General features: G+C 41.2%; 2 protein-coding genes across 6 annotated transcripts; one reads left to right on the plus strand and one right to left on the minus strand.

The window, feature by feature from the left end:
* Positions 1 to 4346: 4346 nt before the first annotated feature.
* On the minus strand, positions 4347 to 32255 carry csnk1a1 (casein kinase 1, alpha 1). 5 transcript variants are annotated; one of them, XM_034543510.1, is made up of 11 exons: positions 31491 to 32255; positions 31076 to 31182; positions 24522 to 24648; positions 24123 to 24221; positions 16400 to 16483; positions 13213 to 13352; positions 12338 to 12416; positions 11859 to 11933; positions 11668 to 11774; positions 9624 to 9736; positions 4347 to 5104 (listed from the first exon to the last, which is right to left on the minus strand). In XM_034543510.1, exons 1-11 carry the CDS (start codon positions 31611 to 31613, stop codon positions 5097 to 5099), a joined length of 1062 nt encoding a protein of 353 aa, XP_034399401.1. In that variant the 5' UTR covers positions 31614 to 32255; the 3' UTR covers positions 4347 to 5096. The 5 variants fall into 5 exon arrangements, with proteins under 5 accessions (XP_034399401.1, XP_034399398.1, XP_034399403.1 ...); XM_034543507.1 differs by having other exon boundaries at positions 9588 to 9736; XM_034543512.1 differs by lacking the exon at positions 16400 to 16483 and having other exon boundaries at positions 31491 to 32253.
* Positions 32256 to 36803: 4548 nt separating this feature from the next.
* Positions 36804 to 45248, plus strand: si:ch211-195b11.3 (uncharacterized protein LOC100334344 homolog). The gene is made up of 4 exons (XM_034543519.1): positions 36804 to 36919; positions 39658 to 39731; positions 40346 to 40452; positions 45102 to 45248. The coding sequence occupies exons 1-4, from the start codon at positions 36871 to 36873 to the stop codon at positions 45160 to 45162; spliced, it is 291 nt and encodes a 96-aa protein (XP_034399410.1). The 5' UTR covers positions 36804 to 36870; the 3' UTR covers positions 45163 to 45248.
* The last annotated feature ends 26841 nt before the right edge of the window (positions 45249 to 72089 follow it).

Raw genomic sequence — 72089 nt, forward strand, 5'->3', positions numbered from 1 at the left:
TCATGGTTTATACAGTGGCTGTGGTTGCGGTTGCACTCGTTTCTGAAGATGAATAGAGCTGTATTAACCTTTACTGTTGTATTATTACAAGTTGGTTAGTTAGATTGATACCACAGACAGAGTTAACGGCAGCCTGGATACCTTGAAGACTTGAGGAATTGTTCCTGTTGGTAAAGTAAACCCAGAGCAGCTAAGTTAAGATGTGGTTTGTGATAATGTGTCTAATTCTCTGCAGAGCCCAGGGACAACAAAAAGAAGAACATCCTCTGCTGAGCCTTTTTGGTGATGGAGCTGATGTTCAGGTCCTGGGTTATGGAGGCCAGGAAGAGGGAAGACTCCACAGCGTTGACGGGGGAGTCACACAGGGTGATGGGGGCAGGTGGGGCTGTAATCAGGTTGATTGACTGCACCAGGTCACCAGATGGTCAGTCTCCCACCTGTAGGCGGGCTCATCCCCACCAGAGATGAGTCCAATGAGGGTGGTGTCATCCACAAAGTTCAGGAGCTTGACAGACTGGTGACTTAAGGTGCAGCTGTTGGTGTACAGGGAGAAGAACAGAGGGGAAAGAACAGAGCCTTGGGGGGAACCGGTACTGATGGTCCAAGAGGAGACATGTTTTCCCAGTTTCACATGCTGCTTCCTGTCAGACAGGAAGTCTGTGATCCACTTGAGGTGGAGTCGGGCACGTGCAGCTGGGAAAGCTTGTCCTACAGCAGAGAGGGATGATGGTATTGAAGACAGATCTGAAGTCTACCAACAGGATCCTGGCGTAGGTTCCTGATGAGTCCTGATGATGTGGAGGGCCATGTTGACTGCATCGTCTACAGACCTGTTTGTTCTGTAGGCGAACTGAAGGGGTCCAGGAGTGGGTTGGTGAGGGTTTTGAGGTGGGACAGGACAAGCTGCTCAAAAGACTTCATAACCACAGAGGTCAGGGTGACTGGCCTGTAGTTGTTAAGTCCTATGATCCTTGTTTTTTGGGGGATGGGATGATGGTGGAGGCCTTGAAGCAGGCTGGTACGTGGCATGTCTCCAGGGAGCTGTTGAAGATGTCTGTGAAAACCGGAGACAGCTGGTCAACACAATGCTTCAAGGTGGAGGGGGAGATAAAGTTTAAACTTTTAAACAGCCTGTTGACGTCTCGCTCCAGAATCGAGAGTTGTGGTGAGGGATGAGAGGGCACTGGGATGGGTGGTTGTAAGGCCCCTGCCTTACAACCACCCATCCCAGTGCCCCAGTGCCCCCCAGTGCTGAGCTGGTGGCCATGGGGATGGGGTCAGGACCGCTCCCTTGACTTTCAAAGAGACAGTAAAACTTGTGGCGGAAGTTGTTCATGGAGTAGGGGGGCTTTGGGCATGTAAGTGGTCTGTCTGAGAGTCACGTGCTGACAGATGGTGTTGCAGTTCCTCAGAGTACAGTCGTTTAGTGTCTCTCACCGCCTTGCTAAACCTGTATTCCCCACTCCTTAGCCCCTGTTTCTTTATCAACCTTAGCTGAGAGTTTCTCTGTGAAGCAGTTTGTCATTGTAACTCACCCTGGTGCATGATGGTACAGCGGTCCTCACAGAAGCCGATAGGTGACGTCACAGCCTCTGTGTGCTCATCCAGACTGTTGGTAGCAGTCCTGAAAGCATCCAGTGAGGGGCAAAAACCTACTTGTTTGATCTATTCATAGGATCCACGAGACAGCCTTCAACTAGATGATTTTAATAATAAAGGAACATGTCAGTGTGACTCACTGTTCTAAGAGTTTCTGACAATGGGATGGAGGTCGATGACACAAAGGAAGAAGGTATATTAGGCGTTGCACTTTGTTAGTATGCACATAGGATCAGTGGAACACAGTACAATCAATGTATACACTTATTATACTCATTTACAACCAATACTTGAACCAAGATGCATACATCATGTTGTGCTGTCACATAATACGTTGGACAAACACGATCTTCTAGGATTGTTAATGATTCATTGAGGGAATACATGATGAATATGTGGAGTGACACAAATGCAGACATGCATGGTTTTCTGAATCCGATAGTGATGAGAGCTTGTGATGCAGCACTGTGGTGTTGCTTACCTCGATGACCGGTTATAGTTGACACAGTACTAAACTCCACCTCACTGTGGCGGCTGTCACTCTGATTATACTTTACATCTATTGGCAACAGCTGAGCTAGCGGCAAGCAACTAAAGGTGCCAAGTGCAAGCCAACAGTGGTCATTGGCTGAAACCGCCATAGATATCTTTACATATACTGTTTGTAATGCTCAGAATGGAAAATGGAGAACATTTTACCTGTGGCTCTTCATAGACTAGCAGAGATTACAGAGACTGGATCAGTCGATTGGCATTTCAGGTACCGCACTAAGTTGGTTTAAATCCTATTTATCAGATCGATCTCAATTTGTATTTGTAAACGATGAAGCCTCAATGACCACCAACGTTAATCACGGAGTTCCACAAGGTTCTGTGCTTGGACCAATTTTATTTACCTTATATATGCTTGATTTGGGCAATATTATCAGGAAACACTGTATAAACTTTCATTGCTATGCAGACGATACTCAATTATATCTATCGATCAAACCAGAGGAGACCAACCAGCTCGCTAAAATTCAAGAATGTCTTAAAGACATAAAAACATGGATGACCTGCAACTTCCTGATGTTAAACTCAGACAAAACTGAAGTTATTTTACTGGGCCCTGAACACCTCAGAGATCAATTATCTGGTGATGTGGTTTCTGTAGATGGCATTGCCCTGGCATCCAACACCACTGTAAAGAATCTAGGCGTTATCTTTGACCGAGACTTGTCCTTTAACTCCCACGTTAAGCAAATCTCAAGGATTGCATTTTTTCATCTACGTAACATTTCAAAAATCAGGCACATCTTGTCTCAAAAAGATGCAGAAAAGCTGGTTCACGCGTTTGTTACTTCCAGACTAGATTACTGTAACTCCTTATTATCAGGCTGCTCTAATACGTATCTTAACTCCCTCCAGTTGATCCAGAATGCTGCAGCTTGTGTACTCACAAAAACTAAGAAAAGAGATCACATTACTCCTGTATTAGCTGCTCTGCACTGGCTCCCTGTAAAATCAAGAATCACATTTAAAATGCTTCTCCTCACCTACAAAGCCTTGATTGGTGATGCACCATCATATCTTAAGGAGCTTGTAGTACCATATTGCCCCACTAGAGAGCTGCTCACTAAATGCGGGGCTACTTGTGGTTCCTAGAGTCCTAAAAAGTAGGATGGGAGCCAGAGCCTTCAGTTATCAAGCTCCTCTTTTATGGAACCAGCTTCTACTTTCAGTGCGGGAGGCAGACACAGTCACCTCATTCAAGAATAGACTTAAGACTTTCCTGTTTGATAGTGCTTATAGTTAGGGCTGAATCAGGTTTGCCCTGGTCCAGCCCCTTGATATGCTGCTATAGGCTTATAGGCTGCTGGGGGATGTTTTAGGATACACTGAGCACCTATCTCATCTTCTCTCTCTCCTTATGGATGAATTTACATCTCTCCATTGCACCTTATTAACTCTGCTTCCTCCCCGGAGTCGTTGTGACTTCACGTCTCATAGGGTCCATTGGACTTGGAGGTGTCTGATGCTGGTGAGCCGGCCTCCCGCGTTGGCCCTGCTGATGCCCCGCCCCCCCTCCTCTCTACCTCCTTCTGTTTCATGGATTGGAGTTCCATTCATACATTGTCATATTCATGTAATGTGTTTATGTAACTTTGTAATGCTGTTCATTCTGTACACATGACATCTATTGCTTCTGTCCATCCGGGGAGAGGGATCCTCCTCTGTTGCTCTCCTGAAGGTTTCTTCCCTTTTTTCCCTGTCAAAGGTTATTTTTGGGGAGTTTTTCCTGATCCGATGTGAGGTCAAAGGTCAGGGATGTCGTATGTGTACAGATTGTAAAGCCCTCTGAGGATAATTTGTAATTTGTGATATTGGGCTATACAAAATAAACTGAATTGAAAATATCTTTACGTATACTGTTTGTAATGCTCAGAATGGAAAATGGAGAACATTTTACCTGTGGCTCTTCATAGACTAGCAGCATTAACAGAAGCATATGTTTGTACCGCCAATCAGAGTGCAATGGTGGCAGATTTCTGAGGATCAAACACATCAGCAGTGGAAGGAGGACGATCACAGGAGTGTACACAGTGCATCATACAAGACCCATTGTGATGTGATGGAGTTTGATTTGGTATTAACAATTCATATTGGTATGAGAAAAGATCAGCTGGTCACATTCAAACAGATCATACATGACTGGGGTCGGACAGAAAGTTATGTGCAGGTGGATGATAATAACTTGTGCTTGGAAGTCAGAGTTATGTAATGTTTTTATTGGTATTTTTTGGAGAAGACCATTTTACAACAGATTTAATAATAATTCAGAGCTCTAGAGGGAGAGAGCCAGAGTATCATTCTATCATTGACTGTTGCCATCAGCTGCTTATAGTGTCAACAGGCAAACTCCTAATCACCATAGGAAAACAAAAAGAAAAAGAAAATCCAACATTTGATTGTTTAGTAAATAACATCCAGGGTTGCATCATTCAATTATTTTAGAAACAAAAAAGGAAAAAACAGTTTTGTGTTCGACATGTTTTAACATTTGCTTGGTAAAAGGAGAGTGAAATAATTGAGTGAGGAGGGGGAGATGCTTTGAGATGTTTCCACTGGGGGAGAAAAATAGAGGGTCAGCTGACTATCTTCTTAACTTCAGTTCCCAAAGAAACCTTACAAAAAGTCAACACTGAAAGGAGAACAGAGACGGGGATGGTTGGGAGAGGTGTGTCTGGGGTGGGGGGCAGGGGGCTACAGCCTCCACATCCAAAAAAAACCTGCTTTTTCATTCTTCTTTTCTTTCGGAGTGCAGAGTTTTATTATATATACACATATGAATATATAGATAACACAGCTGACAAAGGCGTGTGTAGATCTATACATTCCCATTACATAGATAGTTATTATGGAAGGAGAGACAGACTTTCTGTTTGTCGCTTGTCCAGGAAGAGACTTGTTGGTCCTGGTCAACAACGCTTCTGCAGCTCTGCTCTGGCAGAGACCTCTCAGAAACCTACAAACAGAAACACAGGCAGCAGCGTTACCACAGGGGTCAGCGGGGTCACCGCTAAGACAGAGGCCGACTGTCACCAGGATAGTGGCCAGCAGCGAGGAGGATGGAGCAATAAGCTAAGAAAAGGAATAGACTCCTAAAAAGGTACCATACCAAAGTAGAGTTCTTTAAGTGGGCTCAGTATCCCAGTTAGAAAAGTAGAGATCCAGATCCATCCGAATGATAAGTGTTCGGTTTGCAAACAGAAGAAAAGGATAGAGGAAAATATATATATCCTACAGAAGGCTCGACACTGTTAACAGCAGTTCAGGTTACACACACACACAATTTGGTGTCTTGCCCAGGGAAACATCGACATGACTAGTGGAGCCAGAAGGACGAACCTGCCCCGGGGTGCTACTATGGGCTGCAGTTCATGGCAAACAAATAAATAAAAGGTTGCTTGCTTTTAAATTAGAATGTGTTAGAAAGAATGTAAATAGCTAGTGACTAAAACGGTGTCTGCTGGACATGGAAAACATTACAACTAAACAGATTCAACTTTACTGGAAAACACTTTTCATCCTCAAGTGCACAAAGCAGCAACTAAATATTCTACCAGAAACCACAATGTTGACTAGAGATGAAATTAGAATTGGATTAAAGGAAATCGGGAATCTCTTTAAGCCTTTTATTCAGTCAAATACAATACAAGTCTGAAATCACTTGGAAAGGGGCTACCATGCAAGGTGCCACCAGCCCAGAACTAACATTCATACAGCGCAGACACCAGAGCAAAGTGGGGTTACAAGGACACTCGGACATGGACTAGCGGAGATAATGATCCTCTGATTGAAGGACTATCCCGCTCCTCCACTGAGCCACAGTAGCCCCTGTGCTGCTAGATTTGGTCAGAGGGGATTGAAAAGCTTTGAATACCGTTGGTAGTGTGTGTGTGTGTGTGTGAGAGATTATATATATATATATATATATATATATATATATATATATTCTAATTCTATAAAGCATATAGAGTATAGCCAGCTAATGGGTCAATGTTAAATTGTGTGTTGGGTGGAATAGCTTGTTTACAGTTCTCCTTTCAGAAGAGGCTTCTCCAGCCATGACGCTGCATGAGATCCAGCCAACAGCACACTAGCAGTCTAGTGGAGATGGCTGCATGGTACGATCAGGTAAAGGTATTTGTAAAGGTACCAATGTTTTTCTGTCGGTGCAACAAAGTCAAAGACTGAGCAAAGAAGCCATTTAGGCAGGAAGTATGCTGTTACCTTTATAAGTTCAGAGTAGGTACATTCAGTTTCAACAGAGGTTAGAAGTGGGTCTGTTTTTATGTTAAAGATCACTTTTATGAACTATGAAAGGGAAAAGTTGCAGTGTTGACTGCAGTTTAGGTGGACTTGAGATCTTCCAAGCAGTTATTCTTTGCCACTGCCATCACTGACTGCTCAACTGGAAGTAAATGAGAGAAAATGAGAAAAATATATGACTTAATAAATAAAGAAAATGTAAGAGCTATTAGAAAGCACCAGCATTATATCAGGGTTTTCAGCATACAATGTTTTAAATTGCACAATACATTGTACATAACATTATTGCAGAGCTGTCTTGCTGCCTTTGATGGAACCTCTACAGCTTGAATGGGCAGGAAACTGTCAACACTTACTCCTGGTCCAGCTCTCTGTAACATTACATCTACAGTAGTAGAGGACAGTCCCTCTGTAACATTACATCTACAGTAGTAGAGGACAGTCCCTCTGTAACATCACATCTACAGTAGTAGAGGACAGTCCCTCTGTAACATCACATCTACAGTAGTAGAGGACAGTCCCTCTGTAACATCACATCTACAGTAGTAGAGGACAGTCCCTCTGTAACATCACATCTACAGTAGTAGAGGACAGTCCCTCTGTAACATCACATCTACAGTAGTAGAGGACAGTCCCTCTGTAACATTACATTTCCAGTAGTAGAGGACAGTCCCTCTGTAACATCACATCTACAGTAGTGGAGGACAGTCCCTCTGTAACATCACATCTACAGTAGTAGAGGACAGTCCCTCTGTAACATCACATCTACAGTAGTAGAGGACAGTCCCTCTGTAACATTACATCTACAGTAGTGGAGGACAGTCCCTCTGTAACATTACATCTACAGTAGTAGAGGACAGTCCCTCTGTAACATCACATCTACAGTAGTAGAGGACAGTCCCTCTGTAACATTACATCTACAGTAGTGGAGGACAGTCCCTCTGTAACATCACATCTACAGTAGTAGAGGACAGTCCCTCTGTAACATTACATCTACAGTAGTAGAGGACAGTCCCTCTGTAACATTACATCTACAGTAGTGGAGGACAGTCCCTCTGTAACATCACATCTACAGTAGTAGAGGACAGTCCCTCTGTAACATTACATCTACAGTAGTGGAGGACAGTCCCTCTGTAACATCACATCTACAGTAGTAGAGGACAGTCCCTCTGTAACATTACATCTACAGTAGTGGAGGACAGTCCCTCTGTAACATCACATCTACAGTAGTGGAGGACAGTCCCTCTGTAACATACATGCCAAAAAAAGTCTTTAATTATCTTCTTCACATGACCAGAGTTGACCTATGAGCTGCAGTGTCAGCTGGTCTCTGCTCGGTCCCATTCTCTAGTCTAGGGTGATGGGGTAACAAGTAACCACACAAAAGTCTTAAAGCAGGAGGTGAAGATATCTTGTGAAACGTGATGACTACAAACTAGCTTGTGGCAAAGCTGGGTGAAATCCTGGATGTTAAACTGGCCTGTTGTTTATCAAGGTCACCTCGATATGTGAATGAAAAAGGATTCTTTGGGTACACATGAGATTCCCCTTTAGAGACATGCCCACTTTATCCTAATCACAATCAGTTGAGCAAAAACCATGCCAGCATACTGGGCGGAGTTGTATAAATGTCTCAATTCTAGGTTGCATGGTTGTGCGTTAATGACTCGGCATCGATGCTTTGACAGAACTTAATCAGGAGTTTACTGTGTGTGCTTGTTTCACTTGTTCCTCTAGTCTGTTACACTGGGGTGGGGCCACACACACACTCTATTAATTGTTTTATGTCAACAAAATTATGCATGCAGGCCGAAATGCAATTCTGTTGGGAGATGCAGTGACTAAATCAAAATAAAGAGGAGCTACGAGTAATGAAACTGACTGAAGCTGCTAGCCACTAGGCTAATTCATAAAGTGTAAATGCCATGGGTATTAAATGTCTCGTCTTAAGAGCTGTTACTGCTAAAGGATATACGTTGGTTTTTTTAGTGAGGTTGCTCACACAGATTGATTTTTTTAAATAAATGCTGATTTTTATAGTATAGCTGGTTTTCTTGAAAAATTGCCATGTGCTACAATAAAACTAGACAGTCATGTTATATTTGCACCCTTCTTTTCTGCTGAGCCGATCCTAAACATACGCTTTGTCATCAGTTGCAGGTCCTTTCCCTTTTAAAGAGGGATACCAATATATTCTAATTCATCAAGGAGACAATAAGATATTTGGAACAGATATACATTCAGTGAAAATATCCACCACAAAACTTTGTTTAAATGTCTGAAGCATATACTTAAATAAATGCTGCAAAACACAACTTTAACATTAAGAAAGATCCATTGCTCTTTCCATGCTGCCATCTCTGCATTGCTGCAATACTCCTAAACTGCACTTTTAGAACTTGTCAAAATCAAAAATCTGAGGACAGGCGTATAAAAATATATTCCATTCCAAACCATGTGCGTAGTTACTTACAGCTTCTTAAAAACTTGTGCTTGAAATTCTTTCTAAAACAGATTGTGAAGTTCACCATTCCTTGTGTTTCTAATATGAATGCACCGTAGCAAACCTGACCTTATGTTTAACACTAATGCTGCAATCACACCAAGAGCTGAACATTCTTTCGCCAAAGTTGAAACACTTCAACTCGGGCCAATGTGTGGATCATTAATGTCTGTCAAATAGCATGGAAAGACAATGTTAATAAGTGAGGAGGGGAAACCATAAAGATTGGAGTGGGAATGTTAATGTTAAAGACAGACTGCAGAAGAGTCAGAGTGAGTTGGTCAGCATTAAGACAACAGAGAGCCTGTTGCCCAGCCCCAACAAAGGAACAGAATAGCAAGGCAGCAAAGTTAGTAGTCAAATTCCCCAAGGACGTCTTTGCTTCAGCAAGACAGACCAATTGTATCAAATTATTTTCTTTGGGATTTTCTGTTCTTTTAAAAGGTGCCTCCTGAAACTTGTAATGCTGTTTGGCTTTATCATTCCAACAGGAATTATAAGCTTTAGATTTCCAATTCGGTGTCACGTTTTTTTAAAGGGGGGTGGGGGCAATAAGGGAACTGGGGTGTGGGTAAGGGAATAAAGCAATCTTAAGAGTCCTAAATACAATCCTGAATGAATATATGAGCAATTGGTGTCTGTAAAAAACGTCGCTTGGCTGTTTGCTACTAACCTTTCATGTTAGGCTTGGGTTTGTCAGTTTGCTTGCCTGTGGGGGTTTGTGCCTGCTGGCCCTGGCCCCCGGAGGTGGCCCCCTGCTGGGCTGCTTTCTGTTTCAGCATGGTCCAGTCAAATGTGTAGTCATACTGGTGGTTCAGAGTCCTACAATACAAAGAAAGATGCATCAGTGTGATATTATCAACAATCAGCTGGAAAGACGGCAACATAGAAAAGGAATGAAGCAAGAAAACAATGAGATTGGAAGGCCAGGTGAGACGAGAAAAGATAAACATAATCCTGTATGGCGATGCCATAGAAATGCAGCATGCTTTGTTTGTATATTAATACAACCGAATGACAAAAAATAAAGACTTATTCATTAATAGGGAGGGTATCTGTAGGATCTTATCAATGCTCCTTCAGCCCTTTATTAACCCTCATTGGTTCAGTGTCATAAGTAAATGATTGAAATCTAAAATGTCAATAATAAACCATATTCCTGGGGCAGCTTTGTCCCATCCAGCAGACAGGTTTACCAGAATTTGCCAAAATAAAAGATGTCCAACTAAGCTTAACAGTTAAACGACATACAAACGTGCCTTTTGAGTTTTGCTGCCGTGCTCGTGTAAAACATAGGCAGTGGATGAGAGACTGAGCAGATTAATATTGCTTCGCTACATGTTTATGGTTTGCTGACTGCCCACCATACAGAGGAGGTGTGATATTAACTTACACCAGATTGTTGAAATGTAAGGATAAAACCACTGGTTACATCGGAGCTCATCTACCACAGCTATGCTGACGACACCCAACTGATCCTCTCGTTTCCCCAATCTGAAACACGGGTAGCAGCACGAATCTCTGCCTGTCTGACCGACATCTCTCAGTGGATGTCCGCTCACCACCTGAAAATTAACCCGGACAAGACTGAACTTCTTCTCCTTCCAGGAAAAGGCTCTCCCACCCACGACCTAACTATTAACTTCAACAACTCAGTGCTGGTTCCGACTCTGACTGCCAGGAACCTCGGAGTGACGCTCGACAGTCAACTCTCCCTGACTGCCAACATTGCCGCAACAACACGCTCCTGTAGGTACATGCTGTACAACATCAGGAGAATACGACCCCTTCTCACTCAGAAGGCGGCACAGGTTCTGGTCCAGGCTCTGGTCATCTCACGGCTAGACTATTGCAACTCCCTCTTGGCAGGTCTACCTGCTAATGCCATTCGACCTCTACAGCTCATCCAATGCAGCTGCTCGACTGGTCTTCAACCGACCGAAATTTACCCACACTACTCCGCGACCTTCACTGGTTACCGGTGGCCGCCCGCATCCGCTTCAAAACATTGGTACTTGTGTACCGTGCTGCGAACAGATCGGGTCCGGTCTACATCCAGGACATGGTCAAACCGTACACCCCAGCCCGTTCACTTCGCTCGGCTTCTGCCAATCGGCTTGTAGCTCCATCACTTCGAGCTAAATCACGACTGTTTGCTGTGCTGGCTCCTCATTGGTGGAACGAGCTCCCCATTGACATCAGGACAGCAGAAAGTCTCTACATCTTCCGGCGCAAACTAAAAACACATCTTTTTTGACTATACCTTGAATAAGTAGCACTTAAATGCCGTAGTAGCACTTAAATGTCTCTTTCCGATAGCACTTTAGTAGCACTTAAATGGCACTTACGGATAGTACTTTGTAGTTTAACTTTATTGAAGAAATTGTACTTGCTTGATTCTTGTTGTTCTGAGTTTGGACTCATGGTTTAATGCACTTATTGTAAGTCACTTTGGATAAAAGCGTCAGCTAAATGACATGTAATGTAATGTAATCAATACTACAGTCTTTAATAATTGAACCCGTTATATATTGAGTTTCAGGACCCATCCCTATTCATTTATTAGCTGCAATAGATGGCGACAGCTATAATTTTATCCAGCTCAAGTGGCGGACTGGAGCAGACTACTTTGCAAAAATCTCCTTACAATTAATTGTAATATGTCATAAGTAAAAAGACAGCGCTGAATAAACGTTGGCATTAAGACACGCTCCGGAAACAATGCGTAGTGTCGTACAGGGATGTCCATTTACCTGAAAAGGATGCGGAACAGTTGGCGCAGATACATGTAGTCTGGAGCCTCCTCAAAGCGTAAGCCACGGCAGTAGTTCAGATACATAGCGAACTCTGCTGGGAAACCCTGGAAACAGACATTCATACAGATCAGGTGTGTTAATGTGGCATAAGAACATTGACCACTGCCCATGTTTGAACCGTTTCTTACCTTACACAGGACCTCAACAGGGGTGGACATCTTTTTCTCTGAGATCTTCTCATATTTCTGCTTCTTTGTGGCAGCCTGACAAACACACAAATACACTACTAACAACATAACCTCTGACAGACAACATTCACTGTTCAATAAATGCATTATCTGAGTTATTATATCTGCAGCATAATCATGTTGGCACTACAGCTCACTGCAGTTGTACTAGCTTAGTAACGCACTATGTTCAGTATCCACACATTGTGGCTGATACAAGTGCCCACTGTGTTTCAGACCAGGTTTAAGTTGTACAAGGCTTTAAAAAGGTCATGCTTAAAAGAACCAGAAGTAAAAAAAAAACAGTGTAAAACACACGTACAAAGATTGTGTAATGTGCATTTAAGGGTCAGTAAAAATAATATTAAAACACAAGAAAAGGTTTGAAAATAGAGTTGGCTAAAAACCATTCACTGCAACAGTCAGTTATATTTTCATACCTTTAATCCCTGCCATGGCAAACTGGTTCTGTTGAAGTACATCAGCACGTAGCCTAGCGACTCCATGTCATCACGCCGACTGCAGATAACAAAATTAGAAGCAGGTCATCACTGCCTCTCTGACATCATACTTTCTATCCAGAAATATGTCTATAGACGCAACATGTCAGTGTGAAAGACTGAAGAAAACAAAACTCACAACTTGTCACAGCTACAAAACAATAAGCTGTGGGGTAACCACCTAAAAAGCATTTGGAACAGCCAACTTAATCACACATTTATCATAATGTGATTTAATGTGTGTAGTCACACTGACTTGTCTGCACAGAGCTATGTGGTTTTCAAGTAATACTTAGTAGTACAATATAAATAAAGTATTGGTTGAAGTTAAATTCCATCGCTAATATGCGTGTAGATGTAATCCTGAACATTTGATTTGGACCGGAATCTTCAATAAATATGTAGACATTAGGAAGTCAAACGGGTCATAATTGCCTCTCCAAGTCCAAGCAGCTTTATAATTATAACTATGAATGATTTATCATTCAGTTACAAGATCATACATTAAGTGCTTTATTCAGAACACATGAGTATTGGGTGGAGGTAAACTAGAACTGTCCTGTTGTGTTTAAATATAATCTTGTCAAATGTAGTTTTTGGCAAGCAACAATAAATACAGTTCTTATAGCTCTAGAAGTTGTTGTTTTCAGAGAAATATACAATAGATACTTTGATAGAATAATACAATAGCTTTGAGCAGCTAGTACATAAATAAAACAGACAATTCCAACATTGTTTTGCGTTAATGAATTTAATAGGTAGAACAATTTATCTTAAAACATGGAACAAATTAAACTGGATTGTTTTGCACAAACCTCTGTTCAATGCCCAGGTGTGCATTGATGGAGGCATAGCGTGCTGTGCCAGTCAGGTTCTTGTCTTCTCTGTAGGGGATGTGCTGTCGTGTTCGGTTGTCTCGGTACTTCTTCGCCAAACCAAAGTCAATAAGGAACAACTGACGGAGAGGGAGAGAACACATGCTGGTTATCCGTCAATTAAAGAGCAAAGATAATCCAAAAGGTTCATCAGAAAAAGAGATGCACAAAATTACATATCTTCTCCATTTTAAAAACACAGAAAATTAGCTGAGTCCTGTTGTAAATCATGAATGTCGAAAACCTTGAAAAGATCCTTGTGACAACATAAACATGCACGGGGGAAGCTTCACATCAACTACATTCTAATAAATAGTCACTTCTCATAGCTTCAATGTGGTGATACTAGTTTCATGCCAGAGTAAAACTTCCAGACTTGTTCTCAAAGTTATTACCTCCCCTACAGTAAGATAGTGACAGTGTATTGCTGTATTCTATATATAACATTAAAATAACTTTTAAGTCTTTCAAAGTGATATATACAAATTAAAGTTAATTATTCCATTAAAACACATTTGTCATTAGGCTGCAAGAGCACCCTCAAATGGTGCAGCGGCTACAAAAGATGGTTATTAGTAGGATTTCTAAAGATGGGATTCAGCAGTGAAATACAGTTTTGTTGGATCACCTGACAATTACTCTAATTTTGAGAGGTTGTCTTATGAGGGGCAAACTGATTTTTTCTTTTCTCTATCAAAATGACTGTCATCTGTAATTCTGAATGGCTCATATACATCCAGGGTATGCACAAGTTGAACACTTCATAAAGAAGCAGACCAAAGAAGACACAATCACACACAGAACCCATTCCAACCTCCCATCCATGTGTGTGCCAACTGCTAACTAGAGTATAACATGGCAGACAATGACTCCTCCTGTTTGTCAGCTTCTCCATCCACAGACATCCTCAAAGGTTAAGACAAGCCCTGTCGTCCCACAAGCCACTGCTGGTCACTGTGAAAGAAATGTGTTACTGGTGTAAAAGGTCCAGAGAACACACACACACACCTCTGCAGTGAAGGTCTAACAGTTATATCTAATGTAAAGATTTATAACAAAATCCACATTAAAGATATTATGCAGTTCAGATTGCTGCCATAAATTACTTTAAAAAGCAGTAGTTATTGGCCAATATAAGGTCTATAAGATCTTGACAACTGGTGCATTTAGGGATTGTTTTCATCATTCTCAACCTGATTCTACATGAAGGTCAGATCTAAAAAACGTTGCATTACATTAATATCCATCATACAGGTGACCTTATAACATCAATATGTTGTTCGTGAATATAAGCAGAGCAGATGGTCATGTTGGACATCGAGGTCTTCTCATACCAACACCAGGGCCTCTATTGCCATTAAGTAAAATAACATTACACATACTGATGGGACATCTTTAAGACAACTCATCTTCAACCCTAACAGACACTTTCAATGGGAAAACAACCAGAAGTCAAACGGAAGTTAAAAAAAAATCCCCTTTCCTCCAAATCTACATTGTTATGGCGAAATCTTTATGAAAAACCTTTAAAACAGTGACACTACCTCAACATGGAAACTAAGAATTATACTATCACTTTGCACAATATTTGGACATTCTTGATTTATGCTGCAACCAAATGTGACCATACCCAACAATCTGGAATATCACCGTACACATATTGAGTCTTGAAATTCTAGTGAATTCTAGAGGTTTGCATAGAATATATGTCGCAGATTTTAAGTGCATCTCCCTCCCAGCACACCTCAGTACAACACCATACTGGCCAGTCAATTATCGAATAACTCATTAGGCTAGCTGCTTCAGGGAAATGTTTACCTATCCACATTTAAATGTACAGTGGTTAGTTTCCTGAATAGAGTAAAGCGTTCTAGTGTCTTCTGGTAATTTAGGATCTACAGTGCTGCCAATAAGTACTTGCATTTGCACAATATCATCAACTCATAGCGTTAAACACCAATACAAATGTTTTTAGAACATTTGAAATATTTAATGAATGTTTCGATCTATAAAACAAAAATCCTTATTTGGACAGCAGAAGCAGCAAATATGAGAGGCCGATTCCTGGTAAAGCATGTGATATTTACATTGGCCTCATAATAGTCTGGAAAGAAAACGACTAACATTTATTAATATATTAAATAATATGGGACTTACTGCCAACCAACTGCTTGCTGAAAGCCATTTGGGGCTTGTGCTACATGAAAGTCACGTGCTAAGCTAAGACATTTATTTTGAAAAGGTAATAAAAGTCCTTAAAAGTTTGGCGTAATCAGTCACCCCAGATCACGTAAATGTGAGCATTTATACATGAAGCAGCTGAACAGGGCCGGCAATGGATACAACTAGAAGAGCAAGCAGTTGGAGTTACGTCACATTCCCTTGTTAAAAACCCATCTGTGCCGAAGCAACTCCAGTCTTTAGGTTCTCTTTGGATCTTAGTGCCATCATACTTCACCCTCTCAAATTGAGGCTTGCGTCTTAAGACTCGTTTTAGTGCTGTTCTTCGTTTGCTTTTCATTACACAACATTGAATTTTCTGTTAAATATGCAGCTCAGCTGGGATCTCATGAAAAGTAAAAACAATGCATTGGATATAAGATTATGCGATACTGTATACTACTAGTCATCTATCATTTTTGATGGGATGCATACTGATTTTGTATGTATCAGTACAATTTAATTAAACATCACTTCTGGGAGCCGAAGGGCTAAGTATTAGTTAGATATTCTGCTTTTAATAATATATGGATCTAGGTAAATCAATTCCAATACGGTCTTGGCTCTGAGATCCGGTTTCATATGAACCATCAGGACAAACATCACATTGAAGAGACAAACAGATTTTTAATGGAGGCAAGAAGCCATTTGAGCCACAATTAGAGGGACTGGCACCCCGTATTGCAACAGTGAGACAATAGCTACTCCCTAGGCAATGCTGGTGAAAAGTATGCTTTCCTCCCCCATTGTGTGCAAGTGCACACTGGGTGGGGGAGTACATACATTGGGTATTATGAGTGCAAGATGGGTGCTGGTGGTCTGATTCACTTTAAACCAGTGTAGTAGGTATGATTGCAAAGCGACAACTGCTGTTGTGAGGCAGCTGGTGTTGTGGTAAAGGTCACACCTGGTTTAATCCTGAGAAAGATGGGTCCTGAGAAGAGCTAACAGCCAAGCTTCTTTTCCTCTTCCCCACTGACGAGTCTAAACACTAGGGCAGACAGTAGAGGGGCAGGGGTCAAAAATCACACAGCCTCTATCCACCTTCAGTCACAGTTAGCATGAGTACAACAGGCACTTCTGGTTGCACCCACATGGTTTTTTTCCCCCATTGATACAACTAACAGTGTCCTGTACAGCTAGGATAAGGCCATCCCTGGCTGGACCTACACTGGCAAAATGTCAACTTTAATTCCTTGTGGTGCAGGTATGATCAAACTGGCCATCATTCTAGAAGAAACCACATGACTATGAATTTCTTCTGTCAGGACAACCGTGGTAAGATCAACCCTGCACAACAAGCCAAAAGTGTCTCTTGAAACGTAGAGATGTTGAAACTTCAATATCATGTCTGACAGTGACAATGACGGCCAGTGCAGACAGGCAACACCATGGCTCAGAAAAGAGCTGGGGGAGTGAGGGAATGTCGGCAGCAGATGGTAAAGACAAGAGCCCATGGTTGTCCTGCCTCTGCCAGAAATACAAATACTTCAGATAAAATGTCTTTAACAGGCTGGTGAGATATTATCTTAACCAAGTTGTTCACAGACCACCACTTACAGAGGGAGAGTTCCTGCCTCTTGTTTACATGAAACACGTCAATCATACGCAGCTAAACAGACAAAAGGGTTAAATCTGTACTGGAGTTGATTTACTATTGTAGAAGAATGGCTGTGATCAGCTGCATCACATGAAGGCGTCTTTAGACTTACCAACTCAAACTGTTGTCTCTCGTCTGTCACTGTGATGGACCAAAGTTCCACGCACACAAAGGCTGTGATATCGTGCTTGTTTATTGGAGAACTCGTTAACATTATGAAACAAATAAACCAACAGCGTACAATGTACTACAAATAATTGTGTAGTTACACAGGCTAAACCATAATCTAGGAAACAATGACCAAAAAGCAGCATTGTCTGCTTAGAGACAACGTATAAAAAGACACGCTTGTGCTCTATATTTGTACTTTTCTGGCCATTCCAAAACATGCACATTTCAGCACTGCTCTTGGTCATGATTCCAGAGCAATGATTACCAAGTCAGTGTTATACTTCGTGTATAGGGTTTTAACTTCCTTGAGTAAAGCAGATACCCTAATATCGGAAATACGACCTGGTGTGTTGAGCCCCAAGCGTACTCAGACCTAGACTAACCTCAGCCAGAGGTGTGACAATCAAAATTGTGTAGACGCTATTATGAAGAAGAAAAAACTACGGTGCAGAGGCTGAAAATGAGAGCGCTAACATTTGGAGGTAAACACAGCAGTGCGCTAGCTACAAATCAAGGGCTCAAACTTTAAACACATGAGAAAGTTCCTAGTGAATATAAAACATAAAAATATTAAACTATTAGGGAGGTGCAACACTTGAAACCACATCAATATCAGCATGTGCACTCAGCTTGAACAATTTGTCATAATGCATTAAAGTGTTGACAAACATTGGCACTTTCATGGAAATAATGGTCAAAGTAAAAAAAAGATGTTTATGCCCAAGGAGGACTAAAGAGTTCATCTGTATGCTTTGTATTGTTAAGCCAACAAAACCATGAGCCGACTGCAAGGCTCCCTCTACATTTAGTACCGACATGTACTAAGTGTAGTGATCACAGTGTAGTGCTCACATGTACTAAGTGTAGTGATCACAGTGTAGTGATCACATGTACTAAGTGTAGTGATCACAGTGTAGTGATCACATGTACTAAGTGTAGTGATCACAGTGTAGTGATCACATGTACTAAGTGTAGTGATCACAGTGTAGTGCTCACATGTACTAAGTGTAGTGCTCACATGTACTAAGTGTAGTGATCACAGTGTAGTGCTCACATGTACTAAGTGTAGTGATCACAGTGTAGTGCTCACATGTACTAAGTGTAGTGCTCACATGTACTAAGTGTAGTGATCACAGTGTAGTGCTCACATGTACTAAGTGTAGTGCTCACATGTACTAAGTGTAGTGATCACAGTGTAGTGCTCACATGTACTAAGTGTAGTGATCACATGTACTAAGTGTAGTGCTCACATGTACTAAGTGTAGTGCTCACAGTGTAGGGATCACATGTACTAAGTGTAGTGATCACATGTACTAAGTGTAGTGATCACAGTGTAGTGCTCACATGTACTAAGTGTAGTGCTCACATGTACTAAGTGAAGTGCTCACATGTACTAAGTGTAGTGATCACATGTACTAAGTGTAGTGATCACATGTACTAAGTGTAGTGCTCACATGTACTAAGTGTAGTGCTCACATGTACTAAGTGTAGTGCTCAGTGTAGTGATCACATGTACTAAGTGTAGTGCTCACATGTACTAAGTGTAGTGCTCACAGTGTAGTGCTCACAGTGTAGTGATCACAGTGTAGTGCTCAAATGTACTAAGTGTAGTGATCACAGTGTAGTGCTCACATGTACTAAGTGTAGTGCTCACATGTACTAAGTGTAGTGCTCACATGTACTAAGTGTAGTGATCAGTGTAGTGATCACATGTACTAAGTGTAGTGCTCACATGTACTAAGTGTAGTGCTCACATGTACTAAGTGTAGTGATCACATGTACTAAGTGTAGTGCTCAGTGTAGTGATCACATGTACTAAGTGTAGTGCTCACATGTACTAAGTGTAGTGCTCACAGTGTAGTGATCACATGTACTAAGTGTAGTGCTCACAGTGCAGTGATCACATGTACTAAGTGTAGTGCTCACATGTACTAAGTGTAGTGCTCACAGTGTAGTGATCACGTGTACTAAGTGTAGTGATCAGTGTAGTGATCACATGTACTAAGTGTAGTGCTCACATGTACTAAGTGTAGTGATCACAGTGTAGTGCTCACATGTACTAAGTGTAGTGCTCACATGTACTAAGTGTAGTGCTCACATGTACTAAGTGTAGTGCTCACATGTACTAAGTGTAGTGATCACATGTACTAAGTGTAGTGCTCACATGTACTAAGTGTAGTGCTCACATGTACTAAGTGTAGTGCTCACAGTGTAGTGATCACATGTACTAAGTGTAGTGCTCACATGTACTAAGTGTAGTGCTCAGTGTAGTGATCACGTGTACTAAGTGTAGTGCTCACATGTACTAAGTGTAGTGATCACAGTGTAGTGCTCACATGTACTAAGTGTAGTGATCACAGTGTAGTGATCACATGTACTAAGTGTAGTGCTCACATGTACTAAGTGTAGTGCTCACATGTACTAAGTGTAGTGATCACAGTGTAGTGCTCACATGTACTAAGTGTAGTGCTCATATGTACTAAGTGTAGTGATCACAGTGTAGTGATCACATGTACTAAGTGTAGTGCTCACATGTACTAAGTGTAGTGATCACATGTACTAAGTGTAGTGCTCACATGTACTAAGTGTAGTGCTCACAGTGTAGTGATCACATGTACTAAGTGTAGTGATCACAGTGTAGTGATCACATGTACTAAGTGTAGTGCTCACATGTACTAAGTGTAGTGCTCACAGGCAACAAAGAGACCCCATTTGGCTTCAATGCTTACAAGATGCATGACGAAGCCAACTCCATCCAAAACACCTTGGCCAGCAACTTCTCAACATTGTCATGCAATTGTGGGACACATATAATGTTTGCCTTAGCAGTCACGCTTGTGGACTTAAACTAAGTGTATTAATTTTCTTTTACAAGAAATTGCAATTCATGCCCAATACTAAAGTCAAATTTTGTTATTAAACATGTCATTGACATTATAGCAAAATACGTCACTTCCAAAACACTTTACCAGTACATTCCCATCTTTATGCATTTGAGGTTAATGTTCAAGACCTTACATTATCTAAAATTAGGTGTAAACTGTACATTAAACATAATAAAAAGGTTGTAGTCAGACGTTAGCCCATGCAGAGATCATAACATCAAGTGACCCCCAGCAAACAGCCAGCTAATGGCCAACGTCCCCGCCCCGGAATAATCATCCAAATCATTGAATCCTATTTAAGTTACTCCATATTAGCCATAACCCTAACTTGCAACAAATGGACATTTGTCTACCAAACAAATAAAAAGACTGCAGTGTCAGACACGAGGCTGTCATATGAGCAGGACAGATCAGTGGAGGTGGGGCTGTAGGTGCACACCTGCTGTGCACCGATAAAGGTAAAGATATAAGGTAAAACATACATCCCATGCTTTAACTTAACTAGACGTTGCCTGTCTGCAAGGGCTCAAAATAATGGGCACAAAATATTCCATCTTAATTCAGGCAACTTGATTACACACAAATCTGACTCAAACAAATTAAATCACAAGACAACCAAATTACTTCAATGTTTGTTTTGTGAGTAGCTAGAAAACCAGCATCATTGTCCATAATGCTGAATCCAATACACAGAAACTGGGCTACGCCACACTGCAACCTTCACATATTATCAGCATTTATCTATATAATGAAGGGGAATTACATTTAAGAAAAAAATGGGTTTCAGAACTTTAGTTGATCATTTTGGTTATCAGTCCTACATCTCATCAAGGTAAGCCTTGATGAGATGTAGGCGATCTGCTTTATGGAAAACCAAACACAAAATCACTGGAGACTAACATTTTGTTTTAGATTATTAAACTTGTCTGGATGGCGAACCTTTGGAAGAATATTTAAAAACATGTTTTAAAACTTCTTACATTTATCTAGATTAGTGAGGACAGGCTTAAAGGGTCAGTCCACCTAAATTACACCTACAAAAATATCACTGAAATCATTTTTTCTTTACAAAAACTATTTCTTTAAAAAAGGGCAAAATTAATGACAATTGACGCTGGAGAACCGCTGGTAATCTTTTAAAGCCTACGAGACCATTTGAGTCTGAATATTTGATCGTAAAATATAAAGTATATGTATACCATAGTTATAGCATTTGAACGGTTTAAACCTTTGCTACGCTGTGAGACTAGAGGGGTGACCTTTCTTTACTACAGACATCTTTATCTTTCACACTTTATTTACATTTCCAATATTAAAAATATATATTGTATCAGACTGTTTCCTGTATTAAGATACGGTCATTATCATGGGCAAAATGTTATAGTGGATGAGTTATCCTGTGACATCTAATCCAATGATCAAGATGTGCATTATCTTATTGCCTGTGTCAACTATGTAGCCTACATCTTCACATCTTGCACCATTTCAATCGAGTTGCTGGGTCTTTGTTAATATACGGTGAGCAATGATAGAATCATTTGATAATTCTGTCAAAACTTTGTTATTCACATGATTCATTTTATGTTTGGTTTATTTCTTGTTATTGGCATTTTAATGTAAAAAAAGAAACAAAGGTTCCGTCTCCAAACTCCCCATTACTTGGTTTTCTAAGGTTCTAGCACCCATCAGTGTTCAGAATAAGGTTCTGCCTGTCACAGTACTGCTCCATGGTTGAGGTTAAAGGAGCTTCAAAGATCTTAGATAGATATACTTTATTCATCCCCAGGGGGAAATTAGTTTGTAGCACAAAATCTTTTCAAAAGTTTTGAAGCCTCATTTTATTACAGACATTGTGTTAAAGATGCAAACTAAGTTGAAACCAATTACTTAAGACATGTAAATCAGAATTATAGTTGAGAAAATGTAAAACTGTATACATGTGATGAACATAGAGCAACACATATGTGGTACACAGTCTGCATACGATGAATATGATGTACGGGAATTCAGACCAAGAAGATAGTTTGGAGCCATTGGCATGAGATAATGGGGATCCTTTTAAAGGAATCAACACACTAAACTTACTTAACTTAGACATTGTTCAAGAAAGATAGATTAGGTCAATTACACATCTCATGCTTATGGTTTTTGAGCAAGACCGCAATTAATAATGACTCAAAAGGTATGAGGAGTTCTTTAAAAGGCAGTCAGCCAGACATGTACTATGTAGAGATCTGAAATAAATGTCCATGCTTGAGTTTGTGTCCGTTCAGCATAGAGCTTACATTCAAAGCTCAGGCTGTGACACTGAGAACTAGTTTGTGCAAGCAACAATGTGGAAAAAAAAGTGAAAGTTGACGAACAGAAATAAAAGTTCACTGGAAAGAAGAACAGCAACAGCCAGATGAACAGCAAAAAAACATAATGGGAAAGAAACAAAGTAGAAAAGCACCAGCAGCAACTGATAGTGAAACCTAATTGGGTGAACTGCATTGTTAGTGGAACTTTAATAGTATTGTCAGTTTAAATCTGTGAAACATTTAGTTGTTTGCGAAAATCTTTCACTTTTGCCCTGCCTAAGCAAATAGAACCTTATAAAGTAAAGAAAGTTACATCAAAACATGTTCTGAATATGAATGAAAATAAATAAATTATATATATATATATATATATATATATATACACACACACATATACATATATATATATATATATATATATATATATATATATATATATATATATATATATGTGTATGTATATATATATATATATATATATATATATATATATATACACACACACACACACACACACATATATATGTGTATATATATATATATATATATATATATATATATATATATATATATACATATATATACATACACACACATACATATATATATACACACATACATATAACTAAATCACATAATTCATATATTGACAATGAACCCAATAACTGATTAAATATATGAATAGTGTTTACGGTATTATTAACTTGTGTTCAGTGCAGTTTGCCTTTAATGTTTAAGGCTTGCAACATAGAACAATGCAAGTAGCTAATAAGCTAACCCAGACACAATGAAGCATTAATATTAAAAATTAAACAAAAACTTCAATACAAGTTAAAAAGCTTGCCTTATCATATGCCTAGCTTACCTTGGACCAGAGTCCTCAGCCTAGAGCTCTGGAGATCTCGGTGATGAACTATGTACAATCTATTGTTGTCACCTGATGGCTTTTGTCTGCCAAATAAAATAGCAACCAGTAATAATTGTTGATCCCGTCCACAGAGGGTGATTGAAAAGTGTCAACCTGAAGTAAATATACCATTAAATAAGAAACTCTGCACTAGGATCAATAAAAAAAGTCAGCTTGCTTGATAATTATAAAAATATTTTTTTCTTTGCTTAATAATTTTTTTTTACAAAATTAATAATAATAATAACAACAACAACAGGGAAGGTATTTTACCTTTTCTCAGCCAATATTTATCTAATTTATACATACATTTCATCACTTAGCCTTAAAATGGAAATGTATTAATCATTCATTTCTTTATTCGTCTTCTTAATCTAAGCGTCTTCCATATTGGGGTTAGAATAAGACTATTAATAACTCATTGATTGTTTTTGTGCTGAGAACAGGTAGTGTTGCTGTCAGTCAAAAGAGTGATACAAGTCCAACATTTGTTAGCATTTGCAGGCTTAAAAAACATGCCGTGGACCTGGAGCACATTTTAAGATTCTTGTGAAACAGCAGAACAGTCTTAGCCATTAAAAGGTTCATTTAGGGGCAGTAATATCGTATATAGAGAGATCACCATGACTGAAGCTAAATGTGTAGAATGGGGAAGGGACCAGGACTGTTAAAATGTCCACCATCCCATATAGCTGTCTGCCAACAGCTCTATTGAGAGCTTCAATAATCCATACTTACTGTATGTATAGGACTGAGACGGGTCTTACCTTGTTACAGTGACGGCCGATGCCCATAAGAAAGTTGTCTGGTTTGATATCTCTGTGGATGAAGTTCTTTGTGTGTACGTACTCAATTCTGCTGATCATCTAAAGATGAAAATAAAGACAGTTAAACATTTCAATGTTATAACCATTCTTCATATGACATAATGTAATAAGTTATCATTTAAACGAATATGGGCAATTTAAAGTTACCAATACCTAAAAAAGAAGTGGAGTACCCACAGGAAACCAAGGCAGAGGCCATGCTTACCACTTACTTACAAAACTAGAAGGTTGGAACCAGGACCTTCTTGCCGAGGTCGGCACCACTTTACTGCTTGTGTTTAACCATGTTCATTGCTTCAGAACATGGCAGAGGGGTAGATGTGTGTACGTGTTAGATACCTGGTCTGCCAGCATAAGGACCGTCTTCATGGTAAAACGGCGAGAACAGAAGTTGAAGAGGTCTTCCAGACTGGGTCCAAGCAGATCCATGACTAGGACATTGTAGTCCTTCTCTTGGCCATACCACCTGGGAACATAAGTCATATCATGAGGGTGGGTTTGTCTCACAGCATATCATCTGAAACCAACTTTGCATGTTGAATACACTTATCTGCTTTCTCATAAAAAGAACTATGGAATGGAATTAAAGTAAGTTATGTTCATTTAGCACTTAAGTTCTAATTAAAATGTGAAAGTAAAGTACTTTTTATTTATCACGTATGTAATTCACAATTTGTGTGACACAAATTGTATATACCCATACACAAATCAATACACAAATTGTTTTACCATGCAGTTATTCATATGGACTATGTTTTGAATAACCAGAAAACTTGCTATATTATGTTACAAGGTCCATGATAAATGCAGAGCCATAGCTCCGTTTGGAAATACCTTAACAAAAACCTCAAAGCATAGAGTAGTACCATCAATGGTAAAAACAAATGTAGCCATTTAATTAATGCTCCATGTGTGTTAAGCATCTCCAATGCTCTAAAGCTACGCAAATAATAAATCCAAAGATCTTCATATTTCATCAGCAACACATGTGGGTGTATTTAACTAATAATCATATTAAAAACATAGTTTCAAAAGGCCAATGTATCAGATTGGTAGGAGTGTTTTAAATGGGCACAGTACATAACACTAAATCAGCATGTGCTTGTTACATTACTTGTACTTTGTTTGGTATTGATGGTGCATGACCTTTGCTAGTGCATGGCATTGCCAAGAAGAAACAAAAAGCTTCAACGCAAAGCCTTTCCTTACTCAAAAGATGGTAAATACTTTAATCTGAAACAAGACTGGTGATATGTAGACAACGGGGATCTCAGCCATACCTATTCACAAAACAGTTTTAAAACGCTGCATTACACTATGTAATTGAGTTTGACTTCCTAAAATTCTAACTGGTCCATTTTGTTGAACTGAATCAAAACAGTTTTCCTGTTCTTCCCATTTTGCAGGCATTGCATGAACGTAGCATATGGGTGGGGATAATGCTTGGGGGAATGACCAAATATCTGCATCACGGTACCTTTTAATTAAGAGTCTGGCAGATTCTTAATATTTTGCTTTTTTCATACCTGGGCCTTTATATAGGTTTATAGTGGCTTATTCTCCAGTAAGGAGTTCATAAAATTATGGAAAACAGTTTTATTGCATCAAGTATATACTGAAGGGTTCATTTACTATAGGGTTTGCTTGGCCATGAAATTCTATAATACATGAAAAAAAATCTGAATGCATGGAACGGTTGCAGAATGTTAATTGTTTTTGTAAAAACAGCAACATATTTAAAAACAGGAACTTGGAAATAAATAAGTTAGATATGCCAACAACTTTCTTTTCACCATGCCAAATTCCTTGTGTGTAACGTACTCGGCAATAAACAGTTTCTGAATCCGATTCAAAACAAAATATGTTAAGACGGTTGTACAATCACTACGAGTCTAAAGTGGGCAACTTTACGTTGATGTTGGTATAATGCCATCTGACTGGACTATTTTAATAAAAGACATACCTCGAACCTAGTTCTCAACTGCCTGGAGCGGGACCATGTCCATGCATAGGTAGATTATTGTAGCATTTGTGGTTTCGTTTGCTTTTCCTGTCATATTCATAGTCTCAGGCAAATGCCTCAAGCAGTGTCTAACCCTTTGGCTTAGCTGTTTTACTGACGCCAACGTTACAGGCGGCCATAATCGCACTCTGGGTATTTTGTGAATAATATGAATATTTTGAAAACAGAACCAGCTCCTCCCTAGGACACAAGTTCTTCTAGTGCATTTACGATTGCTCCTTCTCTTCTTGAATGTGCAGTAGCAACTTAGCCTATCTTAGCTGTTAAGACTGTTCTGATGCTAGATAGCTGATGTTATGGTTTACTTCATATAGAGTAAAAAGTATTAATTAAGAACATTTTATATCCAGTTGAAAGTTGGCAACATGTTTTTGGTGCGAGAAATTCGCGTGACGCTGTGTTGCGAAATCCAATCAGGGTTGAGATGCTCTGCCCGTCATCACTGACGTCCTGCCGTTGTTGAATCAAACTAGCGCTGTTCCAGAAGCAGTTCCTAGAATCTGAAATCCACCGAGCTGTTGCAAATATATGCTTTTGATGAGAACGCCCCTTTAGTTTTATGTCTGTGTACTTTTATATTATCTGATGTTTTCAATAAAGTTCCTGAAATAAAATTCTGCATTTCCTCCTGTGTCCCACCTATAATACCACTGTGGCCCACTGAAGGGGCGCACCCGTTTGAAAAACTGCATTAGCCCAGGATTATGTTCACATTTTAAATTTAATTTCTCCCCCAGAAGATTCATAGAATCCATAGTAAAAATAAGTAGCGACAAGAATAGCTGTTCTTTGTTTAAAGAAGCCTGTATTTTATCTTTGATCAATTGTGGGTTAAACAAATAGAAAGGACATTGTTTCAGCCAGTGTGAAAGAACGGCGAGAATGCTTAAGACTGAAACTATGATAGGCGGTGACTGCCGGAAAGGTAAGCCAGGTTGTAGTAGGAGTGGAGGGGAAGCGGGATAGGCAGGTTGGACAGGTTCAAACAAGACTTTGGTGCAACATTAAGTCAGCATTAACAGTGCAGATTAAATGACGTTCCTGAGAGTAAAGGTGGAAAAGCTTTGCTTCAAAATCTACAGGACCTGTCATTATTAAGACCTCCAATTCATGATACTGATGCTTTTACAACCAGCTATGAGATTTCACTTCCTGGTGCTTACCAAAAGAGTTGCCAGCATGTGGACTCTATAATAGACATAAATTGCACACACAAATGCACAATCGGCATCCAACCCATGTGTGCTTATATCTATGACAGGGGTTACACAAAGCCATTCTAGTTTGTAAAGAAGGTGTGCGTTTGTTCAGAGTTCAACAAAGTTACCATGCCATAATGGCTCCCATTGCCTCTTTTCAGCCATTTCCCAGCTGTAAGGCAGTGCATGTTGCCCAGATATAGAACAGGGAAAGGAAAATCAACACTATTACATTACATGTCATTTAGCATTCCTATCAGTATCTTCACTAAATCGAACTCAACCTTAGCCAATATCAGGTCTGTGGATCCCTATAGGCAGTAACAGCCATGTAGGTCAGTCCAAGCACACACACACATTTACTCATTCTTCAAGTCCCAACAGTCCCCATCTCACATCGCGAGGCAGGACTGTTTCTGTATAAAAAAAAAAGGCACAGAGACAGCAGAATAGGGCCACACATGCACACTAGATGCAGACATTGTTGCGTTACCCGTCCAACCACTATCTATCTCTATATATATATACATATATGTGTGTGTATATATATATATATATATATATATATATATATATATATATATATATATATCCAGCAGCACTGTTGTTTAAGTCAGTGTAAAAGAGCAAAACCAACATATGGCGGACACCCCACACCATCCAGTCTCATTTGCATACATGTTCACTTAAACTCTGAAGTTGCATGGCAGACTAGTTAACTGCTTCTAAAGCTTGTATTAATTTAGGAAGAATATGCATGTTGCGTTTAGTACAGCTATGGATCATTAATATTACATCAGTCCAAAAGTGCATATTTGATTCCATCAAACTAAATTCAACGAGTTTGACTATTAAAATAAGGACAACTCCCTGTCCCTCAGATTGATTCAGGCAAGCATTTCTTCAAAAAGTAAATAATTTCAACCCTACAGCCATCAATGAGAGTTAATGTTCTCTACTGTTGCAGAAGTTATTCAGATGTGTACTATTTCCAGAGACTGTACACAAGTCATGTTTTGATTGGGGGTTTGCTGTAAGTACACAAAGAAGATGGCAAAGCATATATTGTCCATATTTCAAACCAACTATGTACAAGATAGAACAGATAAGGTTAGTATTACTTTAATAAAGTAACATAAATGCATTATTCCCTCATCAAAACAAGAGCAGCTCTCCAGAATCTGGCCCACAGTTGAATGAGGATGTTTCCTTTCACTGGTCTAAACAAGGATTTTGATATTTGTGAATTGATATTACACCTAGTAATTGATGCCAATTACAATAAGTTAAAACAAATTTAAAAATGACATGTCACGTTGGCAAATCCTTCCTCTCTCATTGTTTGGTAGAGTGGAGATGGTGAAAATAACTGTGTTACACAGACTCCTCTTTTTGTTTCAGTCCCTACCTGTGGCAGTACCAGTTTCTATCTTCAACGTTAAATAAACCACTCAAAATTCATCTGGCAGAATAAGAGAATCAAAACACTGCTTCTACCCAAGGATAAAGGAGGCCTCGGCCTACCAAATTTTAAACTTTATTATTGGGCAGCACAACTAACAGCTATAGTGGCATGGATTGGAAATGACCAGGAGACAGGATGGACCCAGATAGAACAAAGCACAGCTAAGGGTATATCTATATCAACATGGCCCTTTATTGATATAAAATCCTTTGATAAAATCTAAAACAAATTGATAAAACACACACAAGATTTGGACAATAATAAAAAAAGACTTTGTTTTAAAACCATCAATTATTTGACAAAATCCTTTTCTCAGCTGCAAGAGCAATATACAGTTCCATCAAAGGACTTGTATAGGAACCTTTTATTTAATTTAGTTTAATGTCTTATTTCACTTTAGTTATTTACTTTCATTTTATATTTACTGCATATATCATTTAATTGTACTCAATTTAACTAGTCAGTCCTTCCCCCTCCTCGTGGAGTGCATGTATAGACATGTGGGAAGGGGCGGGTGGATATGCGGATATGGATGGTTGTGTGCGAGGGTGGGCACTTGTTGATGTAGACGTTCATGCATGTGGAGATTGGCATTTGTACTCGTTGTGGGCTGGACTATGGATATTGATACTACCGTTTTGATTGTATCAATATCCATAGTCCACTAGAAGAGATTTTGCTGTGTTTATGTATTTAAATGTCAAGGATTGCAGTGTTTTGTTGAAAATGCAAAAAACAAAAAATAAGAGCAGCAATGGGAATCAACAAGACTCATTTCCCTTTTCAAATGTATGCACCAATATGATATATGTCCAGGGGATTTTCCTTTAAGTGGAATTAGATTAGCTTTATTAGTGGGGAAACTCTTGCCACCATAAACGCATACTGACAACAATAGACAAGAAACACATTACAAAGAATAAATAACACCAGAAAATGCCATATGAGACATGATTGACATTAGAAAGATGCTAAATCTAAACTGTGTTCATAAAAATCAAACTGATGCCGGAACAAAAGACCTTCTGGGTCGTTTTAAAGACAGAACAATTAGTTTTTTTAACTGATTCTACAGAATCCGTCAAATAAATATGTGATGTGAACACACACACACACACACACACACAAACTGAGCTATAATACATGAAGCATAAACCTGCTCTCTTGTTCGATAACATGCTTCTCCTGTCATGTTACACAAAACCATAACCGAATGCCATAATCAGGCAGAAAACATTAAAACCATGAAGTGATAAAGAACCGAGTTAACCAAATTGGGATTAGTTAACTAAATAAAGTGTCAAAATAGTTCAGTCAAGCACACAGACCCTTACACTCCAGATGCATCTCACACTAAACATTAGCATACAAAACAGCACCGCTGTCGTGGTCAACATAAATAACAATTTACCATCTTTGTTCATTGTACTTCCACTTTTGTACGTGCAGTGCACAGATTTACTCTCATCCTCAATAGCGTCACGCAAACTATCCTTCAAGCCAATATATAAACAAAGACCTCAGGTCCCAACGCAGTAAGAGTCAAATCCATATGGCCATTCAGAATATGAACGCAAAGGTCAAACAGCCACGAGTAACATGTCAGTGTACACTCTATAGCTGGAGTACACCGCTCGTGTCTCTAAAACGTTACCACATGCTCTGTTCAGCTAACGTGCCATCCCGATCTCCAACAACGAAATCAACGCAACATATCGAGTGACCCATCACAGGGAGCGACGGGCACACTTGACGTTTAGGGCTGAAATCGTGGGTTGTTGTTTTCGCTCCTGTGCTCCGCCGCCATTTTCTAACAGAGTTAGGGAAGACATGTTGGGAGCTAACACAACAAAAGAGGAGCGGCCATTTCCAACCACATAGTTGGTTTCCCTCAAACCCAACCGCTGTAAGTCACAATAAAAAGGGCACAGGTGGCGTCTGAACAAGACTGGTACGAAGCAACGTGTGCAACGTAAACCCGACGTGGCGTTTCAGCAATCGTGAACATAGATCGTTCTTAAAATAGACTAAGTAACTTTAGTGAGATTAGCGGGCCTAATGCCAACCAGGTTGCTGCCGTCCTAACATTATCGTTAGTTGTCTTTTTTCACCACAATAGTGTAGCTAAACGAAGAGATATTTTAAAAAGGCGTAACTTTATTGTCCGTAACGGAAGTTACTAAGATGTAATAACTACTCCCCTTACCTGATGTGTGGAATCCCGACACCACCTTGGAGGATTTTGTACAGCTTGCTTTCGTATAACAGCTGTGGATGTCTGGCTTTCTGTGATTCCAATTTTACAGCTACCTCCTGAAAATGACACAAATACCACATTCATATCTCAACTCTGTTGTCGGCCTCTACATTAGTCACAGAAAAGACAAATATATTGGCTTACGCTGTAAAAAATGAATAAAGCCAATTCATGTATCCTGAAGCATTTTTTATCTAACGCTAAATACATTTCATCGTTTGGTAAAATGTATCTTTGCAAGTCGACTAACTTACAAAGATATGCATCAAGTTGACTCAGTCACGGTTGTGTTCAGAAGGAAAATTGAACTTCCAACAATATAGGTTCGATCAATCTAATGTTAGATATTGAAGCAGTGAATTACCTCTCCATTTGTGATGTTGATGGCCAGATATATGTCACCGAAAGATCCCGATCCAATTTTTCTGACAAGCTTGTATTTTCCACCGACTATGAATTCGGCCTTGGAGCCACTGCTGCTCGCCATAATATCCACCAAATGACAATCTCCACCCGATTCACTTTAGAAAACTCTGTGGCAGTCTAGTCGAATGTCAGCAGAACATACAGAGTCTTGTATGTCCTGTTGTTGATGAGGAGGGCAAATATGGACTAGCTGTAAACGGTACTCCGAAGATTTAGTTCGACTATTACCGTGAAAAGCAAGTTGGAAAGTGGATTTCTCCCGACTTTGTTCGCTTTATTCATAGGCTATCGGCTACAATGGATCTTCGTTCGAATAAAACCTCCAAGAAACACGGAATGCCGTGTCACTATAGAAGTATACACATCCAAAACTAAATCCGAAACAGCTTACGGCCTTCAACAACCACCCGGCTAGCTCGAAGTAGCAGCTAGTAAAAACGAACGTCGGCTAGCGTTAGCATCAAGCTAACGCTGTCGCAAGGACCGCCGCGGAAAAATGTCCGGACCTCCTCCGTGCCGAGTAGCAAAAAACAGCCCTTCTAATTACGCTTCCGATGGTAATGTTGCTTTTTCAATCGTGTTAGTCCTTTAAAGGCGTTTTCAGCCAACTTCAAGGGTCGCAACCGTCTGTAGAAAGCGCAACCCACTCACTCCGCCATCTTGTCTTCTCTACCCTTTCTCTCAGCTGGTTTCCGTTGGAAGCGATTAGCTAAGGTTAGTTATCTCATGACCCCTTTAGGTGCTATCGGAAATAATATATCAAGATTTATGACATGGCCAGTATATGGCTGTATATGAGTATATCAACATTATACATAGTTGTGACAGATAAAGGGAAGCTATTATATATGGTGTATCTTACTGTATGCAGCCCAAAAGTACAAAGTTAAAGTGAGATGCGTTATGTAACCATTTTATATAGATATATCGTGTATGTATGTATTGTATGCTAAATAATCAACTGTGTGTATTTCGTCCTTACTTTCTTGTGTGTACTTTTGTGCCCATGTTTGTTATTGTCAACGACGAAAGCAGCTGGAGACCCTCTAATATGTGAACCCCAGAGCCCTTGAATGCACCCACAGGTGGTGCTAGCGACCGCCGTTAGAGGCGTCATGTGTCTCAGCAGAAGCTGTACATGTTCAACCTTTTCCAGCCACATTGTGCTGGGCTTTCTTAAATGTGTATAGGTTTCTCCTCTCTTTCACGTTCTCTCATGTAGCTTATCGTTTTGTTTTGAAAGTCAACCCTTCATAATATACATCTCAACATCCACTGCTTTGTTTTTTTTTTAACACAATTACAGCATAACAACATAAAGGTCATTTTACTTTTTATGTATCTGATGTCAAAATCCTCTCATTCATCTTGGATTCTCGCCACTACACACTGGGTAGGCCTGTCGAAGAGGAGGATAATGCCAGATTCATTTCATATCGACTGAGATGCACAACCAGTTCACGTGTCCCCTAGTTAAAGATATTGGTAATTGTTTAATAATTACTATAGTTCCCATTTGTGTAAACGACTACAGTTTTAGCAAACCACTAGCAAATGGGTTGCAAAGCCACACTCACTGGCAGTGTGAATACATGAACTGCATTTAGCTTATTTAAAAGTCGTTATCGGCCCACACGGTTGTGTCTAGTTTCACTTGAACGCTCTTAACACAACAAAAGGTCATTTAGATGATTTAATCATTTCCTACTCGTTGTTCTTCTTCCCATTCTGACAACGGTACTTGAATGCAGCACAAGGGCGGGGATCATATTGGTGTGGGCATGCTGCCTCAGGTACAGGTGAGAAAATCAAATCAAATGCGGAAAGTCCTGTTTTGAGCATTATACCAGCGAGTGTTAAGGATCACGAGAGACTAGAACACAGTTCAAGGGGTGTTGATACCATGAAGCTGGGCACCAATGAGAGTAAAGGTCTCACACAGGTCTAACAATGATGTCTCAAAGCCCTCCACACAGCAAGTATACATTTCTGGTGGAGAAATACTGAATCATTGAATTCCTAATATTGTACCATTGTAGAACACAACTCCCCCTAAACGTCCCACATTTACAGAACATATACAGAAGGGTGTCATTCGCTAACTGAAATGAATGAGGTGCATATGTGTCACGTATAGGTTTACATTAATTCAGATTATCAGTAGCCAGTCAGAAACAGATTATCATGTCCTGTTATTAAATTATTAAATCCTAGTGCTACCATGTTGGCATATGCTGGTGTGTGTTTGCTGCTGTTGCCTACTGTATGACAGGTAGTTGTACTGGTATGTACAGTATACACACCACTTACACTGCATAGAGTGTAATATGATTCTTTCTGGCTAGCGCTGTCTGAAATTCCCCCAAAATGTAACAAATGTTATTTGCATATTTTTCACGAAAACGCAACTATACTCTTTAATATAACATTCTGTGGAATAGTCACAGGAAGGATACCATTGTGTTGATCAAATCAATTGTAGGTGATTCACTATAACGTGTTTCCAACAAATATTAGAAGTGAAGTTTCAAATATATTTGACTAAATCAGGGTAAAGTCACGTACATGAACATGATCTGGATTTCCTTCTATGAGGCTTCCTGTGTTCAGCCAGTAAAATGGTGTCATGATGGCCAACCCTCTGTAATGCACTGCTCAGTTGTCTTCAGCTGCTTACCAAGGTATTACCAGTCCACTGGCACCACCTGCTGCTGATCCTTTCCCCACACAATGTAATGGGGAATTCAAAAAGAGAAATTCCCATATGTAGTATGTGTATCATACCTCAGTTTTGTATGTGTTTACAACCTTTTCTTTAAACATTGTTTTAGATCTGTAAAGTGAAGCATACATTCTTATATGTTCCTTGTCACCTAAATTCATGTTGCTGTCACTCGTTTTAAATAACATCTGAATGCAGTTAGGAAGCAGATGAAATGCTTTAAATGATCTGTTCATCTTTAAGATCAACTACTACATTTCAAAATATGTTAATTCATAAATGGTGCATTGGTTGTTTTTAATAACCTGATCGGGTAGCAATTCAATCAAGACCTTTTTGTTTTTACATTATTATTTTGTGTTTTCCAACATAGTTTATGATCAATTATCGTACCCAGTAAGTTATTTTCACACAGGTTTTCTATTTCAACATCATTTATTATAATTATTACTTGAGTATTGATTTGATTGATTACCACATATTAAAACACTTTGGTCCAGTGCTTCACATTCCTTAGACTGTTGGCCAGTCTAGATTGTATTCTCTCTTTGATTTCCGTGTGTGCACACGGCCCTGCAGTGCCATGCCCCTTTAATGGGATTGGCTGGCTGTTTTTGAAGATGATTATGATCTCCTGCAACACGTCTTCACATTTTTGAGGACAATGGGATTCATCAACGCAGGTACAAAATGTTCTGCGGTTTAAAAACAATTATGACATCACAAATCTACATGAACTTTTCTTGGGACCTTTCTCAAGAACAAATTCAGGAAAAAATAACATTTTATATTTTAAATTATGAACATTATTCATATTTAGTATAGAATATATATTATCTATTTAAATAGCAATTATAGTACTGTAATACAGTACTATATTATAGTACAGTACAGTATAATACAGTATAGTGTTGTATATTATAATATGGTATATTATTATAAATAATACAGTAGAAATGGACTTCTGTGTAGCGCCTTTCTAGTCTTCCGACCACACTGCTTGCCATCATTCCATCATTCATCCATTCCCATGTACATTATAGTAATCTCCAGTACAGTATAATATATATTGTACTGCATTAGAGTATGGCATTATTCATCAGGCAACATTGAACATGACTAAATTACAAGACGCGATGGCCAGAGACGACACCCCAGAGCCTGATTTCCTCATGCGAATATGGCATACCGGAAGAGTACACTGATCTCTGTGGGAATTATCGTGTTGGCTTTCTTCATTTGCATAACCTGTTTCATACCAATAAGTCGCCGTCTCATTATAAACACCTGTGCAACATCAACTGATGTCAAAAACGACGACCCCGACCTGTACTCCTTACCCGACTATATCACTGACTCCAACGAGGATTCTGATTCACATTAACAAATGACACAAATGGTATAATGTTTTGTATTTGTTCCTGCTTGTCGTAGAATAGAGAGATATCATTAGTCTCGTGAAAACATATTTTTGGCAATATTGTATGATTATAGAGTAATCAAAAGAGTGGAATGTGACGGTAAAAATATGTGTTATTTTGTGAACTGGTTCAAGGGCAGAGCAACAGGGAGGATGGGAAGGAGGACAGATGGCCACATGCCTTATTGAAACCAACACACTCCTCTTTGTTCTTCTGTATTCTTATCCAAGGAATTCACACTGTTTCTTGGTTTGTCGTCATAGTGGGGCCCTGGAGGGGGGTGCATGTGCTTGTATAAATCACGATGTAATGTATGAATCAAGAGATTTCGGCAGCTCACTGAGATACGTGGCTGTTGAACGTTCTCCCAGCTTGCAAGCTTATTAAACGGAAAGACAACTTTGATTCCTTTGAAGACTGTTTGTTACAATTGAATATTTGAACCACAACTCTCCACCTGACCAAACATAGAAATCTTCCACCACAATTTTAGGACAGTATAATATAGTGTATTGCAGTACAGTACGTACATTATAGTTTAAATATAGTACCGTTTTGTATAGTATAGTGCAGTATAGTATAGTATTTTATACTACGTTTGCCCATAGATGCCCAATATTATTATACAGTATAATATTGTATGTTAAAGTACAGTATCTTATATTATATTACAGTACAGTTTAATATGGTATATTATTGTACAGTGTATTATACTATATTATACTGCAGTATTATAAAGTATATTATGGAACATAATACAATGCATGAGACATAGTATATCATAATAGCCTATAGTAAAGTATAGTTAGTTTAGTTTAATTGAGGTTAGTATAGTATCCTGAATCAGAATTATATGTCTCAGTACATACATGGAAATACATTTTGATCAAATATGTATTCCTAAAACAGTAATCATAATGACCATGACCATAATTGTGTGATTGAATTATACGACATCATTTCTTCTTACCTCTATACTGTCAATACTGTATTCAGTAGTGTGTTTGTTTGGTGTTATCTTGTGACACAAATGATCCGGTGTGTGTCAGCTGGCCTTTGCAATGCAGCCAATCAGAGGACAGCTCCAGCCTGCTCAACAGGTTGTGTTTGCCAGGCAAAACAAGTGTGAAACACACACCTGCTCCCCTCAGAGACACGTCCACCACCTGGAAGTCATGAAGCTGGCCGTGCTGCTCTGCTCTGCTCTGCTGCTCTCGGCCTCAGGTGAGTCCAACTAACCAGTCCTTTAGTGTCACACTCGGCTTCCACCACAAGCAGCCGAAAGAGAAGCCGTTCCACTTGTTCCTGGACTAGTTATGAGACAGAGATACACAGAATAAAGCACAGCACTGGGCTATTGGCCAGTAAAAAAGAATGAAAAAACCTATTGAAACAGGTATAATTAATAAGATAAGATTTTAGGACTCATAAGAGACAACATGATTTGTGGAGATGGAGTCTTTTGTCAGTGTATTGTTCAGACTATAATGTAAAAGAACATTACAATTAGTAATCACTGCATAACATATGGTTTAAATTTAACTTAAAAAATAACAACTGCTCAAAATAATGCATCTTCATCATCTAAAAGTGTTATTTCAAATCAAACTGTATGTGAGCAAAAGGTTTGTATTTGATTGAAACAGAACTACAAACAGAAAGAAGTGTTGGACTTTAAGTGATGTCCTCTTGCATGCTGTTTGAACCTGTTTATCTACTAGGACACACACCAAATCCAGAGCATGTTCATTTACCTGACTTTACCCTTATTTACTCAAATATACAAATAAACAAAGCGAACAACAACACAAAGCCCTGCAGCAGCATTAATAACTACACATACTGTCGGCAGTCAGGCACAACATAATCTGTTTGAAGTTATCGAGAGCCAGTATGAATTTAGTGGAATTGTTATGCTTAAAACGAGGAATAAAGAACATATAGATAATATATAGTAGTAGTTATTAGTAAGATTTGTTTTAAATAAGGTGGCAAGCACATACATGATTATTATTTATTATTAAACGTTTGGAAGTTTATTTCAATTTTTGTAAACCTAATAGTGAAGGGGCTCGTCAACCTTTTTATATAAAGCGCCATTTTTAAATGTTGTTGTTCAGTGTATCATATCAACATTGACGTCAACATTAAGTTAAATTATGACACCACATTAAAACTGAATGTCCAATGGTGTTGCCAATTAATTCCATCCATATAGGCAATGTGCATAGCAATATTTATAACAACAAAAAATCATTTCTTTACCATCCCATCAGTGTAAATAACCAGCTGTCAAAGCTTATGAAAGAGTTCCTGTGGCCTGCTCTTCCAAAATGTTCTGAGACAAAGTATCATGTTCAGTTCTAGGTTGTTTTCATGGACAACAGGAAGCAAAACAAGATGAAGGACTGTGAGACTTTGCTGGGTGACATTCCTCTGGAGACATAGATAGATCACACAATGGACTGGTTTAGTTTGAGGGCTGAATCAGAGAGAGAGATAGTGTGTGTGTGTGTGTGTGTGTGTGTGTGTGTGTGTGTGTGTGTGTGTGTGTGTGTGTGTGTAAGGGCTCTTAGAGTGGTCAGACTTGGTTTTAAGGTTCAGGCAATAGCTGACCTGTTGCTAAGTCCTGTCCCTTTACAGACTGGCCAATCGTAGCATCGGCCAGCTCAGATCAGAGTCCGACATCCATCCCATAGACTCCCATGCAATGATTCCAGATGTTCTTCATTTCCAGGCCGGTTTTGTGGATTCTGAGCTGGCCATGGTTGCGTAATAGTGCATGGTTGCGTAATCGTTGCGTAATAGTGATATAGTTACCCGGAGAGGTTGGAAGGAGTTATACATTTAAAAAACATTAAGTTTCTATGTAAAAAACAAAACAGTAATGATCATGAGCACTTTTATGCTATACGCTATTTACTGAAGGTTTACAGGTGCATATCAATTCATTAAGAATATCATTGAAAAGTTAATTTATTTCAGAAACTCAATTTATAAAGTGGATGATAGATTTCAAGCGTTTATTTATTTTAATTTGGATTATTATGGCTCATGAAAACCCCAAATTCAGGATCTCAGAAAATTAGAATATTACATAAGACCAATTCAAAAAAGGATTTTTAATACAGAAATGTTGGCCTACTGAAAAGTATGTCTATGTACTGTATACAGTATGCCTCAAGCAACAAGGATTGTGTGCCCCTCCACTCTCGGCTTCCAAATGAAATGCAGAATGTACTTTGAACACATTACATGTCATTTAGCTGACGCTGTTATCCAAAGGGACTTACAGTCATGTTACATTAATACACTGTAGAACAGCTACAGGGAACAATTCAGGGTTAAGTGTCTTGCTCAAAGACACATCGACTAGGGCGGGGATTGAACCACCAACCCCCTGATTGAAAGACGGACCTTTTTCTGAGATATTGCATTTGGGGTTTTCATTAGCTGTATTTGTATACCTCAATTTCAATTTCAATGTATGCTGTATAGCCTCAGAGGGCTTTACAATCTGTACACATATAATATCCTCTGTCCCGGGACCTCACATCTGATGTATAGAATGAACAACAACTCATGCCTTTTTTGATCTATGATATAAACAGTGAATAAAGAACAAGGTAATGTAAACAAAAACACTGGTAAACACTGTGATCTGTAGCTTTAGTAGTATGGCATCCTGAATTTATCCTTCAAACACATATTGTAGATGCTTCTGTCTGCTTCTCTTTGGAATTACTTTTTCATTTCCCCAAACATGTGCATATTTATTGAAGGAGTTAGTGACAATGTGGGCTCCATGGAAACGGAGCTCTGGCAGCTTGATGGAGTCGCAGTGGGGTGAAGGGTCATTTAGGTTTAGGTTAAGTTAAGGTTGAGGTGTGTTATGACCATGAGGGTCCTCACAAGTACAGAAGTTAATATCTATCTGTGTGTGTGTGTGTTTGTGTGTGTAGTCCTGTCCCAGGAGGATGACACTCCAGTCAACAATGTGACCGGGACACAAACAGCCCAGGCTGAACCCACAAAGGTGAGACTGCTGACATTGATCTCATTTCTTCTTAAAGTCACTGGGTGGCGAACTTCTTCAGGACCAGAAAACAAAACAGAACTGGCCCGGCGGAAATGTCTGTGCATTGACTTTGAAGATTTGCACCGCTTCTGGTGTGAACGCAGCGTTAGTCTCATCACGAGGCACTTATCTATGTGTACCTTCACGTTAAGACGCCCCCCTCTGAGGTCCCTCCTCGCTCCTCGCTCCTCGTTCCTCGCTCCTCGCTCCTCGCTCCTCGCTCCTCGCTCCTCGATCCTAGCTCCTCCCTCCTCCTCCCTCGTTAGCGTTAGTCTCATCACGAGGCACTTATCTATGTGCACCTTCACGTTAAGACGCCCCCCTCTGAGGTCCCTCCTCGCTCCTCGCTCCTCGCTCCTCGCTCCTCGCTCCTCGCTCCTCGCTCCTCGCTCCTCCCTCCTCCCTCCTCCCTCCTCCCTCCTCTCTCCTTGATCCTAGCTCCTCCCTCCTCAGAGCGGAATAAAAGTTGTTACAAAAACAACAAAACTACATTATGGCTCCAACATGCACCGATACCAATACTGATATTTGAAGTAATCAATAATCCTGTAACTACCTTTGTTTGTCTCCAGCCTGACTGTAACAAGTACACCGCCTCCTGCAGCCGGGAGTTTGATCCAGTGTGTGGCAGTGATGGAGTCACATACAGCACCGAGTGTATGTTGTGCTACAAGAACAGGCATGTACATGTAACACACACACACACACGCGCGCGCGCAAAGGCACGCACACACACACACACATGCCACACACACACATATATATTTATTTATTGACAGCACTTCCAGATTGAGCACATATACAGGTTCATCAGCATCGGCATCAATATCAGCATGATCTTGTCTCAGGTCAGGGTCAGGCCATAGGATTTGATCAGAAATGACTTGTCTTTGCTGTCCTCTCCCTCTCCCTCTCCCTCTCCCTCTCCCTCTCCCTCTCCCTCTCCCTCTCCCTCTCCATCTCCATCTCCATCTCCCTCTCTCTTGTCTCTCAACCTCTGCATGGTTCGGATCCATTGTTCCAAAGGACATGAGCATGCCTCTAAGCTCTATTTATTGACCCCCAATTCTGATTGGTGTGTTAACAGTTTTCACCTTGAGAAGGGGGTGTGGTCTCTGAGTTTATGTTATGATAACTTGAGTTAATTATATTGAGAGCATGTGTTTGCTGAATGAACACGTAGTGTAAAGAATGATTTATTTGGTCACTTTTGTGTAAGGTTTTGCAGAAAGTGTTTTGAATATTGAGACATGTGTGGACACAGGTGAATTGTGTTTTTAGTTATGGGAAATGGGAAAATACTCCTCCTATGAATCGCCACCTTAACGTGGTGGAGGAGTTTGAGTGGCTCAGTGATCCTGGGAGCTATGTTGTCCGGGGCATCAGCCCCTGGTAGGGTCTCCCAAGGCAAACAGGTCTCGGGGGAGAGCCCAGACTAAGAGCGGTTCAATAAACCCTGATGATAAGCAGCACACGGACTGAAGCTACCTTGCCCGGACAAGGGAAACCGGGGCACCCTCCCGGAGCCAGACCCAGGAGGGGAGCTCGTCGGCGAGTGTCTGGTGGCCGGGCTTTCGCCCATGGGGCCCAGTCGGGCTCAGCCCGAAAAAACAGCATGGAGCAGCAGTCACCCTGTGGACCCACCACCCGCAGGGAGAATTATCGGGGTCGGGTGCTATGTAGACCGGGCGGCGGGCCAGGCGGGAGACCTGGGCGGGCCGATCGCCGGCGGCATAGACTAGCCGGAGCTGGTGCAGGAGGTGGAGCGGTACCAGCTAGATATAGTTGGGCTCACCTCCATGCACAGCATGGGCTCTGGAACCAAGCTCCTGGAGAAGGGTTGGACTTTGTCCTTTTCTGGAGTTGCCCAGGGTGAGAGGCGCTGTGTTGGAGTTTTCCCCGGGGAACGAGAGGGTCGCCTCCCTGCGCCTACGGGTTGCGGGGAGTAAGGCTCTGACTGTTGTTTGTGCTTATGCACCGAATAGCATTTCGGAGTATCCGGCCTTCTTGGAGTCGGTGGGAGGGGTCCTGGAAAGGGCACCGCCTGCCGACTCCATAGTTCTCCTGGGAGACTTCAACGCTCACGTGGGCAATGACAGAGAAACCTGGCGGGGCGTGATTGGGAGGAACAGCTTGCCCGATCTGAACCCGAATGGTGTTTTGTTGCTGGACTTCTGTGCTAGCCACAGTTTGTCCATAACGAACACCATGTTCGAACATAAGGTGGCTCATAAGTGTACCTGGTACCAGAACACCTTAGGCCGGAGATCAATGATCGACTTTGTAATCGTATCATCTGATCTGCGGCCGTATGTCTTGGACACTCGGGTGAAGAGAGGAGCAGAGCTGTCAACTGATCACCACCTGGTGGTGAGTTGGATCAGATGGCGGGGGAGTCGGCTAGAAAGACCTGGCAAGACCAAACGTGTAGTGAGGGTGAACTGGGAACGTCTGGCAGAGGATCCTGTCCGGGAGGTCTTCAACTCCCACCTCCGGAAGAACTTCTCACAAATCCCGAGGGAGGCTGGGGACATGGAATCCGAGTGGACCTTGTTCAAAGCCTCTATTGTGGACGCGGCTGCTCGGGGCTGTGGCCGGAAGGTCATCGGTGCCTGTCGTGGCGGCAACCCGAGAACCCGGTGGTGGACACCGGGGGTGAGGGAAGCCGTCAAACTCAAGAAGGAGGCCTTTCGGGCCTGGCTGGCCCAGGGGTCTCCTGAAGCAGCTGATGGGTACCGGCTGGTCAGAAGGGCTGCAGCGGCGATGGTTGCGGAGGCTAAAACTCGGGCATGGGAGGAGTTCGGGGAGGCCATGGAGAAGGACTTTCGGTTGGCCTCAAGGAAGTTCTCGCAAACCATCCGACGGCTCAGGAAGGGAAAGCAGGGTCTACCCCAGGCTGTTCTCAGCAGGGGGGGGAAACAGCTGACCCGGACTGGGGACATCCTCGGGCGGTGGAAAGAGCACTTTGAGGAACTCCTAAACCCGGCCAACATGTCCCCCGGAGAGGGGGCAGCGCCGGAAGACTTTGGGGTGGTTTCACCCATATCCCTGGCAGAGGTCGCTAAGGTAGTCAAAAAGCTCCTTGGTGGCAAGGCGCCAGGGGTGGATGAGATCCGCCCTGAGATGCTGAAAGCGCTGGACATTGTTGGGCTGTCTTGGTTGACACGCCTTTTCAGTGTTGCATGGGGGTCGGGAACAGTGCCCATGGACTGGCAGACCGGGGTGGTGGTTCCCATCTTCAAGAAGGGGGACCGGAGAGTGTGCTCGAACTATTGTGGTATCACACTGCTCAGCCTCCCGGGAAAAGCTTATGCCAGGGTGCTGGAGAGGAGGCTCCGACCGCTTGTCGAACCTCGGATTCAAGACGAACAGTGCGGATTCCGTCCAGGTCGTGGAACAGTGGACCAGCTCTTTACCCTCGCAAGATTACTGGAGGGGTCCTGGGAGTTTGCCCAACCAGTTTACATGTGCTTTGTAGACCTGGAGAAGGCTTTCGACCGGGTCCCTCAGGGTTTTTTGTGGGGGGTGCTGCGGGAGTATGGGGTGCCGGACCCGTTGGCACGGGCCATCCGGTCTCTGTACGCCTGCAGTAGGAGCTGTGTTCGTCTCCTCGGTAGTAAGTCAGACACGTTCCCGGTGGGGGTTGGCCTCCGCCAGGTCTGCACTTTATCACCGGTCCTGTTCGTGACCTTCACGGACAGGATATCTAGGCGCAGCCAGGGGGCGGAGAGGATCCGGTTCGGGAGTCTCGGGATCGCCTCTCTGCTGTTTGCGGATGATGTGGTCCTGTTTGCCTCCTCGGACCGTGACCTCCAGCATTCACTGGGGCGTTTTGCAACCGAGTGCGAAGTGGCAGGGATGAGAGTTAGCACCTCCAAATCTGAGGCCATGGTGCTCTGCTGGAAACCGGCGGAGTGCTCCCTCCAGGTGGGGGCAAACTGCCTACCTCAAGCGAAGGAGTTCAAGTATCTCGGAGTCTTGTTCACGAGTGAGGGTAAGGTGGAGCGGGAGATCGACAGGCGGATCGGTGCGGCTGCAGCAGTAAAACAGGCGCTGTACCGGTCCGTCTTGGTGAAGAGGGAGCTGAAGGCAAAGCTCTCCATTTACTGGTCGGTCTACGTTCCAACCCTCACCTATGGTCACGAACTCTGAGTCGTGACCGAAAGAACGAGATCTCGGATACAAGCGGCCGAAATGAGCTTCCTCCGTAGGGTGGCCGGGCTCAGCCTTAGAGATAGGGTAAGGAGCTCGGACATCAGGGGGGAGCTTGGAGTCGAGTCGCTGCTCCTTCGTGTCGAAAGGAGTCAGCTGAGGTGGTTCAGGCATCTAGTCAGGATGCCTCCTGGACGCCTCCCATTAGAGGTTTTCCGGGCACATCCAAATGGTAGGAGGCCCCGTGGAAGACCGAGGATACGCTGGAGGGATTATATCTCCCGGCTGGCCTTGGAACGCCTCGGGATCCCCCAGAATGAGCTGGAAAGTGTTGCGGGTGAGAGGGAAGCCTGGGTCGGCCTGCTGAACCTGCTGCCACCGCGACCCGACCCCGGATAAGCGGGTGATAATGGATGGATGGATGGATGGATGGAAGTGTCTGAGGCTGACTTCCTCGCCCAGACCTTGATGCGTCAGGCCAGAACCGGCACGTTTCCTCCGGCCCTGCGATCTTTTTGGCGCTCTTCATACTGCGGCCGTTGTTCTGAATAATGTAATAATGAGGCCGAGCCTCGGTGCGTCGCCGTCACACTGAGCAGCGGTATTTGACAAGTCGGGAGTGAGAATGTGTTGGATAAGCAGGGTCCAGCTGAAGCCAAACAGCAACATGTGTTAATCTCTGGGTCGGCCTGCTGAACCTGCTGCTACCGCGACCCGACCCCGGATAAGCGGGTGATAATGGATGGATGGATGGGAAATGTGTGTGTGCTTCTGGGAATGACGAAAAGGTTTGGGTGTTTGTGCTACAGGAACCAGCTTTTGTGTTTTAGCAATCGAGAAAAACTGTAAGAATGAAAATAACAATGTTCTATGATATACATTTGTTCAGAGAAACAGACAAGATGCTCTTGCCAGCAAACCCCTAATAAAAAAATAATAATGAGGATCATGCACGTCCATTGTGTTAATATTAGCCAGTATTTACTTTCTGTTAACATTGTTTCAGGGAGCAACCCTGAGCTGCCAGTCACTCGTTAGATGAACGTCATGAAAACACCCACACTTGTTTTTGCTTGTGACTGATTGTATTACTGCTACAATAACACACATACACATATTTATACACACATATAAAGCAAACCAACATGTTGTAATGTCTAATGCTTTTTCTTACAGAGAAAAGGAGAAGAATGTGACAGTGGCAAGCAAAGGGACGTGCCCTTTGACAGATCTGTGAAATTGGCATATCATATACCATATCCATTCCCTGTATCTGTATAATCCATATATTCCTTGCCTTTTGAATAAAGTTGCATGCTGCAACATGTGTCCTGTGTATGTTTATTCAGCTCATGAAACATAAATATATCACAACGTTAATTTACACTCTGACCTCCATGTGTGATCCCTCTTTTAAACCCCCTGGCAATATCTACAATAAGAAGTGTTGCACTTTGCATTCCTATAGTTAGTTATGGCTCCTCATGAGAGACTGATATGAACTAGGGATCACTTTCAATGGGATCACCAGCTGCGATCCCAAATGAAGGCCCCCTTACTTCCTTGGCACCTTTGCTCAGACCACATACACATCTTGGGACTTCTTTTTGATCTCAACTACACACCTGCAAAGTTTTATGACTGCATCTTGCACAGTTGAGTCACTATCATGGGGATGAAATTGATATTAAGACATATAAACATGATAATGTATTTATTGTTGTTACATACAGCGAAGCACACTGCCTTAGATCCTCCGGTGGGGCCCTTCAAGGTCCTTCAGGCCCCTCAAGGCCCTTCAAGGCCCTTCTGGCCGTTCCAAAGTCAAGGCTTAAATCAAAGGGTGACCGTGCTTTTGCCATTAGAGCCCCTCGACTTTGGAACGACCTACCCGAGAGGATAAGACTAGCAGAATCAGTAGCTTCTTTTAAATCACTTCTTAAAACCCATTTTTATAGAACTGCTTAAGTGATGTTGTCCTATTATGCAGTTCTTTGTTTCCCCTATTTTAGTTTGTCTGTTCTGCTTTATTTTGTATTTGTAATTTTCTATTCCTCTATTGTGTTCATTGCCTCATGTATTTTCTGAAATGTTTACTTGTATTGATGTTATGTTTTTACCTTGCTTATATGTAGAGCACTTTGTAAACTCTGTTTTTAAAGGTGCTATATAAATAAATGTATTATTATTAATAAAAGCAGAGGAGCTCATGCCTCAGGAGCTGCTTATCCAGTTCTACACAATTAACATTCATACACCCATTTGGGGGGAAGTGTCTTGGCCAAGGACACATCGTCATGAACTAGCGGAGCCGGGGATCGAACGACCGACAGTGGTTGTTGTTGACTTCTTATTTGATAGCTTGTGTGGGAAAAGCCGGCATGGCCCCAGCTGTTGAAACTCTGCTGCAGGCAGGTGAAGGCCTTGTGGGCCTTGGTGGAGCAGCAGCCCCACTGTAACCTGATACCACGCTGTCTGAATCCCTGTGCTCCACAACACTTCATCCTGGAACACAGCCCTCTCCAGGCCAGCAGACAACAGCATGTTGAGAAATCATCTGGTGCTCTGTTGACTTATTTCAATGATTGTCTATACAATTACATTACATTACATTACATGTCATTTAGCTGACGCTTTTATCCAAAGCGACTTACAATAAGTGCATTAAACCATGAGTCCAAACTCAGAACAACAAGAATCAAGAAAGTACCATTTCTTCAATGAAGTTAAACTACAAAGTACTATCCGTAAGTGCCATTTAAGTGCTGCTAAAGTGTTAAACTACAAAGTGCTATCAGTAAGAGACATTTAAGTGCTACTACGGCTCTACCTTCCCTATTCAAGGTATAGTCAAAAAAGATGTGTTTTTAGTTTGCGACGGAAGATGTAGAGACTTTCTGCTGTCCTGATGTCAATGGGGAGCTCGTTCCACCAATGAGGAGCCAGCACAGCAAACAGTCGTGATTTTGTTGAGTGTTTAGTTCGAAGTGACGGAGCTACAAGCAGATTGGCAGAAGCCGAGCGAAGTGAACGAGCTGGGGTGTGAGGTTTTATTTAGGTTTTAATTAGAATTAAAGCCTTGTGGAGCAAGGTTATAAAGTACAGTGATAGTTAATTTAATGGTATAAAATGAAAGCCATTCTTACCTTTTTAACCAAATATTATTTAAATTATATACTTTAGTTTTGACCTTACCAGTTTTGGGTGAATTAGCTGTGTGCTAACCTTAGCCTGGCTCAGACTGTTCAGACCTCACCCTAATCTCCCCGCTGTAAACACTGGGCAATGCTAGTGAGGGGGTATCAAGTTGATCCTCAGTCGCCCCAAAAAAAGTTGCAGACTTAGTAGTAAGAACTTACCACAGTGTACAAGTAAAAGTCCATCCATCCATCCATTTTCAATACCACTTATCCTCATTAGGGTTGCGGGGGCGCTGGAGCCTATCCCAGCTGACATAGGGCGAAGGCAGGGGACACCCTGGACAGGCCGCCAGTCCATCGAGGGCACATGTAGGGACATACAACCATTCACTCTCACATTCACACCTATGGGACATTTAGAGATCAATTAACCTGCAGCATGTCTTTGGACTGTGGGAGGAAGCCGGAGAGCCCGGAGAGAACCCACGCTGCCACGGGGAGAACATGCAGACTCCACACAGAAGGACGGCTCCGACCGGGAATTGAACCCGCGGCCCTCTTGCTGTGAGGCGACAGTGCTAGCCACTACACCACCGTGCAGCCACAAGTAAAATTCTTGCATTCAAAATCTTACTTTAGTAAAAGTAAAAAAGTATTAGAATCCAAATATACTTAAAGCTACTAAAAGGAACTTCCATTTTGTGTTAAATGTTGAAGTCCTCTCTATTGTGATTCATTCCTGTTGACATTTTCACTGGAGTTTGAGCATTTCAGCATAATATACATTATTATATTATATTTATTGATGTATTACTCTACACATCACAATATTTTTGGTGGTTATGGTGTGGCAAAAATACGTAGTATCTTAAAGTGGCAATCTTGAATATTTAAATTAAAATAAATGTCTGTAAGGCACTATCCCAAAGGAGGTGACACCATGATGATAGAGTCTATGGCCCACTGATGAAGGGAGGGGAATATATACAGTCAGTTCATAAGTATTTACACTGTGACACCATTTTTCTAATTTTGCCTATTTTACAGAGAGAGATTTACACGACTGCAATGGATTCTAAATGAAGCAGTCAATGTGTGGTTAAAGTGTAGACTTTCAGCTTTATTTCAATATATATAACACATATGGCATTAACTGTTTATTACAGCCATTTGTACACAGTCCAACACATTTTTAGAGGTTCAGAAGTAATTGGTCAAACTAACATAATAGTGAATATAATGATCATTATTAATACTTAATACAGTCAATGGTTGAAGTCTCCCATAGTCATCACCAGACGCTGAGTTTCCTCCCTTGAGATGCTTTGCAGGCCTTTACTGCAGCCTCCTTCAGGTACTCCTGGTTTGTAGGTCTTTCTGCCTTCTCTTTTATCTGAAGGAAATGAAAAGCATGCTCATTGGGTTGAGATCAGGTGACTGACTTTGAAGAATATTCCATGTATTTGCCTTGAGAAGCTCTTGGACTGTTTTTACAGTGTGTTTTAGGTCATTATCCATCTGTACTGAGAAGCGCTGTCCAATCAATTGCAGAATTTGGATGAATCTGAGTAGATAGTAAAACTTCCAGCTACTTCTATGAGCTGTGACATCATCAATGAACACCATGACCCAGTCCCATTGGCAGCCATACAGCCCATGTCAAAGCACTGCCTCCACCATGTTAACCAGAGGATGTGGTTGGCTTCAGATCAGGAGCCGTTCCTTTCCTTCTCGACACTTTTCTCTTCTTATTAATTAGTTGATAAAGATTATAAATGTTACATAGCTGTCAAATACATGGAGTGGAGTAAAAGTACACTATTTACCTTTGAATTGTAGTGGTGTAGCATAAAGAAGTATTCCAATTGACATCAATGCTGCCAACACATCTGGGACTCTGTCCTTCACAATAACATGCAGATGTCAACTCAGAACTATGCAGTAAAAGCTCCCTTGTTTCCATTTTGAGTTCATACCGCCACCTGCTGGATGTTTGCTCATCTCTCTTCTCATTTCAATCACTTCCAAACTACCGGCTGATACAATATATGGACCTGGACCTGTAGAGCACTTTTCTAGTCTTCCAACTACTCAAAGCACTTTAACACAACATCATTCACCCACTGATGGGAGGAGCCACCTGTCCATCAGGACTAACTAAAATTCACCCATCGTAGGCACAGGACAAGGACACATAGACGTGGGAGAGTTGAGCCGGGGATCGAACCACCGATCCTCTGATTGAAGGACGACCCTGCTCACCACTGAGCCAGTAAATGGTGGGCTGAGGTTGAGAGGCTGCATAGCAAACAAGACAGGGGCAGGAAGTCGGGGACTGTGGAGGTACGAGAGGGGGCAGCAATGGAAAATGTTTTTCTATAAATATTAAACAAATTCAAATAACACTACACTAAGTAATGCTTAGGAGCTCAAATTGAAGGCAAAATCCGTAATAATTATCTCATGTTTAAAATAACAAGGCTAATTTATTAATACAATGCTCTATCCATTTATATACTTCATTCAATTTTACTTTTATTATCTCTCTCACCCTGTCTCTCGCCCTATACAGTATATACATTTACATCTTATTCCCCTCTCACTATTCTTTTTTGTGTACATATGTATGTACAAGTATGAAGGTGTATATATGTATGTATGGATCTATGTATATGCATATGTGTGTGTATTATATGTGATATGCATTTGCTACTAGCCCAACTATTAGTACTATTATTACTGCTATTATGTTTATCATGGTCCTTGTTTTTGAGGTTGTATGTCAGGGACTGTTATATTTTGTTAAAATATAAAGTACAAGAAAAAGAAGAAGAACAAGGAACACATAAATATGTGAAAGAGGTGACAAAACATACACATATCAGGCACATGGCATTATCAATATCGCTAGCTTTGGCGAGAGCACAAACATGTTAGGTCTAACATTACACGTCCAGATCTTATCTTCAGAATTGTGGATCCAGCTTGTATCGTATAGTTTGAAGCCCTTCTCGTTTCAAGTTGCTAACGTGGCTCAATGCTTCAATACCGTGGTTGACCATGCTGGTGGAGATAGAGCATAGCTGTCGGAGCACACTCACGGAAGGGAAGTGAGTGTGAGTATAGCCTATTTACTGAAGTTATCCACGTAACCCTCCTGTTACCTTCAAATGTACTAACATCTTTTACCCTTGGGGTCAATTTGACCCCAGCAATTTAAACCTCCAGAAAAGGATTATAATTCTATAAAAGTTTAAGTGTCTTTATGTTTGATTGTTGAATACCTATATAAATATCCAAAACAACCAAAACAAATGTGTGTAAAATGTTGATATTTCTTATATGTTTTATACTGTGAAAACAGCCTGGGGTCAAATTGACCCCAAAGAACACCAATGTGTACAGTATGTGTGCAGGACATTGAAAACATCTCATCATGTTAATTTGATGTTTTCCCAATTGTCAGGGGGGTGACAGAGGAAAGCCACGGGGAAGAAGAAGAAGAAGAAGTTGTAGGGCAACAGTAGGGTCATTTGCTACATTAGCTACACACTTTGGGCTGAGTCCTTTACACAGAAGTCAATCCACAGGCTGTTGAAGGCAACCGAGAAAGATGAAAGGTCCTAGTTTTTAGGTTCTGTCTCAATCCGCACAAACATTGATCCTGGAAAGTATTTCTCCTGGCAGCTTCTCTTGAGCCATAAACACAGGAGAGAAAACCATTTAGATCAGACAAAAAGTTGTGTTTTCTCACTTCACAGTGTGCTTCTGTATTTGCTTGTGTTTACTAATGTGTTGTTGTTTCACTTGCTTGTGTTTTTTCTCATTGCATGTGTTTTCTTAAGTGGCCGTGTGTGGAGCTCTCAGGGCCACTGTATGTAAGTTCCTTGATGAAGGTCTGTCAGAGGTTTGAGCCGATGACTTATGGAAAGTTTGGTTCTGTCTTTAATGAAGATGTATTTTGCTGAGGACTCCGATAGCCTGTCCATGACTCCCGTTAAGATGCATGGATATCTATGGATATATATATAGCTCCACATGGCATGGACATATTGTCTGTTATGAAAGGGCAGTCTGGCAGCAGAAAGGAGCAAAAAGAGATGGAGCACATATTGTAAATGTGTTTTACAGCATGTTACATCTTGAGTGATTTATTGTGTCTTACTGAAACCTGGCTGAGGCATGAAGAATATGTCAACCTAAATGAATCAACTCCTCCAAGTCATATTAACACTCACATTCCTCGAGGCACCGGCCGAGGAGGTGGAGTAGCAGCCATCTTTGACTCAAGGCTATTAATGAATCCTAAACCTAAACTAAACTACAACTCATTTGAAAGCCTTGTTCTTAGTCTTTCACATCCAACCTGTAAAACATTACAGCCAATCCTATTTGTTATACTGTACCGGCCTCCAGGTCCATATTCAGAATTTATATCTGAATTTTCAGAGTGTTTATCAAGTTTAGTCCTTAAAACTGATAAGGTTATTATTGTAGGAGATTTTAATATTCATGTGGATATTGACAATGATTGCCTTAGTACTGCATTTATCTCATTGTTGGACTCGATTGGCTTCTGTCAGAGAGTACAGAAACCCACTCACTGCTTTGGCCACACCCTCCACCTTGTTCTTGCATATGGCATTGACATTGAGCATTTGGAGGTCTTCCCACAGAACCCTCTTCTGTCAGACCATTACCTCATAACTTTTGAGTTTATACTCCCGGAGTATACACCGTTAGTCAAAAGTTTCTACACCAGATGTCTAACTGACAGTGCTGTAGCTAAATTTAAAGAACCGATTCCTTCTGCATTTGATTCAATACCACGTCTCAATGTGACGGAGGACTCCTGTGCTAACTTTAGTCCGTCCCAGATTGATCATATTGTCGATAGTGCTACAGGCTCACTGAGAATGACACTAGACTCGATAGCCCCACTAAAGAAAAAGACAGTGAGGCAAAGGAGGTTTGCTCCCTGGTATAACCCTCAGACCCGCGACCTAAAGCAAACTTCACGAAAGCTCGAAAGCATATGGCGTTCCACCAATCTGGAAGAATCACGCTTAGTTTGGCGAGATAGTCTTAAAACATCTAAAAAGGCTCTCCGTAATGCCAGAGCAGCCTATTACTCATCAGTAATAGAGAAAAATAAGAACAATCCCAGGGTTCTCTTTAGCACTGTAGCCAGGCTGACAGAGAGTCACAGCTCTGTGGAGCCGTGTATTCCTATAGACCTCAGTAGTAATGACTTCATGAACTTCTTCAATGAAAAGATTTTAACTATTAGAGGCAAGATTGATGATCTCTTGCCCTTAACTACTGCCGATCTGTCATCAAGAGGAGTGGCCTTGGAAACGGCCCTGGTGTATATTTGGATAGCTTTTCTCCCATTAACCTAGACCAATTGTCCTCAATGGTTTCTACTTCTAAACCGTCTACCTGTCTCTTAGACCCCATCCCAACGAGGCTGCTTAAAGACGTGTTGCCTTTAATTGGCACCTCTCTGCTGGATATTGTTAATGTGTCTTTGCTAACAGGCCATGTACCACATTCCTTCAAAGTAGCTGTAATTAAACCTCTCCTGAAAAAGCCCACTCTTAATCCAGAGGTGTTGGCTAACTACAGACCGATCTCTAACCTTCCCTTCCTCTCTAAGATCCTTGAGAAAGTAGTCGCAAATCAGTTGTGCGACTTCCTACATCAGAATAGTTTATTTGAGGAGTTTCAGTCAGGATTTAGAAAACATCACAGCACAGAGACAGCACTGGTGAAAATTACAAATGACCTCCTAATGCATCAGATAAAGGACTCATCTCCGTACTGGTATTATTAGACCTTAGTGCTGCGTTCGACACCATTGATCATGACATCCTATTACAGAGATTGGATCAGTCGATTGGCATTTCAGGTACCGCACTAAGTTGGTTTAAATCCTATTTATCAGATCGATCTCAATTTGTATTTGTAAACGATGAAGCCTCAATGACCACCAACGTTAATCACGGAGTTCCACAAGGTTCTGTGCTTGGACCAATTTTATTTACCTTATATATGCTTCCTTTGGGCAATATTATCAGGAAACTTAAACTTTCATTGCTATGCAGACGATACTCAATTATATCTATTGATCAAACCAGAGGAGACCAACCAGCTCGCTAACATTCAAGAATGTCTTAAAGACATAAAAACATGGATGACCTGCAACTTCCTGATGTTAAACTCAGACAAAACTGAAGTTATTTTACTGGGCCCTGAACACCTCAGAGATCAATTATCTGGTGATGTGGTTTCTGTAGATGGCATTGCCCTGGCATCCAACACCACTGTAAAGAATCTAGGCGTTATCTTTGACCGAGACTTGTCCTTTAACTCCCACGTTAAGCAAATCTCAAAGATTTCATTTTTTCATCTACGTAACATTTCAAAAATCAGGCACATCTTGTCTCAAAAAGATGCAGAAAAGCTTGTTCACGCGTTTGTTACTTCCAGACTAAATTACTGCAACTCCTTATTATCAGGCTGCTCTAATAAGTCTCTTAAATCCCTCCAGTTGATCCAGAATGCTGCAGCTCGTGTACTCACAAAAACTAAGAAAAGAGATCATATGACTCCTGTATTAGCTGCTCTGCACTGGCTCCCTGTAAAATCAAGAATCACATTTAAAATTCTTCTCCTCACCTACAAAGCCTTGATTGGTGATGCACCATCATATCTTAAGGAGCTTGTAGTACCATATTGCCCCACTAGAGAGCTGCGCTCACTAAATGCGGGGCTACTTGTGGTTCCTAGAGTCCTAAAAAGTAGGATGGGAGCCAGAGCCTTCAGTTATCAAGCTCCTCTTTTATGGAACCAGCTTCCACTCCAAATGCTCAATGTCAATGCCATATGTAAGAACAAGGTGGAGGGTGTGGCCAAAGCAGTGAGTGGGTTTCTGTACTCTCTGACAGAAGCCAATCGAGTCCAACAATGAGATAAATGCAGTACTAAGGCAATCATTGTCAATATCTACATGAATATTAAAATCTCCTACAATAATAACCTTATCAGTTTTAAGGACTAAACTTGATAAAAACTCTGAAAATTCAGATATAAATTCTGAATATGGACCTGGTGGCCGGTACAGTATAACAAATAGAATTGTCTGTAATGTTTTACAGGTTGGATGTGAAAGACTAAGAACAAGGCTTTCAAATGAGTTGTAGTTTAGTTTAGGTTTAGGATTCATTAATAGCCTTGAGTCAAAGATGGATGCTACTCCACCTCCTCGGCCGGTGCCTCGAGGAATGTGAGTATTAATATGACTTGGAGGAGTTGATTCCTCTTCTGGTTACTTTTGATTTAATTAATTTAAGTGGCCGTGGGACAGACACAGTCTCTATAGAGTTAAGGTTAAGGGTGGGTAACTGCTCGAATGGAAGTGCAGAGAAGGGTGGAAGACTACAACTCTGATTCTGCTTCCTGAATGCATTTAATAGCATTTTGGCTTTCTTTTTTTTAACGGAGGAAAGATGTGCCATAAAATACAAATTTCTGTACTGAATTGAAGTTTGGAATTGTGCAGAGAGCATAAAAATACAACACAAACATTAAAAATCCTCAAAGTATTGACAATACTGACAAGTACTTTTTTGTTTGCTCTATATTTCTCAATATACAGACAACTGAGATATTTGTATTTATAGACTCCGTTTATATAGCTACATTCTCTTCTTACAGTAACACTAGGCCTACTTGAAAATACTTCGTTCCAGAGGGAGTCTACCATCCGTGCATTAAAACCCCTTTTACATTATTGGCTTTACGGGTTGGTATACTTGCCCAGCTGACTGCATATGAATGGTGTACTGCATAGTGTATGAGTTCCGAAACGACCTGTTGCGTTATGCGTCTTAATTTGAAATTGTGGCCGGAAGATCGTGTATTCCGTCGCATCAACGCTGCCTTTACGCAGCTCCGTAACGATGCCTGCCATCACTCTACCTGGATGAGACGGTCCTGCATCCAGCTGTGTTCTCGCGCACCGTACCGAAGCGTGTCAGGCGCGAGACAGGACACTATCCTCCGGCGGCTGGAGAGAGCTTACCGTCACGACTGCCGGAAAAAAAGATAAAGTGTCCCACGAAATCCGACCGCTACCTGGCGACTCGGAAGAGGAGGGGGGCTTTCCGCATCTGTTGCCTGGGTGAATTTATTAACACGTTAGCATTCGGCTAGCTAGCCTTATACCAAGGTACCTAACACTACGAGGTGATTGGTACCTTGAATTACACCGAACACCACAAATGTCATCTCTCGTTTCGCCTGGACAGCGCTCGATATGACTCTTCAGTAAATACCGGGTTCGGTTACGGTGCGATATCTTACGTCCGTAGAAGAATACGGACCTAAATGTGTAGGAATGGGTGTCATGTAAGTCGAAGAAGCTAACGGAAGCTAGCAGGCTAGCTTCATGGGAATCCAGTTGTCGGCTATGCGGCTCTGCAGAGCGTAGCGTCGAGCTACACACCCTGCTAGCTCAAATGGAGTGTGTGTTTCCCATTACGCCTCACTGTGTGTCAGATAGATGCATACAATGATAATACTATATTCGATAGTCAGCTAGAAGGCCGACGCGACAATGGAGTCTTTCCTGCAGATAGCTCCCCATTCCCTGGCTATAGTGCTTTCCAGGGTCGGGGCTGGGGAGGCGGTGGGGGCGGCCGGGGTGTCGGAGAGCGACGCGTTGCCGAGACACCACACCGGCTATGAGATATTTGCCGATTTCAAAACAGAAAATACCCAGCAACACGTGTGGAACCAAAGGATTACCGAGGCTGTGTCCGAGACCTTCTTCCTGGGATGGATAGACGAGCATGTGCTGCTGATCCAGGGCAAGGAGGACCATCTGGAGGTGCTGAGGGAGGGATGGATGCGGAGGTCCCTCAATCCGCCACGGGGATTTACCATCAAATACCTAGGTAAGGCCTATACTCCCACCCCTGTCTGCTCAGGTTAAGGCCGTTTCATTGTCGTGTTTTTGTGTTTCCATTGACACCATTCAGCACGAGACATCATTGTGCCCCTCATCATAGCGTGTTGGATATGTCTCTGTTGCATTCAGGCTCATTTCTGTCAGAGCCTTCAGTGGCATGAGTCACATTGAACATTTTAAGGAGCAATCACATCACAGGAAAACTTGATTCTAACTGTCATTGAGGTGGATAGAAAAGCTAATTGTCTTGCAGTGTCTAACTTGTAACAAATCCAAATCATTTGGTGTAGTTAGTTTTTCCTACGGTGTGTTTTTGCAATCGTACACCTCCAGATTAAGGGATGTCAGAAATCCATCCGTTTGACCGTACTCCTTTAAATTTGAGACCTAATGTTCCCCCTCCATGTTAACCTATGTGAGAGAGTTTTAGAACATTGTTGGATTAAACAGGGTCCTAAAAGTTAACCCAAGTTGGACGACGACCTCTCATTAAGACTCCCTTTTCAAGATTTAAGCACACTATTATTGTTATCTGATTATGGAAAAGCTAACAAATAAGGTTATCCACAATTTCAATACTTTTGGTCCAAAATAACTTAATAGGCAAATAAACTCTGATTATTTTTTCCTTTTTTAATATGTGATCGGGGAGACCTTTCTTTACTATCGGTTGAGCTTTCAGCTTTCTGAGTGTGGTGGGTCAGTCATTCGGATGTGTGAGTCTTTGTTGCCTATGAGTTTCTGTTTCATTTCAAAAATCTGTTTTCCCATTTGTTTATCATCAAATGATGATAATCAAATGAAACCACATAATGATAAACTAAAGGTGTGAAGCTCTTTATATTTATATTTTGAAGCCAGGTCTAGAGCTGAATGAGGCGTCTGTGGCTCAGAGGTCTGATCCTCGGCACCCATGTCGATGTGTCCTTGGGCAAGACGCCTAATGCCAACTCGCTCCCGTAGCTGTGCCTACGGTGAATGAATGGGTGTGAATAGTGAGATACTCCTGGTGTGCAGGTGGCACCTTAGCTCCTCCCATCAGTGTATGAATAGATGTAAATGGGTGAATGATAACAAGTAGTGTTAAAGAGCTTTGAGTGGTCGGAAGACTAGAAAAGTGCAATAAGTACAGTCCATTTATCATTTGGTTGTAGGCAGTATGTTCTGGCTGCTGCTGCTGCTGCTGCTGCTGTGTGTGTGTGTGTGTGTGTGTGTGTGTGTGTGTGTGTGTGTGTGTGTGTGTGTGTGTGTGTGTGTGTGTGTGTGTGTGTGTGTGTGTGTGTGTGTGTGTGTGTGTGTGTGTGTGTGTGTGTGTGTGTGTGTGTGTGTGTGTGTGTGTGTGTGTGTGTGTGTGTGTGTGTGTGTGTGTGTGTGTGTGTGTGTGTGTGTGTGTGTGTGTGTGTGTGTGTGTGTGTGTGTGTGTGTGTGTGTGTGTGTGTGTGTGTGTGTGTGTGTGTGTGTGTGTGTGTGTGTGTGTGTGTGTGTGTGTGTGTGTGTGTGTGTGTGTGTGTGTGTGTGTGTGTGTGTGTGTACAAGACCCAAGCCAAGCTCCTGTGTCTTGTTTGCCACCTGCTGATTAAAGTGAAGGGGTTAACCCTTTTGTTGTATACAACTGAGATCATGTGAAAAAGACAGAAAATGCACACAACCAAAACCATTTCCTCCAGCATTAGCCATGCAATTACTTCTTTGTGAACACATTATACATGGACAATAATTACTGAAAATGTGAAAAGACTGTATAGTACTGAATTGTTTTGGTGGGCCTGAAATCCTCTCAATGACACCCTGGAGCACAAGCCCACAGGATATGTGGTAGTCAGTCATTGGGTTCTGGGTTGCCTCAGGCCCTTCTCCCCTGGTTGCTCAGTCTGGCCAAGCGGACAACTCTAGAAAGAGTCCTGGTTGTTTTAGAATAACTAGTGCAGGGCTGATTGTCTGGAAAGAACAACTTTACACTGAACACTGCTTCCTTGGATCCTGAGCAATACAGCTGCCATAACATAGTTAAAGCATCCACTAGCAATACTAGAGCATGTTCACCATTTTGGGTACAAAAGCTCACACAATCAGCTTTATAGCCTTATGCTATAATCCACTGTAAATCCACATTTTAAATCTGATATTAAATAAACATTCTTAACAGTTTTATCACATTTTTTCATTGCACCAAATTGCATTCTTATATTTATTTGATGATAAATGCATAATGACATTGCTTTCCTTTGGATTGGGGCTACCGCCATACAGTTTCAGTTGTGCAAATCAGAGGGCAGTTATGTTGCACACTAAATATTTCTGTTTATTCAAGTTCAGTGAAACTCAACAACACTTATACTGTAGTCTAGTTTGTTGATTTTCTTTTGCTGCAAGCAACAGTTCATGTGGGACTCTTAACTAGGCTGACCCAAGGCTGATAATCAACGTCCAGCTTAGTATTCCAATGCAGCATTTGTTTTTTTACTTATTACACAGTTTATGTATCATAAGGAATAGTAATCATTCACTATTCATTATGCATCAAGATTGAAGGTGAAGTATTTTTGTCAAATTCAGCCAATATCTCATTTCCTTGTGTATTTTTATTAAAATTAACTTCCTTGAATAAACATAAATCTCCAGTGCTGTCTCCCTTTATGTGCAGCAGGCAGGAGAGCACACAGTGAAATTGTTTTTGAAAGGATAAACTTCAACAATTATGGATTGAAGCAGAATATTTAGTTGTTTGTGAATTTAGGAAATGGTTAAATCCATATTCAATACATGTTGATTTTTGGACTGTACAAAGCTCTGGAGTTATACATGTTTGGAGGTCTGTGGCAAAGAGGCTTTGAGGCTTTTTACAGGGGATTTGTTGACAATAAGAACAATATAGAATATTGCCAGACATATCTTACTTGTTCTGCTCTTCTGCCCTGTACAGCTCTCCTCAGCAGTATTAATAAGAGCCCGTCTGTGTTTGGCTCAGGGGCACTCAGACAGCTAGGCCTATGCGTGCTGCAGGGAACAGTCAGAAGATCTAGTTTCAACAACTATGTGGTTACTGCAGACCTTTCTTTGTGTCTCTATAGTGTGTTGTACACACACACACACACACACACACACACACACACACACACACACACACACACACCTGATCGTGTACAGACAGATGAATGTTAATTTTGAAGGTAATTGAGCTGAGCCTTTCATCAGGATGAAATTACTGTTACCACTCGTGTGTGTGTGGTTTCCCTTTAACTCATGCCATCTTTCTCTCTGCTCTCTAGTTGATCTGACTCCCATTTTTGTAACCTTTTAATTTGAAATAAAAGCTGTGTGCTGACAGGACGGGATTTTTGTGTGTTACCAAAGCAAAAACCCAACAGCTGCATCAACAACCCAACCGTACATTTAATTTCTTCTGCTTTGGCTCTATCAAAACAGCTAAAAAAGCCGAGCTCGAAGAAATATTGTGCCCAGTTGACCTTTTGGGGTGTGAGCATAGGGTTAATACAGACTCAACAGTTGTTACAGTCCAGCTTGCGCTTTTGTCACATTATAACAATGACATCATAGTTGTCTCCCCTGGCTATTCATGGCTGATGTGGATGTATCATATTTTTACAGCTGTTCACTCAGTGTGACCAACATGACCACAACAAATAGGGCTTTAACAGGGAGGGCTCTCCATTGTTGTATACGTTGTATGTAGAATTCTACTACAACAGGTTGTGTTTTTGGTTATCTCATAATCAATCATTTGTGTGCCGATGATTTTGGAACCCGAAGATGGCACCTTGACATCCTGTTTACTGCTGTAACCCTGTTAGTCCACTAGATGACAGCAGTTCACAGTAAGATGTGAACCTGCACTTCCTCACTGCTGGAGTCTGAGAACACTGCTCAAAGCATCACAACTTCTAAATACACACAAAAGAAGAATTGATTGACCGTCAAGGAAATGAACCCAACTGTAGTGTCTGTCTGCCTGTTTCTCTGCTCATAGAGCGGGATCAGTCAGTGGCATGTCAGAGCAAGCCTACTAGTTATTTGCCACCGTTACTGCATGTTTTGTGTCATCGTCAGTGTATCTTTACTAACTCTTCTATTACTAGTTTAGTGCCAAACCAATATAAATATTTAGTAAGTAAGTAATCTCAAAATACTTTCTTTTGTTTTTCTTTGAGGTCTGAGAAACACATTAAATACATTTCCTTACTTACATTTTCAATGGCAGTTTGTTTATCTGTAATTATTGTTAAACCTGCATTGATTACAGTCTTCATCCTTGTATTTTGCAGCCACATTGAAAAGGTTGTGTTGCTGCCACCAGCTGTCGATCAGTGGAATAGCATGACTAACGTGTGATCACAGCCTGCTCCACAGTGTGTGCCGGGTCACCTCGTGGTTCTACATGTGCGTATGTCGTAGCAGCTTACCATTTCAACCCAAAGGGACATCACAACATTACTCTACATAATTCCTTTGGCTCCTGAAAAAAAAAAAAAAAAAAAAACATTATTATAGGGCTATAGATGTTTTGTGCACAACAACCACCAGATGTAGGAGGGGGACAGATGTTTACAGCTCCACCCAAGGGGGCCATTAAACAATACTTGGAAAACTGCTTTCAGTATTGTACTGTACAATACTAATGTACAATACCCATGTAGTGTACAATACACATGTACTGTACTGTACAATACACACGTAGTGTACAATACCCATGTAGTGTACAATACACATGTACTGTACTGTACAATACACACGTAGTGTACAATACCCATGTACTGCACAATACCCATGTACTGTACTGTACAATGCTAATGTACAATACCCATGTAGTGTACAATACACACGTGTACAATACACACGTAGTGTACAATACCCATGTAGTGTACAATACTCATGTAGTGTACAATACCCATGTACTGTACAATATCCATGTAGTGTACAATACTCATGTAGTGTACAATACCCATGTAGTGTACAATACCCATGTAGTGTACAATGCCCATGTACTGTACAATATCCATGTAGTGTACAATACTCATGTAGTGTACAATACCCATGTACTGCACAATACCCATGTACTGTACTGTACAATGCTAATGTACAATACCCATGTAGTGTACAATACACACGTGTACAATACACACGTAGTGTACAATACCCATGTACTGTACAATATCCATGTAGTGTACAATACTCTTGTAGTGTACAATACCCATGTAGTGTACAATACTCTTGTAGTGTACAATATCCATGTAGTGTACAATACCCATGTAGTGTACAATGCCCATGTAGTGTACAATACTCTTGTAGTGTACAATACTCATGTAGTGTACAATACCCATGTAGTGTACAATGCCCATGTAGTGTACAATACTCATGTAGTGTACAATAGTCTTGTAGTGTACAATACTCATGTACTGTACAATACTCATGTAGTGTATAATACTCATGTAGTGTACAATACTCATGTAGTGTACAATACCCATGTAGTGTACAATACTCATGTAGTGTACAATAGTCTTGTAGTGTACAATACTCATGTACTGTACAATACTCATGTACTGTACAATACCCATGTAGTGTACAATACTCATGTAGTGTACAATACCCATGTACTGTACAATATCCATGTAGTGTACAATACTCTTGTAGTGTACAATACCCATGTAGTGTACAATATCCATGTAGTGTACAATACTCTTGTAGTGTACAATACTCATGTAGTGTACAATACCCATGTAGTGTACAATACTCTTGTAGTGTACAATACTCATGTAGTGTACAATACCCATGTAGTGTACAATGCCCATGTAGTGTACAATACTCATGTAGTGTACAATAGTCTTGTAGTGTACAATACTCATGTACTGTACAATACTCATGTAGTGTATAATACTCATGTAGTGTACAATACTCATGTAGTGTACAATGCCCATGTAGTGTACAATACTTATGTAGTGTACAATGCCCATGTAGTGTACAATACTTATGTAGTGTACAATACCCATGTACTGTACAATACTCTTGTAGTGTACAATACCCATGTAGTGTACAATGCCCATGTAGTGTACAATACTTATGTAGTGTACAATACTCTTGTAGTGTACAATACTCATGTAGTGTACAATGCCCATGTAGTGTACAATACTCATGTAGTGTACAATACTCTTGTAGTGTACAATACTCATGTAGTGTACAATGCCCATGTAGTGTACAATACTTATGTAGTGTACAATGCCCATGTAGTGTACAATACTTATGTAGTGTACAATACCCATGTACTGTACAATACTCTTGTAGTGTACAATACCCATGTAGTGTACAATGCCCATGTAGTGTACAATACTTATGTAGTGTACAATACTCTTGTAGTGTACAATACTCATGTAGTGTACAATGCCCATGTAGTGTACAATACTCATGTAGTGTACAATACTCTTGTAGTGTACAATACTCATGTAGTGTACAATGCCCATGTAGTGTACAATACCAATGACATCTTAGATGATCTGTGACTCCACCTGCCTCATAACAAATGTTGAGGCCAAATGGCCGGGCTCATGAGAAGAATAGAGAGAATCACACACAATTTTTTTTCACTGCTTCAATTGATTGAATTTCTGATTATGAATAATACATACATACATATAGATCCGCCAATACACAGATTTCCATACACATATTCAAACTCTAGTTCTATATGGTCATCTACACATACATGTATATACACATAAATAGTACATGATACATGAGCGCATACAGTACATATATCCTCATAATTATCGATTAATTTGTATCAATTAGATACTCTTTGGGTTTGTTTTTATCTACTTATTCTGAAATATAATTGGATTGATTGGGCTGATAAGGCACTTAAAATGTGTTGAAAATCTTTCCCAAGATGCTGCGTTCACACCAAAAGCGTTGCGAGTATCTTCCATCAAAGTCGATGCACAGATGCAATTCAATTCAATTTCAATTCAGTTTATTTTGTATAGCCCAATATCACAAATTACAAATTTGCCTCAGAGGCCTTTACTTTAATGTGATTGGTTGAAAATGAGGGCGACATCTGATTGGCTACAGCTAGGTCTATGTTGAAAAAACGCATTTGCGGATCTAGCCACGGCAGGGGAGTCTCATAAATCCACACACGTGAAGAATCCACAAACAAATGCAGTGCGATTGACAAATAAATAAGCACAGACACGTCGTTCTGCGTGCATTTGTAAATCAAACATATTTGTAAATTGTTCTGTGCGCATTTGTAAATCTTGTGTTTTCATTGTAATTATTGAGACTGATCTGACCTCATAGTTTTACTGGCCAAACTTACTTGTCCATAATGGAAAATGTAGGCCTTTTTAGAAATACAGGGAATTAGACAACTGGTTTTATCCTCATACTTTGTTATTGTCATCTTTAGTGGTAATTTGATTTAACACACTTCTTCAAGTGTTTATAAAGCCCTCTGAGGCAAATTTGTATTTTGTGATTCTGGGCTATACAAAATATACTGAATTGAATTATGAAGAAATCTTGACATTAGTAGTTTTAATGATGTTTGGTGTAAGAAAGTCATTATTCCCTCTCAAACATATATTTGATATTGCTGTGACAACATCTTCAAACATCTGTGTTTATTCAAGTTTCTTGACAATCTACATTTTACAAGATTACATTTGAACACATCATAACGTTACTAACATTTACGGAATAGACCTTGAACACATCATAATGGGTCTCAATGCAGCCAGCCTCTGATAACGTTAGCTGTTAGCGCCATTATTTAGCCCTCAGCTGCTAAGAGCTAACGTAAATTAGCCCTCCTCCTGGTGATTTGAACACATATTTGTTTTTCCCAATTATCAAGGGATCGACAACTGAAGCATTCATGCCGATCTCCCAATCGCATATTGGTACTGCATATCGGCCGATAACAATCAGCGGTTGGCATCTCTGATGAAGATTTAAAAATGTTTTCCACACTAACTCAACTTCATGAAGCATTCCACTTGCCCAAACACAGAGTTGACTTGCCTGGGGCAAGCGGTCAAGCATTAATGTCGAGCCCAGTAGGGGTTCTTTAACCAGACAATATAATCTGTAGTTTAAGAGATACATTAATAAATAGGATTTGGACATTAGGCACATCTCCCATGGCCACAGTCAGTCAAATGGGTTTAAGGCCATACAATTCAAGCTACACAACGGTATAAGACAAGGATGGCCACTCTTGGATATTCTTTGAACTACTTCCTTGTGCTCTTCGTCAAAAGCTCTACACTACAGGAGATCAGCTTCTTGGTAACACATCATACAATTGTCCTGTTCCTCCAAACCTAGACCCAAATCATGTTTAAACATTTAAAAAATATGAGATGGAGCAGCCATAAAATGCCATCTGGTGTCACACCACATTCAGATGACGGTGGAGCATTAACAAGCATAAAACAACAGATCTTAGCTTTGCTAAACCTTCACTACTTTCCTGTGTTTGTGTTTCTTAACTGCGAGGAGAAGATGAGGGAGTGAGACGGCACCTGGACATTTCGTCAGTGTGTTGACACCAATCCTAAACACTGTCTATTGCCTGAGTTGCTGTGTGTTGCAGCATTTGGTCAGTGTGCTGCTAACTAAAGAGTCAACCTAAGAGCTCCATGCTGATTGGCTGGCTCGTGGACTCGGCTTCCCTCCAACTAGAAGATGAGAACACGCACAGACACACACACAGACACAAAGGTCTGAGCAGGTCCTTTCAGAAACAAATGTGCTTACTGAGTAACATTCAGCTGTAGGATATCAGTGTGTAGAAGTGTGTTTTCTATGAATGGGTAGCACCGCTCAGCTTTAGCAACAGGGGGACGTGTGTGTGTGTGTGTGTGTGTGTGTGTGTGTGTGTGTGTGACACGATTCTCGCCCTCCCCTCCCTCTGCCTCCTCCCTCTTCTCCCTCCTCTCCAACAACAACACGGTAAGAGCAGACAGGCGAGCAGCAGGCAGAAAGAGAGACGAGCGAACGGACGAAGCAGAAGACAAAGGAGAAGCAGAATCAGCGCCGCTCTGCTCTGGATTAACCCTTTCTCCCCACTAAATGTTGCTTTTTGTGGATTTCTCCCTTCTACACGTCTTCAATCATCCTTGCGCTCGACCGTGGTACAATGTCTCTCTCTCTCTCACACACGCATACACACAGTTTTTTCCCCAGAGGATCAACTACTGGTGTGTGTGAACGGAGTCCTGGAGGAACAGTCGTGGATGGATGGATGGAAGTAGAAGGGAGGAGTGTGTCGTCTTTTCCCATGGAGATTTTGTCGTTCTCTCTCCTTCTGCTGGCTGAGCTGCCTCTTTCCTCTCGCTTTCTTTTGTATTAGCGCCCCCTCCCTCACTCCTCTCTTTTCTTTCTTCCTTCCCTTCCCTTCGCTGCTGAGTCTTTTGTCTATCTGACAAGGGTCCAGGCTTGTCTTTTTACCGCCCTCCCTACCCCCTTTGACCGACTCAAAGTGCCGTCCTCTCATCCCTCCTGCTTCCACTAAAGCTGAGCCCAAATGGGTCTGATGCCGAGCAAAGGCACCAGGCTAGGCTAACTGCTAGCCACGGAGTGGTGTGACACCTCAGCTTGTCTCTGCTAAGTGGGTTGTGTTTATGTGTATGAATTCAGACATCACAGCAGAAGCATTCGCTGACAGTTGACCAGTCATTCCATCGTGGATTTGGTGTGACCTGAGAAGGACTGCAGCAGCAGGAAGGAGAAGTGTGTAGGCAGCTGGAGGTGACAGTAATATGACCATGAGAAAGTCTTGTAAACGCGGGACTGGAATTCTTTATGTCACAACATGGGGATTATTTGATTTTTATTAGTGGATTTATGACCACTAACGTTCCAGGATGGAATTTACGTGAGGAACCGGGGACTTGCAGCCTTGGGTCAACTATTTGGCAAAAATATTCCAAAGTTTGCTTGGGGGACAAAGTATTTTGACTTGTAGATAGATTAGTTATCTGTCTGTCAACCAGCGTGGTGAGGATGAAGAAGACAAGCAGCTGCACGCTCAGGCGGCCATGGCCAAGCTCTGAACTATTAGAGCGCCTGCTGCCACCAGCAGCCTCTGTGGAGCCTCAAAGGAGCCGACGCTCACGCAGTGAGAAGGACTACAGAATCCACAAACACAGCAAGAGGATCCAGTACCCTCCACAGTATCTGTGTCAGAGTCCGCCTGCTTACATACACACAGGTACTGTACAACTGCACAGATGGAAGCACCACCCAGGGTCTCACTGTTATACAATGGCTTTGCAGTGGTTTGGCTGAGCCATGCTGTGGGAAGCTGCTCATGTGCTGCTTGGGTGCTCTGACACTGGCTGCATGACGGCATTGTTTTCACAATAAGAAATACACAATATTTACATATGAATTCCACATAAATGCCTCTTTGATAAAGTGCTTAGTACTGAAAGTGTCCATGTAGTATGTGAAATTAATATATTTAAGGTTACTCCAGTGATTTAGTGTTTTACTTGCAGTAAGGGGATTCTTTTTTGAAATAGTCAAAATATGTCCAATAGTGTCTGAAATATACTGACCCCTGAATCCAACACTACCACCACTGCTTAGTGGCCATCAGGTCAGACTGTGGCTGTTACGGGCAGCTTCAGGTGTGAATGTTTAAAACAATGCAAGTGTGGTCAGGGCTGTCAGTGAAAGATAAAATGAACTGGTTATTGCCTTTTTGAAATGTAGTCAACCATGATAACTGAGTATCTGTATCTGTACCATAGATTTTTTTTTAAAGAAAGAAAATGGAGTAGATAGTTTAGAAGTTCCCCACTTTCATGTTCACAGCCAGCTACTTGGCTAAGGGACATGATGATGGTTGTTGCCATGAATACTGATTGGTCTCCCTGGTTATGGTAGTGTAACTAATCACCAACATGTGTGCCAGCATTGGGACCTGACTGAACTGGAAAGTGGAACCAACAAGTTTTCTTTGGCCCCAAATCTGAGTCGTTGAACATTGGGTATCGGCCGAGTCGGATATTATCAATATGTACCTAAAGGTTGATTACATATGTATGTGATGCGTAACTGCTGTAGACGTCTACATTTTCATGGTGAAAACGAGTTTAACTGGAGAATGGGACTCCTGAAATGGTGGCAAGGCCATCATCTAGTAGAGGATGTATCACTCTGCTCATGTGGAAACTACAGAAACCCAATGATTGTACAGCAGTGGGACAGAGAGGAGCTTCTTCCCTCACAACAGATTTCTGGCAGACACCTTCAAAGAGCACACAAACCAGACATTAGGTTTAATTTAGTTCAAAATGAATGTTAATTAGACAGCTGATATGACTTCTCGCCAGAGACATTTACCTTTTTAACCAGTGACTGGCAGTCAGCACCTACTAGAAATGAAAAGCTGCTCCTACCTGAGTGTTTTGTACACTGACCTTTGCTAATAGGAACGTTGGAGATAAGCAAATCCATGTAATGCTATTTTACTAGACGGGTGTCCGAATTCAGAGTGACATGCACCACAAGGCACGAGTATTCACTTTCACCCACTGTTTAATCTTGTGAATCAGTGAAATTCTGCACTGTAGAGCCCAGGTGTTATAAAGGGCAGCACTGCAACAACAGCAGGCTCCGGTGGACATAACTCAGAGTACAGTAACACGCCAGAGGATAGTTGAGAAGCTCATTAGGGTACAGTCAAGAAGCACAACAGTGTACGGTAAAGAAATGCAGCCGAGTACAGTCAAGAGGGTCTTTAGGATTGTCCTCGGAATTCTCTACTAAGGTCATGGGTGTCACTTCCCTTCAGAGTTTGAAACAACTGCAGAACATTGCTGTGAATAGCACTGTCACATTTGTATGAGTCGTGCTGACTATATAAGTGTTGATTAAAACAAAATGGGACTAAAAACCAATGAACAGTACCACCTGAAAACTATCTACTTTGTTGCATGTGTTTACTTTCTTTACTGACAGACCAAAAGGAAATGACAGTCAATCAAAGCTTGGCTTTGGGTAAGGAAGAGATACGTCACAAAATAAGGATAGTGAGAGAAAAAGAAAGAGAAAGTCATTGAGAGAGAGGAAGAGCAGGTGCTGGCCACTGTGCACAGGAGAGGACACAAACAATGGAACATTACAAACGAATATATGTTGTTTGGTTCATACAGTGGAACCTATAGACTCAAACTACAACAACTTCAAGCATAATTATAGTGTAATAATTAAGTATTATTGTACAAATGTGTTATTGAAAAAAACATTTTGCTTACTGTTTGAAATGCATTTCTATAATTTAAATCCAAAATGGTGAAAACTCGAACACAAAAAAGAAATAAAGAATGTGTATATCATGTTATTAAATAAGATAGAGAGAGAGAGAGAATTTGTTTTTACTTGAACACTCATTAAACATTGGTAACATTCATTTTCAAATCTGTATTGTGTGGATCATCCTTTGCAACATTTAACCTGATTTACATGCATCATTGCTTGTATTACTGCTCATTTCTACCAATCTTAAAGTGCACACATCTAGAGAAGGGAAGTCCAAGCAGCACTTTTCTTACACATGGCTGGAAGTACAGTTGTTAAACTGCTACTGCTGTGGTTGTGCTATTGACCGTGTTCATCATTCACCCTGTATCCTTGTTTAGCACTGCAGAGCAACAAACACCGACTAGTTTCCCCCTCTCCCCTGGAGGTTATCACAGATACTCATTTACTGGATGAAGTTAAATACTGGTCTATGATAACCAATGATCTTATTTCAATGGAAGTTGTGATTTCAAAGAATTAACCCGCATTAAATTAAAGAGCTGTGTTTTTACTTAGCCGCTAACTCATCTTTTTACTAATAAGTGAAATTATTATTCAGTTACTATAAATTGCTGTGACACCACTGCGACTGTGGCTCTGTGGTGATCACATGATAGATAGTCCTGATGAGCAGGTGGCACCATAGCTCCTCCCATCAGTGTGTGAATGGGTGAATGATGTCATGTCATTAAAGCGCATTGATTGGTCAGAAAATCACTTTACGAGTACAGTCCATTTACCATCTTTAACCAGAAAATTCAAGCAGCTGTTATAGGCTGTCATTGGATTGTTTCCAATTACCCAGTACCCTTTCAGGAAGGAAAAAAATAAAAATAATTTAGGTTCTGGCTATGTGTTTGTTAATCTAAATGAACTAAAACCTGCATTGCGCTCAGTGCTGGTTGGTATCATGGGATGAGGAGCGTCAAGAGCGTTGGGTGTGAGTGACCCTGTGGGACGAGTGGAACCACTGCTTAAATTAATTTTTAAAGCTCTGAATCTCAATTTCATCACAATTTACTATAGGGCTTTGGTAAACTATAGTTGACATATTACCATTGCGTGTTTTGTCCAGGCAACAGTCCAAATCTCAAAGATATTTCATGTAATTTAATTTCAGACTAAGTAAAGAACTGAATGATGGGCCCTTTTGGCAAAAATAGTGAAATGATGAATAGATTAATTCATCGTGTGCAACTTTGACTAGAGCAGGGTCTTCCTTCATTCAAAGGATCGGCGGTTTGATCCCTGGCTCCGCTAGTCCATGTCGATATCGGTGGCACCTTGCATGGTAGCCCCTCCCATCAGTGTATGAATGGGTGTGAATGATGTCATGTAGTGTTAAAGAGCTTTAAGTGGTTGGATGACTAGAAAAGAGAAATACAGGTCCATTTACCATGAACACCATGAATTGTTGATTTTTTGTAGATTGACGAATCAACTAATGGTTTATTTTACTAACTATTTGAGCTCTGGTTATAATATTGTATCTTATTATGACCCTAACTGGACCACTCTTGAATGCCATGATCAGGGATGTAACATCATATGAACCCATCATAATTTGAGCTCATCATAATGTGAGTCCATCATAACGTGAGCCCATCATAGCCCATCATAACGTGAGACCATCATAATGTAAACCTATCATAACGTGAGACCATCATAGCCCATCATAACGTGAGCCCATCATAACGTGAGACCATCATAATGTAAACCTATCATAACGTGAGCCCATCATAATGTGAGCCCATCATAGTCCATCATAACGTGAGCCCATCATAACGTGAGACCATCATAACGTGAGACCATCATAACGTGAGACCATCATAACGTAAACCTATCATAACGTGAGACCATCATAATGTAAACCCATCATAACGTGAGCCCATCATAACATGAGACCATCATAACGTAAACCCATCATAACGTGAGCCCATCATAACGTGAGACCATCATAACGTGAGCCCATCATAGTCCATCATAACGTGAGACCATCATAATGTAAACCCATCATAACGTGAGACCATCATAATGTAAACCCATCATAACGTGAGCCCATCATAACGTGAGACCATCATAACATTAGCCTATCCTAGCCCATCATAACATTAGCCCACCCTAGCTCATCATAATGTGAGCCCATTATAAGATTAGCCCATCATAGCCCATCATGACGTAAGCCCATCAGAATCAGAATAATTTATTGTCAAGTACGTTGCACAAATAAGGAATTTGACTTGGTGAAAAAAATTGTGAACCATCGGTTCTGGGAGGGGGAGGGGATTTCCCTCATGCTAGAGGATTTAAATTGATCACAGCAAATTAATGAGGATTAGCAGCATCAAGCTATCTGCTCAACAGATGAATAACATTAAGCGTATACCAGCGCATAACAATAAACAATATACATCATTTAAAAATAAATATGGTAAATAAACGGATACCAACAGTATGTTAAAACAAGTATATATAAAATAAATAAAATAGAAGTGGCAAGTGTAATTTTTTAGAGGAAAAAATGTGCAAGGGTGTTGAAGGAAATTGTCAGTGGGGGTCCCAGGCTCTGGTCATGAACCCGACTGCAGCTGGGAAGAAACTGTTCTTGTGGCGTGAGGTCTTGGTCCTGATGGACCGCAGCCAGCCACAGAAAAGGGACTTGAACAGTGAGAGCGATCAGCTAAAATCATTCTTGCCCGCTCAGGGTCCTGGAGGGACAGCAGATTGCAGCCAATCAACCTCTCAGCAGAGCGAATGATACGCTTACCAGAAGCTGATGGAGGAGCAGAAGATGGACTCAATGATGCCAGTGTAGAAGTGCACCATCATGGTCTTTGGCAGGTGTAACTTCTTCAGCTGCCTCAGGAAGAACATCATTTGCTGAGCCTTTTTGATGATGGAGCTGATGTTCAGCTCCCACTTGAGGTCCTGGGTTATGGAGGCCAGGAAGAGGGAGGACTCCACAGTGTTGACGGGGGAGTCACACAGGGTGATGGGGGCAGGTGGGGCTGCGTTCTTCTGGAAAAAAACTGTCTTTAGAGCTTCGAGCTTCAGGTTGATTGACTGCACCAGGTCACCAGATGGTCAGTCTCCCACCTGTATGCGGGCTCATCCCCACCAGAGATGAGTCCAATGAGGGTGGTGTCATCCACAAAGTTCAGGAGCTTGGCAGACTGGTGACTTAAGGTGCAGCTGTTGGTGTACAGGGAGAAGAACGGAGGGGAAAGAACAGAGCCTTGGGGGGAACCGGTACTGATGGTCCAAGAGGAGACATGTTTTCCCAGTTTCACATGCTGCTTCCTGTCAGACAGGAAGTCTGTGATCCACTTGAGGTGGAGTCGGGCATGTGCAGCTGGGAAAGCTTGTCCTACAGCAGAGAGGGATGATGGTATTGAAGACAGATCTGAAGTCTACCAACAGGATCCTGGCGTAGGTTCCTGATGAGTCCAGATGATGTGGAGGGCCATGTTGACTGCATCGTCTACAGACCTGTTTGTTCTGTAGGCGAACTGAAGGGGTCCAGGAGTGGGTTGGTGAGGGTTTTGAGGTGGGACAGGACAAGCTGCTCAAAAGACTTCATAACCACAGAGGTCAGGGTCATCATAATGTGAGCCCATCATAACGTGAGCCCATCATAACGTGAGCTCATCATAATGTGAGCCCATCATAGCCCATAACGTGAGCCCATCATAACGTGAGCCCATCATAACGTGAGCCCAT

This window comes from Cyclopterus lumpus, chromosome 10 (assembly GCF_009769545.1).
Source record: "Cyclopterus lumpus isolate fCycLum1 chromosome 10, fCycLum1.pri, whole genome shotgun sequence".
Classification (NCBI taxonomy): domain Eukaryota; kingdom Metazoa; phylum Chordata; class Actinopteri; order Perciformes; family Cyclopteridae; genus Cyclopterus; species Cyclopterus lumpus.

Coding starts and splice junctions, on each gene's coding strand:
- si:ch211-195b11.3 (XM_034543519.1), top strand. CDS start 36,871: ATGAAGCTGGCCGTGCTGCTCTGCTCTGCTCTGCTGCTCTCGGCCTCA. Junction 36,920..39,657: donor TCTGCTGCTCTCGGCCTCAG/GTGAGTCCAACT, acceptor TTGTGTGTGTAG/TCCTGTCCCAGGAGGATGAC. Junction 39,732..40,345: donor CCCAGGCTGAACCCACAAAG/GTGAGACTGCTG, acceptor GTTTGTCTCCAG/CCTGACTGTAACAAGTACAC.
- csnk1a1 (XM_034543507.1), bottom strand. CDS start 31,613: ATGGCGAGCAGCAGTGGCTCCAAGGCCGAATTCATAGTCGGTGGAAAA. Junction 24,649..31,075: donor GTCGGGATTCCACACATCAG/GTAAGGGGAGTA, acceptor TTATGTTCCCAG/GTGGTATGGCCAAGAGAAGG. Junction 13,353..16,399: donor CTTTCTCAGGATTAAACCAG/GTGTGACCTTTA, acceptor CCTCTCCGTCAG/TTGTTCCTTATTGACTTTGG.